General features: G+C 46.7%; 2 protein-coding genes across 2 annotated transcripts; one reads left to right on the forward strand and one right to left on the reverse strand.

Annotated features, from left to right (window-relative positions):
- Window positions 1–15,387: 15,387 nt before the first annotated feature.
- On the forward strand, window positions 15,388–26,400 carry LOC125539129 (endoplasmic reticulum metallopeptidase 1-like). The gene is made up of 14 exons (XM_048702498.1): window positions 15,388–15,681; window positions 16,985–17,320; window positions 18,711–18,949; window positions 19,572–19,728; window positions 19,826–19,903; window positions 20,170–20,241; window positions 20,761–20,880; window positions 21,551–21,715; window positions 22,766–23,291; window positions 23,369–23,525; window positions 23,697–23,806; window positions 24,319–24,431; window positions 25,330–25,693; window positions 25,787–26,400. Exons 2-14 carry the CDS (start codon window positions 17,012–17,014, stop codon window positions 26,104–26,106), a joined length of 2,730 nt encoding a protein of 909 aa, XP_048558455.1. The 5' UTR covers window positions 15,388–15,681; window positions 16,985–17,011; the 3' UTR covers window positions 26,107–26,400.
- Window positions 26,401–31,909: 5,509 nt separating this feature from the next.
- On the reverse strand, window positions 31,910–34,865 carry LOC125539130 (auxin response factor 8-like). Its single transcript, XM_048702499.1, has 3 exons — window positions 33,644–34,865; window positions 32,484–33,478; window positions 31,910–32,402 (listed from the first exon to the last, which is right to left on the reverse strand). Exons 1-3 carry the CDS (start codon window positions 34,700–34,702, stop codon window positions 32,333–32,335), a joined length of 2,124 nt encoding a protein of 707 aa, XP_048558456.1. The 5' UTR covers window positions 34,703–34,865; the 3' UTR covers window positions 31,910–32,332.
- Between the last annotated feature and the right edge of the window lie 37,224 nt (window positions 34,866–72,089).

Raw genomic sequence — 72,089 nt, forward strand, 5'->3', positions numbered from 1 at the left:
GCGGCAAGGCTCTTTGCGTGCTTGATGAGGCGCTCCTCCTCTTCCCGCAGGAACTCGATGTAGCGCGTAAGGTCGCTGACGCATGTGCAGGCCTCCACCTCCGCCCCCTCCTTCGGGAGGCAGTGGCAGAGCGGGTGATGATCCCGGCAGTCGACGGTGGGCTGGCGGCCACGGCGGTCGATGATGGGGTGGCGGCCACGACCACCACCTCCCGCCTTTGGGCCGCGGTGGCGGAACGGGTGATGGCCACGGTGGCCGGCAGTGGGGTGGCGGCCATGACGGCCACCTCCTGCCTTCGGGCCGTGGCGGCAGAGCGGGAGATGACCCTGGCTTTCGATGATGGTGTGGCGGCAACGGCGGCCGGCAACAGCTGCCAACGGGCAGCGGCGGTGGAGCGTGTGATGGGTGTTCCGCGCACATCCAACATGGACGCCACGCGCACTACACTACATCGGGGACTGCGTCGCCACCGTGGTGTAGCCTCCCAGCTGGAGCTGTCCTCTGATGATGGCGGAGTGGCTGAGCGACGACTACAGACCGGTGCCATTGGCGATTGTGGAAGAAGCAGACGAGATAAACTACAGGGAGGAAGGGGAAAATGCGACGCAAGACTCGCCGGCCGTGAGGGTTTTTATAGCAGGCCGGTAAGCATTGGGATTTTGGGGGATTTCATGGAGTCGGGAGGGAAGCTTGCGTGGGAACCGACGAGTTTCCGTGGGAACGGTCTCACCGACGATTCATTGGCGCCACCGTTTAGCCAAAAGAACGCCCCCGCGCGCTGCGCAAGGTTGCGCTGTAAGCCGTCTGCGGCAGGGGGGTGACAAGACGTGCGAGAGGAGGACAAGAGGACACGTACACATACAGTTGATAAAAAAAATGTTTGCGGTTTAATTACCTACTATATCCCCGTCCTGGTTTATAAGTAGGATTTATTAACTAATAAAATACGAATGCATGTCGCCATAGATTATATCGTTGGAGTCGTATTTGAACATAGTTTCTAGCTATACAATTTTTGTAACATGTATTAACACTTTTTTGGTTAAATTTAAGGTTATACACCAGCAAGCGTTTGCCCACAACACACACGGCTTATTCCATCACAAACAGCTCTGATGGATCAACTGTCTGCCACGTATCGCACACGCAACTCTGATCTGATTCGTGCTTGATGTCTCCGACATCGCTCGCACTGTTCGTCTTATTTGCCATGTATCATTGTGCCCTCCTCTGCTCACGTCCCTCGGCAAGCTCTGCTCGCCGTTAGGCGCCGCAGCGCGCTCGGTCGCGTCCGTTGGCGCGCTCGGCTTGTGGACAGCTTTTCCTTGCAGCGACCGCGGAGCGCTCTGCTCACGTCCCTCTACGCGCGCTCTGCCAGCGGTTGGGCATGCGCATGATCACGTCAGGAGGCCCATATGCATGTGGTTGCGCCGCGCGCATTGCCACATGATGCATTTACATGCGACACGATGGAGTTACGCGCTGCAAATTAGAACTGCCATCAGGGCCTGCCGATATTCCTGGCCATCCGGCTTCCCCTTTAATTACCGCGGCCATTATAACCTTAGTCTCTTCAACCTTTTGATCGCGCCCCACAACACAACAAGCACACCCACGACGACACATAGAGAGGGGATGTCCGGCGACGCTCCAATGGAGTTCAGCGAGCACAGAGTGGAGACCCACACGAGGGAGACAGATCTCTCGATGGTGTACACCATCAACCCGGCCGTGGTGGATGACTACATCAACAGCGTTGAGCAGTTGCTTGCTGGAGACAAGTACAAGGTGGTCGGCATCGACCTCCAGTACACTGCCGGTCGTCCTGGCATAGATCAGAAGGTTGTCGTCGCCCAATTGTGCGTGCATCATCATGTCCTCATCTACCACTACTGCATGGCCACAGGGCCTTGCGACCGTTTCAACAGGTTTGTCAACAGCACCAACTACAAGTTCGCCACGGTGGATACCAAAGACGATGTAAAAGCGCTCAGTGTTACGGGCTTGGCCTGCAAGAACCTTGTCGAAATCTGTGACCACTACAGGGTCTGGGGCAGCATGAAGCAGGACTCCCTGGTCGAACTCGCCTCAGCCATCATCGACCCCTACTACGAAAAGATGAATCAGGATGCCCAAAGAACAAGTCCCGTATCCTGGCATAAGGCCTAGATGCGGCAACTGGATGAACCTCACCTCAGGTTCGCGGCCAAGAGCGTGTACACATGCTACGAGATGCACAGGCGGATCGTTGACATGAGGAAGTGCCTCGTGACCCAAATCGATGAGCCCGGATCGAGCCACAAGAAGAGCAAGCGTCACAACAAGTAGATGATGATCTGATGATCATTTACGCTAGTTAATCATGCATGTAATATATAGTTTACTTTATTGGTGTGTGTGGAAATGTCATGTGTGTAGTAGCCACCTATGTAATTATGCATGTAATAGTTTACTTTGGTGTGTGCAAATGCCATGGTTGTAGTAGCTACCTATGTAAGTGGATGTTTAATTTGGTTATGCAAGCATGTCCTTATAAGTCTCTTTGTGTGTGTGTGTGTGGGTGGGTGTGTGTATGTGTTGTTGTTGTTGTTGTTCTGTATGCAATCCCATCGCACAACACACATGTCTTATTAGCAACAACCGTTTGTGTTCTTATCGGTCTTCAGACATAATTCTGATTACAGACCTGTTTGCCGCATATCACACACATCTTGTTAAGTTGAGCCGTTTATGTTCTCTTGTGTCAACGCAAACAGTTCATCCGAGTGAACCGCATGCCGTATATCGCACACACCTTTGATCTGGCTGACCATTTCTTTTGTGTTGCCTAATCACAAACAGTTCATCCGAGTGAACCGTATGATGTGTATCGCAGATGCCTCCATCCGGCTGCCCGTTTCTTTTGTTCCTCCTCATCGCAAATAGTTCACTGAACTGAACCGTATGCCCTTCATCACACACGCAACTAAAAATTGAATTGTGTTTGATGCATCCATCATCGCAAACGTTTTACACATTTTTGACGGTTTTCATACAGCACCGTTTGCGATTATGGTATCGCACGCAATTTCTCGAACGGTCTCTGATCGTAGTATCGCGTTAGCAGCATCCTGCAGTAGTGTCACGTGATGATCGGACATGGTTTAGTTGATATGGATCACGTGATCACTTAGATGATTAGAGGGATGTCTATCTAAGTGGGAGTTCTTAAGTAATATGATTAATTGAACTTTAATTTATCATGAACTTAGTACCTGATAGTATTTTGCATGTCTATGTTGTTGTAGATAAATGGTCCGTGTTGTTGTTCCGTTGAATTTTAATGCGTTCCTAGAGAAAGCTGAGTTGAAAGATGATGGTAGCAACTACACGGACTGGGTCCGTAACTTGAGGATTACCCTAATTCCTGCACAGAAGAATTACGTCCTGGAAGCACTGCTAGGTGCCAAACCCACTACAAGAGCAACTCCAGATGTTATAAACACCTGGCAAAGCAAAGCTGATGACTGCTCGATAGTTCAGTGTGCCATGCTTTACGGCTTAGAACCAGGACTTCAACGACGGCGTGCCAACGACGACGAGGTGACGATGCTCGGGATTAGTTCTAGACTTGAATAATTGTTATTTGGTGCCAGCGTTAAGCTTGAACATTATATCTGGATCTTGTTTGATGCGAGACGGCTATTCATTTAAATCAGAGAATAATGGTTGTTCTATTTATATGAGTAATATCTTTTATGGTCATGCATCCATGATGAGTGGTCTATTTTTACTAAATCTTGGTAGTAGTGATACACATATTCATAGTATTGAAGCCAAAATATATAAGATTAATAATGATAGTGCAACTTATTTGTGGCATTGCCGTTTAGGTCATATTGGTGTAAAGCGCGTGAAGAAACTCCAGGCTGATGGGATTTTGGAATCACTTGATTATGAATCACTTGATGTTTGCGAACCATGCCTCATGGGCAAGATGACTAAGACTCTGTTCTCCGGAACAATGGAGCGAGCAACAAACTTGTTGGAAATAATACATACTGATGTATCTGGATCTTGTTTGATGCGAGACGGTTATTCATTTAAATCAGAGAATAATGGTTGTTCTATTTATATGAGTAATATCTTTTATGGTCATGCATCCATGATGAGTGGTCTATTTTTATTTGGTGCCAGCGTTAAGCTTGAACATTATATCTGGATCTTGTTTGATGCGAGACGGTTATTCATTTAAATCAGAGAATAATGGTTGTTCTATTTATATGAGTAATATCTTTTATGGTCATGCATCCATGATGAGTGGTCTATTTTTATTTGGTGCCAGCGTTAAGCTTGAACATTATATCTGGATCTTGTTTGATGCGAGACGGTTATTCATTTAAATCAGAGAATAATGGTTGTTCTATTTATATGAGTAATATCTTTTATGGTCATGCATCCATGATGAGTGGTCTATTTTTACTAAATCTTGGTAGTAGTGATACACATGTTCATAGTATTGAAGCCAAAATATATAAGATTAATAATGATAGTGCAACTTATTTGTGGCATTGCCGTTTAGGTCATATTGGTGTAAAGCGCGTGAAGAAACTCCAGGCTGATGGGATTTTGGAATCACTTGATTATGAATCACTTGATGTTTGCGAACCATGCCTCATGGGCAAGATGACTAAGACTCTGTTCTCCGGAACAATGGAGCGAGCAACAAACTTGTTGGAAATAATACATACTGATGTATGTGGTCCGATGAGTGTTGATGCTCGCGGTGGGTATCGTTATTTTCTGACCTTCACGGATGATTTAAGCAGATATGGGTATGTCTACTTGATGAAACATAAGTCTGAAATATTTGAAAAGTTCAAAGAATTTTAGAGTGGAGTGGAAAATCGTCGTAACAAGAAAATAAAGTTTCTATGATCTGATCGTGGAGGAGAATATTTGAGTTACAAGTTTGGTCTTCATTTGAAACAATTCGGAATAGTTTGGCAACTCACGCCACCTGGAACACCACAGCGTAATGGTGTGTCCGAACGTCATAATCGTACTTTATTAGATATGGTGCGATCTATGATGTCTCTTACTGATTTATCGCTGTCATTTTGGGGTTATGCTTTAGAGACGGCTGCATTCACGTTAAATAGGGCACCATCTAAATCCGTTGAGACGACACCTTATGAATTGTGGTTTGGCAAGAAACCCAAGTTGTCATTTCTTAAAGTTTGGGGCTGCGATGCTTATGTGAAAAAGCTTCAACCTGGTAAGCTCGAACCCAAATCGGAGAAATGTGTCTTTATAGGATACCCAAAGGAGACTGTTGGGTACACCTTCTATCACAGATCCGAAGGCAAGATATTCGTTGCTAAGAATGGATCCTTTCTAGAGAAGGAATTTCTCTCGAAAGAAGTGAGTGGGAGGAAAGTAGAACTTGATGAGGTAACTATACCTGCTCTCTTATTGGAAAGTAGTTCATCACAGAAATCAGTTCTAGTGATTCCTACTCCAATTAGCGAGGAAGCTAATGATAATGATCATGAAACTTCTGATCAAGTTACTACTGAACCTCGTAGGTCAACCAGAGTAAGATCCGCACTAGAGTGGTACGGTAATCCTATTCTGGAGGTCATGTTACTTGAACATGACGAACCTATGAACTATGAGGAAGCGATGATGAGCCCAGATTCCGTGAAAATGGCTTGAGGCCATAAAATCTAAGATGGGATCCATGTATGAAAACAAAGTGTGGACTTTGATTGACTTGCCCGATGATCGGCAAGCCATAGAGAATAAATGGATCTTCAAGAAGAAGACTGACGCTGACAGTAATATTATTGTCTACAAAGCTCGACTTGTTGCGAAATGTTTTCGACAAGTTCAAGGAGTTGACTACGATGAGACCTTCTCACCCGTAGTGATGCTTAAGTCTGTCTGAATCATGTTAGCAATTGTCGCATTTTATGATTATGAAATTTGGCAAATGGATGTCAAAACTGCATTCCTTAATGGATATCTCAAAGAAGAGTTGTATATGATGCAACCAGAAGGTTTTATCGATCCAAAAGGTGCTAACAAAGTGTGCAAGCTCCAGCGATCCATTTATGGACTGGTTCAAGCCTCTCGGAGTTGGAATATACGCTTTGATAGTGTGATCAAAGCATATGGTTTTATACAGACTTTTGGAGAAGCCTATATTTACAAGAAAGTGAGTGGGAGCTCTATAGCATTTCTGATATTATATGTAGATGACATATTGTTGATCAGAAATGATACCTTCTAAATAGCATAAAAGGATACTTGAATAAGAATTTTTCAATGAAAGACCTCGGTGAAGCTGCTTATATATTGGGCATCAAGATCTATAGAGATAGATCAAGACGCTTAATTGGACTTTCACAAAGCACATACCTTGATAAAGTTTTGAAGAAGTTCAAAATGGATCAAGCAAAGAAAGGGTTCTTGCCTGTGTTACAAGGTGTGAAGTTGAGTCAGACTCAATGCCCGACCACTGCAGAAGATACAGAGAAAATGAAAGGCATTCCCTATGCTTCAGCCATTGGTTCTATCATGTATGCAATGATGTGTACTAGACCTGATGTGTGCCTTGCTATTAGTTTAGCAGGGAGGTACCAAAGTAATCCAGGAGTGGATCACTGGACAGCGGTCAAGAACATCCTGAAATACCTAAAAAGGACTAAGGATATGTTTCTCGTTTATGGAGGTGACAAAGAGCTCGTCATAAACGGTTACGTCGATGCAAGCTTTGACACTGATCCGGATGACTCTAAGTCACAAACCGGATACGTATTTTTATTGAATGGTGGAGTTGTCAGTTGGTACAATTCCAAGCAGAGCGTCATGGTGGGATCTACGTGTGAAGCGGAGTACATAGCTACTTCGGAAGCAGCAAATGAAGGAGTCTGGATGAAGGAGTTCATAACCGATCTAGGTGTCATACCTAGTGCATCGGGTCCAATGAAAATCTTTTGTGACAATACTGGTGCAATTGCCCTGGCAAAGGAATCCAGATTTCACAAGAGAACCAAGCACATCAAGAGACGCTTCAATTCCATCCGTGATCAAGTCAAGGAGGTAGACATAGAAATTTGCAAGATACATACGGATCTGAATGTTGCGGACCCGTTGACTAAGCCTCTCTCACGAGCAAAACATAATCAGCACCAAGACTCCATGGGTGTTAGAATCATTACCGTGTAATCTAGATTATTGACTCTAGTGCAAGTGGGAGACCGAAGGAAATATGCCCTAGAGGCAATAATAAAGTTGTTATTTATAGTTCCTTATATCATGATAACTGTTTATTATTCATGCTAGAATTGTATTAATCAGAAACTTAGTACATGTGTGAATACATAGACAAACAGAGTGTCACTAGTATGCCTCTACTTGACTAGCTCGTTAATCAAAGATGGTTATGTTTCCTAGCCATAGACATGAGTTGTCATTTGATGAACGGGATCACATCATTAGAGAATGATGTGATTTACTTGACCCATCCGTTAGCTTAGCACTATGATCGTTTAGTTTATTGCTATTGCTTTATTCGTAACTTATACATGTTCCTATGACTATGAGATTATGCAACTCCCGAATACCGGAGGAACACTTAGTGTGCTATCAAACGTCACAACATAACTGGGTGATTATAAAGATGCTCTACTGGTGTCTCAGATGGTGTTTGTTGAGTTGGCATAGATCGAGATTAGGATTTGTCACTCTGATTGTCGGAGAGGTATCTCTAGGCCCTCTCGGTAATGCACATCACTATAAGCCTTGCAAGCATTGTGACTAATGAGTTAGTTACGGGATGATACATTATGGAACGAGTAAATAGACTTGCTGGTAATGAGATTGAACTAGGTATAATGATACCGACGATCGAATCTCGAGCAAGTAACATACCGATGACAAAGGGAACAACGTATGTTGTTATGCGGTTTGACCGATAAAGATCTTCGTAGAATATGTAGGAACCAATATGAGCATCCAGGTTCTGCTATTGGTTATTGACTGGAGATGAGTCTCGGTCATGTCTACATAGTTCTCGAACCCGTAGGGTCTGCACACTCAATGTTCGATGACGATCGGTATTATAAGTTTATGTGTTTTGATGTATCGAAGGTAGTTCGGAGTCCCAGATGAGATCACGGACATGACGAGGAGTCTTGAAATGGACAAGACATAAATATTGATATATTGGATGACTATATTCGGACACCGGAATAGTTCCAAGGGTCACCAGATAAATATCAGAGTGGCGGAAGCGTTATCGGAACCAGCGGGAAAGTTATGGGCCTTATTGGGCCTTAAGGGAGAGAGAGGGAGCAGCCAAGGGCTGGCCGCCCCCCCCCCCCATGGGCCTAGTACGAATTGGACTAGGGGGAGGGGCGGCGCCGGCGCCCCCTCCTTCCTTCTCCTTCCCCTCTCCTTCCTTCTTCTCCTAGTAGGACTAGGAAAAGGGGGAATCCAACTCCTACTGGGAGTAGGATTGCCCCCCTTGGGCGCGCCCTATAGGGCTGGCCGGCCTCCCCCTTGCTCCTTTATATACGGGGGCATGGGGGGCACCCTAGAACACACAAGTTGACAATTGTTTTAGCCATGTGCGGTGCCTCCCTCCATAGATTTCCACCTCGGTCATATTGTCATAGTGCTTAGGCGAAGCCCTGCGTCGGTAACTTCATCATCACCGTCAACACGCCGTCGTGCTGGCGAAACTCTCCCTCGGCCTCAGCTGGATCTAGAGTTCGAGGGACGTCACCGAGCTGAACGTGTGCAGATCGTGAAGGTGCCATGCATTCGGTACTTGATCGATTGGATCGCGAAGACGTTCGACTACATCAACCGCGTTAGTTAACGCTTCCGCTTTCGGTCTATGAGGGTACGTAGACACACTCTCCCCTGTCGTTGCTATGCATCTCCTAGATAGATCTTGCGTGATCGTAGGAATTTTTTTGAAATAATGTGTTCCCCAACATACTCTCCTTCAGGTTTGCCAAGAGTGGCGTCATAGCAACTCATGGTTTGAAACCATAAGACTGCTCTCACGCGCCACCTCTTATAGTGGATACCCTCAAACATAGGAGGTCTCATGGAAGCAGCAAAACCACTCGGGGTAAATTGTCTTTAATAAGGTTTTTGGATTGTTGGAAATATGAGCAATTTACCGAATAATTTTACTAACAGAAATACTAGAGAAAGTCTGACTAATATAGCAGAGATAAAGCAAGTCATGCGATCTGACAGAGAGAAGGTAAATAGCATCTTCATATATGAACTGTAGCTAACAATATCTAGAGCAGACAGTAGTGAAAGTTGCATATATGAAGTAGAACCTAACATATCTAGGGCAAACACTAGAACAAGAAACTGTGGCAGGGCCTCTAACAGAACGAGCAAGAACACATACGGGACAACAACAGCAGAAGCACTGGACTTGGGGTCGACATCCTCGCCAGCCATGTCGTTGAGGAGGTTGTCGATGTTGGGGAAGAAGTCGTCGTCGGGGAAGTAGTCGTCGGAGTACGGGGCGTCCGTGACGAAGAAGTCAGTAGTCGCGCAGAGCGCTCCCCAAAAACCTTATCACCCTTCTCCCGTACTAGACTCGAAGAGGTGCTGTTTTGAAGGCCTACTGTCCCGACCTGCAGTGCACGCCGTAAGCCGGGATGGGGAAGAACGTAGTAGCAGCGCGGTGCTCAGGAACTTGGTCGCGAGAGGGAGATGATCTTTCTGATGTGTCTCTCTGGGGAGGAGCGACCTCTCTTATATAGGCACAGGAGAGAGAGGCGAACAGGCTGCGACGGGAGGTGAAGCAACAGAGGAAGACAAAGCGAACAGGCAGCAGGCGAAGAGGTGTGCCGTTCGTATTCAATCTTCACTACAGTAAAAACGTTTCAGCTCCCGTGTGACCGTTTGCATACCCGTCGTGCGTGGCAAAAATTTAGACATCGGCTCATTCCCGCAACCCGCGCCGCGCCATGTCGGGCGGCGGAGGAGGAGCGCGCATGGATGTCCCTTTTATTCTCATACTCATACATGTGGGGAAAGGACCTCCCTTATAAAAAGGTCCAACTTTCTCTAAAATAGTAAGGTGGTGGACTAAACTTTACAAGTGCCCCTTGCCTTGCATGAATGGGCTAAGTGGGCCTCTAGGATTTATTAGGAATTTTTGAAATTATTATTAAGTTGGCCCATAAATAGATAAAATTCCAGCAGTTTCGTTGTTTAATTATTTTACCCGAGAGCCAGAGGAGGAAGGAATCTTGGTCATCGCTGCCGCTCACACTCATAGTGTTATATCCCTCAAACTCCTAGTGAAACCTTTGGAGCCCCTCACTTGAGGGGACTTACCCTTGTCCAGTTGTCCTTCACCTGGAGACTTGCGAACAAGGCATCAAAAAGCAAAAGTGTGTTTGGCCCATGTCAGTGTTGTTTAAGCTGCAGTCAAAGAACATGCTTGAGGATGGTAGCTAGCATGCGCTTCACTGTCTTTCCTCCGACAACACCCTTGTTGCTCCAACCATGCATTAATGTTGCTTATTAGAGGCTCCATTGCAAATGCAAAGAGGTAGTTATAAGGGATCATACAAATGTCTCCTTTCTCTCTGAACTTCATACCTGAATGTCCACACATTTATGTAGAAAAAATAAATAAAGTATCTGATCACCGGTTACTTCTCCTTGGTTTTTGGGAAGTATCTAGAACCTTCCCTGGACCCTTTTTTCTCTCAATACCCTTTTCCTTCGTTTTTCTTTCAGTTTCCTTATTTTTCTTTTTTCCCTTTTCTCATTTTCAAATTCATAAATATTTCTAAAATTTATAAAAAATCAAAACATTTGTTGTAATCTGGTAAGATTTTTGGAAATTCAAACATCTTTCCATACACATTATTTTTTGACATTTGGAACATCTTTTGCAACTCGGATTTTTAAAAAAAATAGTAAACATGTTTCTTTGGAATCCAGAACATTTTTCAAATTCGTAATTATCTTTGCAATTTGTAATATGATTTTAAATCTAAGAATATTTTTTAAGTGGTGAACATTTGTTTCCAAATTCAAAAGATTTTATTGAAATAAAGAATAATTTTCAAAATCACGAGCAATATTTGAGATACAAGAAAATTACCAAAACTCATGAACATTTTCTGAAGTTTGGAAATATTTCTGAATTCATGAACAATTTCTGAAATCCAAGATTATTTTGAAAATATTTTTAACATTTTCCCTTTTTCAATAACTAGGAATAATTTCCAATCCATGACATTTTTTAAAATCCAGAACATTTTTCAGTTTCATGAAAATCTTTTAAAATTCGAAATATTTCTAAAGTCCTAAACATTTATTAAATTTAAAGCATCCTGGTTCAAATTGTAAAAAAACCCTCCAAATTATTGTTATTTTTTATTTCTTAAAAAGTAAATAAAAACCAAAAGATAAAACAAAAACAAAAGAGCCGCCTCGCCTCATCCCAGTCAGCCGAAAAGCAGATGTCAGGGATGTTATTTTCTATTTGTTGATTTACTTTTTTTGTTTGGTAACTTAAATTTAAAAAATATCATAGTTACTTTTATTTTCTCATTTTATTTTTAAATTTCCTGAACAATTTTTGACTTTGTAAACATTTTCTCAACTCATAAACATTCATGATATTCATGACATTATTTAATATTGTAAACAAATTTTAAATTCACAAAAACTTTTGTTTAATCAACAATTTCAATTTCGTGAACATGTTTTCAATTTTTGTTTAAAAAATATTGAACCCTTTTTGAATTCAGAAATATTTCCAAAGCCGAGAAAATTCTAAAATCCATATGCTTTTTTGGCATTCATGAACATTTTTTAAAACATTTGGAAAAAATTTCAAATTGATGAACATTTGTTGAAATCCTAGAATATTTTTAAAATTCATTGGTATTTTGAATATTTAGAGTTTTTTATGTTTGGGAATAATTGTCATCTTCATGAGCATTTTTTATCCAGAATGCTTTCTAATTTCATGAAGATCTTTTAAAATCCGGTGCATTTTCTAAATACGTGAATATTTTTTCAATATTAAGCTTTTTTCTAATTTTAAAACATTTTCCCCAATATTTTGTAAACATTGTTTATTCTGTTAAATTTCTGAACACCTAAAAATTAAACAAAAAAAAAGATGCTAACCTCATCCCCATACCGAGCCGGCCGAAAAGCAAGCGCCTGGGATGTTATTTTTTCTTTTACTTTACTTTTAAATTGATTTTTTTTCATAATTCTTTTTTTCCCTTTACTACATTATTCGTGATCAATTTTTGAATTTGTAAATTTTTGTGAACCCATGAACATTTTTTCAATTCATGACATTTTTATATTTTCCAAAAAAAATTAAATTTGCTAACACTTCTTTTTCATGAAAAATTGCAGATCAGCAAACATGTATTCAATTTTATGCATAGTTTTTAAAATTAAGGAACACTTATTTGAATTCACAAACATTTGTGGAAGTTGGGACATTTTTAAAATCCATAAAGGTCTTTCCAAAGTTCATGATTATTTCATTTCTTGATTTGTTTTCTAATCCACATATATTTTGGAATTGAAGAGCATTTTGAAATTCATGAATGCCTTTTAACTTCAGGAACAATTTGTCAAATTCATTCTGTTTTCATTTTCGAATTGGGAAGCGCGAGCGGGCATGGCCAGCCCGTCATTTTCAGTGAAGAGAAGCATCCATGTGACGGAGAGTTCGAAGTGGTTGATAAACACAACACGAATAGCATATACCGACATCCATCCATCGATATCTTCAAAGATATTGCAAACTGAACCTTTGAGAGAACAAATAACAAGTTTCTCAAAAAGAAACAAATCAGAATATAAGGAGACAGTAAAGAGAAGAGGAAATATCTTGCTAACACAGCGTTTCGGTGCCCAGGCTCATCTGCATCCGGTTAGAAAACAATTCGTAACAAATTCAAACAATTCTAAAAAAAACTATACGATAGAAAATTTGATGTGTGAGGCCCGCTCCAAATTTTAAAACATTTGAACACCTGAGCAGCTTTCAACAAAAAAGACAAATCAGGCAAAAACAGTACATGAATAGTAATCTTTTTACAAACCTCCAATTTGTCCTTTTTGTCAAGAGCTGCTCAGAGCCCCAGGGGCCCCACCAACTACCATGGGGGTGGCGCGCCCTGGTGTCTCGTGGGCAGATAGGGACCCCCCTCCGGTGGTTCTTAGTTCCAATATTTTTTATTTATCATGAAATAAATCTTCAAAAAGTTTCGTCCAATTATGAGAACTTTTATTTCATCACAAAAACAACACCATGGTAGTTCTGCTGAAAACAGCGTCGGTTCGGGTTAGTTTCATTCAAATCATGCAAATTAGAATCCAAAACAAAAGCAAAAAGCGTTGGAAAAGTGGATACGATGAAGATGTATCAAAGATCAAGAGAGAGAGAGAAAGAGAGAGAGATCTAGCTACTACTATGGACCCGTAGGTCATGTGGGGAACTACTCATGCATCATCATGGAGGCGACAAGGTTGATATAGAAGCCCTCCGTGATCGACTCCTCCCCCGGCAGAGTGCCGACGGAGGCCTCCATATGGGATCACGGAAGAATAGAGGCTTGCTTCGGCAGAATAATTGTTTCGGGTCTCGCTCTAGTGGTTTCTGAATTTTAGGAAATTTATAGTATTGGAATTAGGTCAATTGGAGTTACGAGGGGCCCACAAGCTCAGGTGGTATGAGCTTGTGTCTCTCTCGTACATCTTTTGGCTTCCCCCCTAGCTTCTAGGGTCTCTCCTAGTTCAGAAAAAACATCGTAAAGTTTGATCGTAGTTGGATTTTGTTTGGTATGGTTTTCTCGTGAAACAATAAAATAGGCAAAAACAGAAACTGACACTGGACACTGAGTTAATAGGTTAGTTTCCCAAAATAATATAAAATTGCATGTAAAGCATACATGATTGATAATATAATAGTATGAAACAATAAAAAATATAGATACGTTGGAGATGTATCAGGCCTCGGCTCGCGGCGGACCGGTGCACATTTGTTAGTGGTGGCGGCGGTCTAGCGCTAGATGTGGTGATGCGGTGGCGCCGAGGAGGTTCGCCGGATGAGCGCGCGATGGCGGTTTGGGCCAGCCAGATCTGGTTCGGGCGATGATGGGCCCGATCTGGGCACGATGTGTGACGAGTGCTGGGTTCTCTGGTGAGCAGCGGAGTCGTCGGTTGTCCTCTGGTCGGGATGGAAGGAGCATCAGTCTCCAGTTCGAAGGAGCAGCAGTCTCCAGTTCTTGTGGTGGGTGCGTCCAGGGCATGGTCTTTGGCGTAGCTGCGCATTTATGCGGACGAAAGTCTCGCTCTTAGCCGGTGATGGCAACACAAGCGTATGCTGCTTCCTTGTTGAAGGCTTCACCGAGGAGTTTTGCACCTATCCCGCTCTTGAGTTATAGTCTCGGGTGAAAGCCGAGATCCGCTTATCGGATCGGCGGTGGCGACGTTTCTTTGATGGAAGCATCGTTTTGGAGATTTGACCTTTTGGCAGGAGCACCTTGTCTGTGGTTGAGCAGTTGACCGGGAGCTTCCGGTGGCAAGATGTTTGCGGTGGTGCATTAGGTTGTGGCCAGTAGTTGGCTAGCGGTGTTGCACGATTGAAGCACTTTGGACAGACAAGTCAGGTTGGTCGTCCTCTCGAGACCGGAGCGGCACATGGCCACTCCTCTATCGGATATCTCTTCTCTCTCAAGTGTCGATGAGGCCGTCAAACATGCTTTGTGGCGGTCATGATCAGTACAACAAAATGGTCCTCTTGGGTGAAGTTTTGGCGAAGCCAAAGTCGTCGGGCCATGAGCGTGGATGGCGATGTATGATGACACCGACCTCCTCGGCAATGTGCCTTTGGGTTTGTGCTGTGTTGGCTCAGCCTTTTGGCGCCTTTGTATGTCTTGTGGTGCTTTATTAGACCTAGTTTAACTAACCGAACAGTTTCAGCCATCGGAATTCTTCTTCTTCAATGGAATCTTAGCAGCTCTTCTTCCAACTTAAAAAAAACGAAATAAAATCACGGGAAAGCAGTTCGAGCTCTGGACGGACAAAACCGTGTCATCAGCCAACAAGAAGATGAACACGGGACGCTTCAGAGGGGACCCTGTGCCTGACATCCTTGCGGTCCTCCACGCCACGGGAGGAACAGAGAAGTAGGGGACGGGCGACGGACGGGCTCGTGAGCTCGTCACAGAGGCGGGCAGGGCGCACAGTGCCTCGTCCCGCCCCATATGGCCCATACACCCCGCGCAACACGACACCGGTCCAGCATCTCGTGTCTGCCTACGTCCAAGTACTCCTCCTAGCACGGGCCACGGGCCAGGCACGCTCTTGGGTCCCTGCGATGCGATGCGATGCGATCGCCGTCCTTCCTTCTTCCCCCCTCTCCTTCCCCTCATCATAACCCCGAATCTCCGCTCCGCGCGGCGCGGGCGTCTCCCTGCTGCTTCCCCTCCCTCGCGTAAAAAATAGAGAGAGGCGACCGAAATCCTAACGGCCTGCCGCCTCATCCCCTCTAGAGTCCAGACTGCAGTCCACGCCGAGATAACCTCCCCGCCGAAGCAAGAGCTCCGCTCCCCTCGCCGCCGGCCCCTCTGGAGATCCGCACGGGCGTGGATTCTTCTTCCGCTGGTGAGGAAAGCGCTGGCACTAGCTTGCTGCTATACAATTCTGCTCCGTTTCTTCCCTTCGCAAACCGAATCTGAATCTTCCTCTCTCTACTAGCAGCTCCCTCCATCATGGTAGTTAGTTGCGGGTTCGTTTCCTGCGTGTGCGCCGCTACTAATCCTGTCCATCACTCATAGGCGATCTCTCAGATGACCTCGCCCACATAGGAAGTAGAGTCTTGGCTATCAATTATATAGAACTAATACTAGTGTCGATACCAGTTTAATCGGTAAAAGGAAACAGAATTTTGGGGCAAGTCTGAATCCCCAACGCCCTCCGTGGCTAATTGTGCCATTGACTCGAAACTTCATAACTGAGATCGCCATTAGCTGGGTAATTAGTTTCAGATGTCACACGGTGCTGCAACCTGTTCTTGGTAATTAATGGCTGGCTTTTCTCAAGCCTGACAGGCAGGCCACGACTTTCCCATGATCTCTGGTAAATGCACCGTCTAGAACTGCAAGCTGGGTCCCTTTTTGCCGCCCTTGTGTGAAATATTCAAGGCTGGAAATTCTCCTTGCCATATGGTAGTACTTTGCTGCCCTGGTCCACACACTCTGGCTTCTTAAAAAGAACCTTGGACGCAGTAAATGTGAATCAACCTACCAATTCTCTGCCTCCTCTTTTATGGTAACGTAACATGTAGCCAAAAGCGGCCACTTCTCATCCATAGACTCTCAGAGTTTCAGTTCCTGTTTCAGTAACGACTTGTGGTCGTCTTGAATAGCCAATCCGTTCTCTTGTTTTCAAGTTTCCCGTTCGTAACCAGCTGACTATGGAGTAGGGACCTGTTCCACCTAGCTTCTGAACTTGGGGAGCATCCCTGCTCTGAAACTGTGAACCATGGGGTGTCAGTTGAACTGCGCGAAGAACATCACTGAAAAATTAGGACGCCCTGAGACTCTGTGTAGTGTCTGATTACTACTGCTTAGACTGTGCATGCATTTTCTCATGTGGAAACGTGGGAGGTTAGCTGTTAGCACACACCCAGTTCTTACAGTGGTGGAACATACTGATTATCCGATCCTGAACAAAACTGGGATTATCCGATCTGCATTTTATTTAGCCTGGATCCATGTGAAATCTTTCTTTTTGGTAGCTGGAACTCAAAACATTTATCATCGTGCATGTGGGAATTCCATTTCTGCATATGGAATTGAATGCTTACTAATTGTATTTTAATTTTCTGCTACAAGTGGTAATATCGTGTAATGTTTGTTATGGTACTGCGAAGATAATTGTTTTTTAACAGCCCATTCTTTTTCAGGCGTTTCACTACATTTAAACACGCAGAATGCCTCGAGGGCGAGGTTCGTCTGTATCAACACATGAGAAGCCTAATGTTGATGCAGCAGTCGATTCTGATAAAGATAACAGCAGGCATAAGAGGAGCGCTTATTTGTTGCTGGGGTTGTTTATACTTTTCCTTCATGGATCCTGGTCTGTTTACCGTATGCAGTTTGCGAGTCTTCCTTTGCCCCTTGGTGCCGAGCAGGCTGGTAAGCGGGGCTTCTCAGAGGCTTCTGCCCTTAAGCATGTGAAGTACTTGACAAGCCTGGGTCCTCATCCAGTTGGTTCAGATGCCCTCGATCTTGCTGTGCAGGTTGTCCTTTCAAGCTTCTTTGCTTTTGCATTTTTAACAGGCTTTTACTTACAATTTCAGTCTCCAGACCAATTATAACATTGCCGTTAATGTTATTATGCATTGATATGTTCGAAACATGGGTGCTCGCTGACACTTTCCAGTTTGGATGGAACTAGCTGTTGGGTGTTGAATGTCGACACTGATTGCAGTGTCCTGTTTAATTAGTAGAGCTCTAGTAGGAAAGAGGCTTTTTAAGTCTGCATTTTATATTGTTGTGTTAGAAAGTATATTTTTTAAGTCATGATAATTAGCTATGTGGTTGGGGGAAGCTGGAGCACTTACTTTTGGGCTATATTTACTGATGAAAATCTGTGTCGTGTGAATGAATAATTCTACTAAGCTCATATTTCTTTATTATTATATAATTAAAAGGGCACGTAGAAACTTCCATGTGTTCAACCCAGGAATAAATTGCGTGGTGGGTCACTGAACATATGCACCGTGCAAGTGGTTCGTTTAGCCGCGATCTGTAGAAAAGGCACATCTAGGTAAGTATGGTGGGTCACTGAACTTATGCACCGTGCAAGTGGTTCGTTTAGCCGCGATCTGTAGAAAAGGCACATCTAGGTAAGTATGGTGGGTCACTGAACTTATGCAGCATGCGAATGCTTCGTTTAACCACGGTACGTAGAAAATGCAAATCTAGGTAAGCATGGTGTGTCACTGAACTTGTACACCGTGAGGGTGGTTCGTTAGCCACAGTGCGCAGAAAATGCACATTCAGAAAAAAAAAACTTGAACACCAGGCCACTTAAGTGCGTTAATGGGGCCATGCCAGGTCGAAGCTAGTGCAGTCAGACACTGCGAATACATTGGATGCCAATTCTTGCCAACATTGTATGAGTATGTGCATAACCCATTTTCTGCTCTTTCTTACCTATACCATAACCAAGATGCAAAAGGCAACACCTTTGTTGACTTCTCTCAGGCTCTCAGCCCTTCCACCTTGCAATCACCAACCTGATCCTGGCTGTTAGTTGCTAATCTCGCCCATGCTTCTACCTGGAAGTCAAGACAAGCTTAGCCGTTACTTTGACCACCAGAAGTGCACACCCACACCAGCCATGGAGGCACTGGGGGTTGAGAAAAAATTGAGGTCTGGGGTTTGGTCATAAGAACTAGAAAGGGGATTTAGTGGAGAATAATTATTACAGTATAAGTTAAAGTGAGGAGGCACTTAATTATTTCTTCCTCTTATCTTTCACTTTTACTGTTTTTCAACCTTTTCTCCCATCTGGATGGGTATGATACAGTCCCAATTTATTGTGTGCTATTGTTGTTTGGAACTTATCATTTTTCTACAGCTATTTTTAGTTGCACTATCCATCTTGACATGTCCATGCAATAGTATGTATATGCAGAAGCAGAGAAAATAAAGAAGACAGCTCATTGGGACGTTGATGTTCAAGTGGAGCTGTTCCACACGGATATTGGTGCAAATCGTCTAGCTGGTGGTCTTTTCAAGGGAAAAACACTCTTGTACTCAGACCTTAAGCACGTGATCCTCAGAATTGTTCCCAAGTATTTACCGGAAGCTGAAGAAAATTTGATTCTGGTCTCTTCTCATATTGACACAGTTTCCACAACGTAAGGCTCTGTCTTCTCCCTTATGAGGAAATTTTGCTTCTGCTTTGCATTATGTAATGTAATCGATATGCTTAATCATCAGCACGTTAATTGGTTACATCAGATACAAAGAGTTTCCACATGCCTTTTGGACACTTAGTGGTTTTATTTTTGTTGAATGTAATATGCAATAATCAACTTGAGTGCCATGTTATTATTCAATTGAGGAAGGGGTGAGTGCAGAGAGTGGATTAAATGAAATGTATGCGATATAAGTGAGGTTAAACAAATATGTGGGCTCAGTCGTGCACGGTTCTTTAACTATAAGCAGGAGATATCGAGATCTAAAATTTGCTAAGGATAGCTTGACAGCACATGAAGGTTGAACGAGAATATAGCTTTTGAGGCTTGTTTTTAAGGAACAATTCTGTGACGATGATTTTTACGAGTAATTTAGCAGGTTTTCAGACTGTTCAAGTGTATATCTAATGTTAATAGGATTTAAATTTATTGACACACTAATGCTTACATATTGCAAATATGTGTACTGTAGCAGACCAACTCTTGTAAAAACTTCCACTTTTTTCCTTCCCCGTTGTTAGTTTTTGAGAAAAAAGAACCTCTAACTTCTATTCTTATTCAGGGAAGGTGCCGGGGATTGCAGTTCATGTGTAGGAGTCATGCTAGAGCTGGCACGGGGAGTGGCTCAGTGGGCGCATGGGTTTAAGAGTGGCGTCCTGTTTCTGTTCAACACAGGGGAAGAAGAGGGTCTTGATGGGGCCCACAGTTTTATAACTCAGGTCACTATTTTCATATGTTACACATAAATCATCTTGTAACTGGTACATAGGTCATTGTCGTTATGCTCCATAATGTAATTTACTAATATTTGTGCAGCACCACTGGAGAAACTCAGTACGTTTTGCTGTTGATTTGGAAGCTATGGGTATCAGTGGGAAATCCACCCTTTTTCAGGTTGGGTTCACGATTTGTTTACAGAAATTATGCTTGCATTTGCAATTGTAACAATCATGTAGCTGTTCTAAATTTTAGTTTGTTGCTAATGCCTAATGATAGTAAATAAGGTTTCTGAACATTTTCAAACCCTGAGTTACTTTGTCGCCGATGCATCAGATTTTTTTTCTTTCTGTTTTTTAATTGCTGTACATTGTTCAATTTGTTACAAAAGAATTGATTTTGAACCTTTTCGTGTACCTTACTATTTTTTTTTTCATGTACAGGGTACTCACCAATGGGCTTTGGAGAGCTTTGCTGCTGTAGCGAAATACCCATCTGCTCAGATAGCTACACAGGTAACACATTGTGTTTATTTGATTCTCGGTTTTTGCTGTCCTAGAGAGAACATTTTCCTCTTTTCATAGAGGTTCATTTACCCTGTCAGGTGCAGTCTGCATACATTATTGGCCAACTATAGAGGTTTGAATGATTTTCCTGTTCCAATTATTGTTAGGTAAAAAGTAAATTATATTTTGGCCAGAAGCGGGGAACATTGGATCATAGCAAATAACTATAGCAACTTTGTCATGTTTCCAGCAACTCTGAAATCAAGCAGCTCAGAGCAACATGGAGTGAAATGCCCTATTTAATTCACCTTTTTATAAGAAAAATGAGGGACATGGTTGTTTCTCATCCACCTCACACCCACTTGTTGATCCTAGCACAAAACTTATAGAAGAGGTTTCAAGTGATATCCTATTGCTAGAGTGAACGAAGACAGTTCGATGTGTCACTTTACTCAACCAGCATAGTTCAATCTTAGTTGTCTTCGTAGGAGGTTGCAAATATGACATGACGTAAACTTGTAATTGCAGGATGTTTTCCGTTCTGGAGCAATAAAATCTGCTACTGATTTCCAAATATATGAGGAGGTTGCTGGTCTTCCTGGCCTTGATTTTGCATATACAGATACGACATCTGTGTATCACACAAAGGTTTGCTTGATGACTTTATATGTGTATGTATGTACTACTTTTTAGATCACTAAAGTAGTGATCTAAAAAGTCTTATATTTCTTTACAGAGGGAGTATTTGTTATGAACATGATAACTAACATATCTATATCATCTACTCGGTGAAAGAGTCTACTGCTGGTACTGGTTTGAAGAGCTAGAGATTATGGACCTTGAGATTAAGCTATGTTGCTGTCATTCGCTTTTTTGATGCAAAAAGGAATATAACGAGTATACATGTTTCCGAACCAAAAGTAGCTTTTTGATAGATTACAAGGTGGAAACATCACATGTGAACTTCACGTCTTGAGGATCCAGCTGATTGTTCCACAGTTCCTCGTAGAGTATGAATGCAAGCTGTTTAATTCTTAAATGAATCCAGCCATATGTTTCCTAGTGAGATTTGATTACAATAATTTTATTGCCATGATATTGTATTTCTATCTTCCAAACAGAAATTAGAACAAGGTGATAGCTTCCCTAAAAAAAAGAATGAGGTGATAGATTTAGATGTAATGGTATTTGTAACTTTTGTTAATATTGTGAGTGTAGATCGAGGTCAACAGAATATGTGGTGGCAGCTTCAATCTATTTTTTGATGCCAAACATTGTACTAGTTGCTTACTCGATTTCATTGCCGTCTTCTGTGCAGAATGACAAAATGGAGCTCCTGAAACCAGGATCCCTTCAGCATAATGGAGAAAATATGCTTGCCTTCCTACTACATGCTGCTTCATCACCAAAATTTATGAAAGACGCACACCAGGCAAAGCAAGAGAGCACAGAGCAGAAGAAGGCTATTTTTTTCGACATTCTGGTACATCGTATTAAAATATTTTTGTTATCAAACATTATGACTGTACCATGCAATATCTGATTTTTTTTCATTAAGCTAAGCAAGCACATGTATAGATTTTGCTTTTCGTAAGTTCCTGTGGGAAATTTTTGATCTCTATAGGTCTTCATATGCTAATTTTTCAGATAATAAAGGACCGTAAGGATTTGACCAATTTTATAATTCAAAATTATTGCCATGTAAACTCAGGCAACAGTATGGCCAACGAATGATGTGTGAATTCTTTATCATCAGCATTTTTTTTATGAAACAAAGATGTATTCTTTGGAGAAAAATCTTTGTGAATTGTGATGCTTGGGCGAAGTTAAATTTGTCTGGATGGCAAGATATAATGGGGGTATGGGTATAACTGGGGCAAAGAAGAGAAAACAAATGGCTCATATTTTGTCCTAATAGAAATAACACTATATTTTACTCCCTCTGTAAAAACTGAATTTGTTTGCTTAGATGAGTTGTCTATCTTTGTTGAAAATAAATGGCAAGATATAATGGTTGGGAGTACATCATATATTACTTTGAAGTATGACCCAATTCTTAGATGAGTTGTCTATCTTTGATGGCATGGTATGTTCTTTGATTTTGTTTGCTTAGAGCAATGGAGTTTTTGCATGGCACTCCCCATGCCTTACCTCCTTTTAAGTATCATCTGGAGTGCCATTGTTCTGTCACCAGGTCATACCATGATTCAAACTAAACATCAGAATTAGATTTGAAGCTAGGATTATATATTTCTGTGCTCCCGGCACCATATGATTCCTCAAAAAAACTCTAGTGCTTTTGATGATTGGTGTTGTTTGGCTTTGCTGGCATAAATTTAGAGCAATGGATTCCCTCAAAAGTAAACTTAGACCATGATATGTGTTCATATCTGCAAAAAAAAAGTGCACCTGGGAAACAGGCAAGATATTTGTTCGTATCTGGAAAAGAATGCAGATTTAGTTAGTACGATTTCTTATTCAACTGAATTTTCTTTTGTTTCAGCTTATCACTTGTATGTTACTACTTTTGCAGGGCAAGTACATGGTGGTCTATCCACAGCGACTAGCAACCATGTTTCACAACTCAATAATATTTCAGTCACTTCTGATATGGGGAACATCACTGCTTATGGGCGGACGTCCTGGTCTTATGTCCTTTGGAATATCATGTTTGAGCATTATTTTGACGTTGATATTTTCTATCTTCTTACCGGTTGTCGTGGCATTTGCCCTGCCGCATATTTGTCCCTTTCCTGTTCCATTTGTTGGAAATCCATGGTTAGTTATTGGCTTATTTGGTTCACCTGCACTGCTTGGCGCATTCATTGGTCAGCATTTTGGATTTATTCTCCTAAAGAGGCACATTCAAGAAGTGTATTCAAGAACAAAGCCAGGTCTAACTGGTAACACAATGGATTACATTGTTGGCCTGGAAGCTGAGAGGTGGATTTTCAAATCTGGTTTTGTCCAATGGCTTATAGTTTTGATAGTCGGAACCTATTTGAAGGTCGGAGCATCGTATATAGCACTCATCTGGCTTGTTTCGCCTGCTTTTGCATGTAAGTTGGGGTGACTATCTGAGAGTTAATATGTTGATATTCAACTTTGAGTATTAACGGCTGTTGTTTCGTTGCAGATGGTCTTATGGAAGCAACACTAACTCCTGTAAGGTCACCTAAACAGCTTAAGGTCTTTACATTGGTCCTGGCTTTGGCTGTGCCAGTTATGTCATCTGCTGGTTTGTTTATTCGCTTGGTAGATGTGATGGTTGGCAGCATTGTACGTGCTGATAGGTAAATATCTAGAGCCTGCGGCGTCCAAACTTCTTCTTTATTTTCTCATTTGCTATGCCAGTTAGGGCCATGATTAAATTTTATACTTAAATGTTGTTATCAGAGAGTATTGCATCAGCTATTCTAAGCTAACCGAACTAATTTCAACCTTGTGCGCACTTATATATGCAGGAACCCTGGTGGACTACCAGACTGGCTTGGAAATGTAGTAGTTGCTGTTGCCATCGCTATAGTCGTGTCCTTCACGTTTGTGTATCTCCTTTCGTATGTCCATATTTCAGGTAAACCATATCATGCTTGATATATCATCACATTTTGCTTCCGTTACATGACTTGTGAGTTTCTGCTGTCTTGTTCATAATTTTTTTGATATTGCTTTGATTTGGGACATATAGTGTAAGGGGTGTGTTGGAATGGTCATTAAATTTTGGCCCTCAAACATGCATCATGCTTTGTCATTCTGTATTAGAGTAATGCCAAAATGGTGCTAAAATTTACAGGCCACCAAAGGTGATCACCCACACTAAGAAACTACTAAAAGACCAAAATTACCGGGCAGCTTCAAAGCTAAAGTAATCTGAGGAATGACTGTAAGTTTGTGATGATTGTGGTTTTCCCTGGGCAGAAGGCTAGACCCCCCCCCCACCCTCCCCTCTCTAACATTGCTGTACTGTACTCAACATCTATCATTGCATCCAATTTCCGGACTTCTCCAATATGTACATACATCTGCCTTCTGTTTTAGACATAACACACCCAAATGAGCTTATATCCGAGATAATGTTTTATGCAGGTGCCAAAAAAACACTTCTTTCTGTGTTGTGTGCATTCTTTGGTCTTGCCCTTGTACTGGTATCAAGCGGCATTGTTCCAGCATTCACAGAGGATATTGCTCGTTCTGTAAATGTAAGCACCGCTATGAAAACTTTGACTGTCGATATTGCTTTAAATATTTAGATTGGGAACTTGAAGACCATGTGCATAAATTGGTCTCGAGAATTACTTTCAAAATACTACAATTTTGATGGTCGTTATACATATATTGAAATAGAAACTAGTGGTCAAAGTTATATTTTGAAGACCGTGTTAATATATGGAACATCACTTTGTCGCTTACGGGAGGGAGTATGAGTTTAACTTTGACAAATGGTATCCTAATATTTTGACTCGGTGTTTAACTGTTTTGACTCATCGGGTGTTGTCGTATGATTTCCATAATTTGTCATCATTTGCTATCTCTGTAACCTGAAAAGGATAATTTTTATGTTTAACAATCCAGTATCCTTTTAAGACAATCTCTTATGCATACCATGAAGGAGAGCCTGTTTCTTCAAAGAAAGAATTGGAAGTAAATGCTTACGCCTTCCGATTGAAATATATTTTTTTGTAGTTCTGTATTAGAATTAAGGAGTGCAAGAAGACTTTTGTGTCCTTCAAACGTTCCCAAACACAATGAATTATCTTGCATTGTCATTAACTGTGTACAGTTGCCTACTTAGAAATGCAATTGTTCGGCAAGGGGATAATAGGTACTTACTCTGTTCCAGTTTGACCAAAAATCATGACACTTATTTTGGAACAAAGGGAGTAGAAATCAAGAAAAAAATTAATTTGTCTCGAAATTTCAGGTATTTCAATTTTCATAGGCATAAAACAACTTATATTAGCAAATAATTTTCTGGGATGTTCTTGAAAATTCGTTTGCCTGCAATTGTCATAATGTTCCCATATTTGTATTAAAAAGCTCATACTAGCAATGAATACTCCTACTTATTAAATGATAACTGATTCACTATTTCCTCAGGTTGTGCATGTTGTTGATACTACAAGAACGAACGATGGAAACACGGAACCATTATCCTATGTTTCCCTGTTCTCGAACATGCCTGGAAAGTTGACACAGGAATTGATGGACCTAAGAGGGGAAGAGTTTTCTTGCGGAAAGAATATGACAACTGATTTTGTGACATTTACCGTGAAGTATGGCTGCAGGAGTTACAAAGGGAGCAGTACTGGATGGAGCAAATCAGAAGTTCCAGTGCTCCATGTTGAAAGCGATTCTGCTACCGATGATGCCCGCAGAACAGTAGTATCAGTTGATACCAAGTCATCTACACGGTGGTCACTCGCAATCAATATGCAAGAAATCGATGACTTCACTGTTCAAGGTGAGTTACAATCGAATAGGTCGACAGATCTAGGTGAAGTAGATTGTTGTTATTTGCCATCTAACTGATCTCTATATGCGTTATTTTACTCAGTGGAGTCAGATAAGTTGGTTCAACTGGGTGGCAAGAGCGAGGTGGACGGATGGCATACAATCCAGTTTGCAGGCGGCAAGAACGCACCAACAAAATTCCAGTTAACCCTTTTCTGGTCAAGTAAAGCGACACAGGCATCTCCAAAGGAAGCTAACGCAGAGGACCCTCCTCTCCTGGTAAAACTAAGAACAGACGTGAACAGGGTCACGCCAATGGTCGAGACGGTTCTCGAGAAGCTTCCACGCTGGTGTGCAGCTTTTGGCAAGTCGACATCTCCTTACACGCTGGCGTTCTTGACCGCTCTTCCTGTCAATATTTAGGCGACGCACGTTGCGTGCCCCAACATTGTAGGGTATTAACAGTTTGACATAGTGTTGATTTACGCTGTATCTAGTTATTCGTATTAGATTCAATTGCATTCGTAGCTTCAGAACGTACACCAAAACTGCTGCATCAGCAGCTTTGAGTTCAACGGGACCCTGACGAAGGGTCAAACTTAGAGGGCGGCCCTATGTCAAAAATGTGTCTGGTGAATGAATGGTCGGTTTGTTTGATGTCGAAAAACTTGAGGTTAGAGTGGTGGTTGCAATAAAGACAGGTGTTGTTTCATGTTATTTATGGAGACAATTGAATGGACATGGCCAGATCTGAGACATTCTGCATTGTCGATTTTCTGATTGGTGTGTATAGTGATAGTTTGGTCCCGTGTCTGAATCGTGGACAAAGTTGGCTGTTCCAGTCCAAACTTGAGGAAAGTGTCGGCTCGATCATGGGACGATGAACATGGATACAGTTGGGTGTTGAGTGTGTTACTTTTTTGGAGTCTCCAATGCCAGTGCCAGCAGTAGACCATCCAGACAGGCACAGTAGGTCCTCACAAGCTATTAGTGCCTCAAGCATGCTTCTCACAGGAGTGCTATACCTGAAGTTGTGAAGAAACAAGAAAGCCAAGAACTAGGGACGAAGTAGTCACTCCGTCCTAAAATATGTGTCTCGATTTTATACTGACTTTAGTATAAAGTTTTACTAAGCAGTAGGCCGCGTGCTCATAGACAAGTCTGAAGACCTTCATCTGGAACACCGAATTAGCAGCACTCCCTCCTATCCAATATTACTCGCCTTAAATTTGTTTAGATAATGCCACGGTGGATGATGCTCCGAGGAAACAACTCAAAGTCCAAAAGGACGAATAATGCAGTAGCAATAGTAGTAGTACTAACAAATTATACATGTCCATAATCCAGAGATTGACCGAAGCGAGCAGACCAACCGTAGAGGGAACCGAGGATACGTTGCCATCATCATTCATCAATCCGATTGATTAATGCGCGCTGCTCCCGGCGCACAAAAGACGGTGAGAGAGGGCGGCAGTGCCCGAGGCCGTTCGTGCGCATGGAGTCTTCCATTCCGCGCCCAACCGAGGGAGGCCTTGACAAACAAGAGCGCACGCTCTCCTCCACCAGCTTCTCCCCGGGAACACCGCACCGAGCCCCGGCACCGGAGCAAGTCCCGCCGGTTTTCCGTGGCCGAAGCTCGTCGTCACGTACGTGCCCGGCCCGGTCAAACCAGCATTTTTTTTCTACAGGAAAGTTTATTAACAGGGCGTGCGTGCAGGCGTCGGGATCGGCGAGGCCGTGCATGCGGTGTCCGTCGATCGACCCCCCTGCATCGATCGCGATGTTTCCATGTCTCCCTGCTGTTGCTGTGCGGGCGCTGAAAGCAAGGCGTGCTACTAGCTAGCTGGCTTTTCTATTTGGCTGGCTAGATTTCATTTTTTTTACTGGCTATAGATGCGTTGCGTTGCGGTGCGTATGGGCTGTGGAGTGGTGCTGGGCTCAAAATCGGCACCCCACGTTATCGTGTTGCGTCCATAGGCTGCATGGTTTAGGATCGCTAGGTATGGGATGCTACGAGGATTGTTGGATGCGCACGCACGTGAGGTGAGGTGAGGGTGGACGCGCTGGAGACAGAGTTGCGTGGAGTAACTTGCCGGAGAGGAGGACTGCTGCTTCCGTCCTGGTTTATTGGTCCGCATAGAATTTTGTACGAGCATCGTTATTGCACTTAATTTAGTTAATATAGTGTATGAGAATCTTCAATAGATGATGTAGATGCAGAAATAATTAACTTTTACATCTCTGAGGTTAAAAACCCCTTCTTCGGCAGATGGTGTAAATGCTTTTTTTAACATTTACGTCTCCCAAAGATGTAAAATACAACACCTCACGGTGTAAATCTGCGTACCAATCGCCTTCATTTCACTTGCGTCCGTCCGCCCGCCCACAATTTTCACCCTGAAACGCGCCGCCGCCCGCCGACCCGCCCGCGTTGGGTGACTTCGTGGGGAGGAGGACAGCACCACTAGTACTGCACTTAATAGTGCATTTATACGCTTATTAATCATGATCATCACAGAACACAAGCACTCTCTTGCGCGTACGGTAGTTCAGGATTCGCGGGAGCACTGGTAATCTTGAAGCTGCACCGCCTGGTTCAGGTTTGGGTCTAGTAGTACTAGTGCTTCAGGTTTGGGTCTAGTGGTGGTGGTTCAGGTTTGGGTTTAGTAGTATGTTCTTCTAAGAGAAAAAAATCGGTTGCTTGCCATATGGCGAACGTACACACCACCGCCTTCTCTTCTCCCAGAGATAAAGACTGTCTGTTTGGTTTGCAGTCTAAGCTTGCCACGTCTAACCTTAGTCGTGCTACAATAGCTTAGGCATGTGTTTGATTTATTGCCACACTTGTGGCTTGTCACACTTTTCTAGCCACTTGATCCATATGTCATAGGCTCAACTTTTTGCCAAATTTTATCATATTTGTGGTGGTCATTTTATGAGCCACACTTTTTGTGACAGTCACATTTTGCCTAAGCTTAGTTGTGGCAAAGTTAGCCATGAACAAAAAAGGTCCGGACGTCACCTTTTTGGCACCTCGCCGGTGAGACGCGGGCGGGAAAAGAGTGAGCCTTGCCCGTGCGACGGTAGAGGCAGAGAGAGAGAGAGCGCGCTACAGGGTCAACGTGGGGGGACAGGCGTCAGATGGCGCCCCACACGAAGCGGCGGAACATTCGCTCGCCCAGTCTGCCCTGCCTGCCTGCCTGCCGCTCCCGCTCTCGTCACCGCCGCATCACCCACCTGCTACACCCTCGTCGGCGGGACGCCAATTAATTAGTGCTCCAGGCGAGGCAGCGAGCCCGGCCCGGCATGGCGCAGTGTGCCACGCCGCCCCCACCGCGCCCTCGCCCTCGCTGACTTCTTGACTCTCTCTCCCGTGCCTGCTGACTTCCCTCCCGTCATGTGGTGCGGCGCGCTAGCTAGCTAGCTGTCCGCGTGCGTGCGTGTGTCGCTCGGCTCAGCCCGACACGCCGGGCCGCGCGCTCCGCGATCGCACCTGCGCACCGCACCGCACCCCACCGACGCCGCTACCTTTCTTTATCTCTCAGTGTCATCTCATCTCTCTGCTCCTGCTCGATCGATATCCTGTGCCTTCATTTTGGATGGAGGGGGTGTGGATGTGAATTATATGATTCGACCGACCGACGTCAATCTGCGAGCATCACCCATCCGCCCCTCGTTTCAAGGGAAAGCAACCGGCCGGCAGCAGACAGGAACGGGTGCACGCACCGGCGCCGGCGCGAGAGAGAGAGAGAGATACTAGAAAGAAACATTACCGTCAGCAGACAGACCGCGGCCAACCGGGGCATACGGCGGGCACCAGCACCGCCAACAAAATCCGTGGTTATTCCAAGTGACAAGGACCCTTCAACCGTGCGGTAGAGCTGCTTTGTTTTCGCTTTGCCATTTGCAGCGGTGGCTTGGACGCATCGCTCACCCACCCACGGTGCCACGACGCAGCAGAGGTGAATCAAAGTTTTCCCCAAGGATTATCTGTGTCGATCACGTACAGAGACTACCGAAGCTTTCACGTCCCGTGCCGGCCTCTGTATGTGGTTTGGAACGGAGAAGCGTACGTACATGGCCTCTCTAGCTCATCGGAACAGGCTGGCTGTTAGCAGTAGTACTATGGTTTGGGTCCCCGTACCATTGACAGGGATTGTTTTGCAATCCCGATGGACAAGCCAAGCAGTTAAGTCCACGATTAATTAGTAGTCCTGGCACGTACTACAAGCCCGACACTTGCGGCAGCAAGCGTGGCAACTTGTTGCGCCGGGTCCTAAACTTGGCTACCAAACCCGCCCCTTGACCCACCATCATGTCCATCCCGAAATGCTCTGCGTACCATCAAACTACACACGGTCTTCTACTCTTCTTAGAGCATCTACAACCGGACCTCTTAAACCCGCCTCATACGTTTAGATGGACCGACCGGTCACCATATTTTGACCCCGGACGGCCCCTCAAACGCCCGGATTGACCGGCACCCCCCATATCCAGCTCAAATATGGGACGGATATGGGGCGTCCGGGCAAGCCCGTCATGTCGGACCCGACAACCTGACCCCATCCTAAATTGCATCAGATCCACCTCCCCACCCCCCGAGCCACTGGATCCATTTGCTCTCTCCTCTTCTCTTCCTCCTCTGCACCGTCCGGCTCGCAGCTCCGCCGCCGCGCCCGGTCCGCAACCGTTCTCAGGCTCCCCGCCGCCAGCTCCGGAAGAGCGCTCCCGTCCTCGCCGCGTGGGACGTTGTCTCCGGCCCGGACGCCACCGTGGTACGTCCGGCAAATCTCCGGCTTCGCCTTGCTATGTTCGAGACATTGACCAACCAGAATTATTGTGATATTATTAGGTAAATGATGGATTCCAATACTTCATCGGACGAGGAGTATGGAACGACGGAGCTTGACCAAATGAATCGACAAATAATTTTTATGTAAATGCTATGTATGCTTGATACCAACAATTGCTATTTACGCGTGACATTGTGTTGCATGAATTTGATAGTCCGAATTTGAGATATGTGGATGCACGAAAGGAAATATGAGGGCCCATCCGAATACGCCCGCGAACGTGACCGGACATGTCCACGGGCATATGAGGGGCCGAATTTGCCATGTCAAATGGTCTTACGAACAGGAGTATGCACATCGTACGGGTAGCAGAGCAGCCCTCTTTCCATCCATTTCCCTCGGCGCCGAGCTCTCTCTCGTCCCAGCTGATTAAACATTTTTGTAATCGGCGACGTCCGGTCGTCCGCCCATGGCTCCTCTGTTCCAGACTCCAACTGTTCCAGACTCCAGCCCACCACCCCGACCAGCCCCGCCCGTCGGCGTCAGATCCAACGTGAACCGCCGGACAGCGGCTCGCCCCCTGCAAAAGCGCCTGTCCGAGTGATGGCGCGCACCTATCGCGCGCGGTGCAACATTCTCTCGCCTTCCCCTGCGACTTGCCCGCCCGACCGACCTCACGCCTCTTCCTCCTCCCCTCCCCTCGCTCCTGCTGTCGTCTTCGTGGCGTGGTGACAGGGACGTGGTCAAGAACACTTGCCGGACAAGCAAGACCGGCCGGGCGAGCGAGCCCGAAGCAATCCACCCCCTTGTCTCTTCCGGCGAGCGGTCGACGTCCAGCCCCCGGCCGAGCACGTATTGTGCCTGTACAGGGTGCAGTCGGCAACCGCCGCTGACGGCAGTGCTGATGGATTTCCAGGTAGGCGACGACGCGCTGATAAGAGCTACGGCGGATGCAAAACACCAAAAAGTTAGGCGCAGGCAAACAGGATCGCGGATGCGTGCACCGGTGGGCGGCTCCGCGCCTCCGTTTTCTGCAGTGCAAACAGAGATACTGCAACATGAGGAGAGGAGAGGAGCAGTATATGCGCACGGAATAATGGGCTGATGGGAGGTCAGGGTCCCGGACGGCCGGCCGGTCACTGGCGCGGTGGCGCACTGTTCTTTTGGTCGATCCGGTTAGATGAAACGTCCATCTCAGATAGGATCGTCTCCCCGCGCCAAAATGGGCAGGCAGTGGAGTTATGTTCGCCACTGCGAGCAGAGGACATGGCAATGGCATGGAGGACCCGGACCTGGAGGAGTTAATGCACTGCCCCATGCATGCCCAGCCCGGAGCAGAGGCCGGAGAGAGATACGTACGCGGCCAGTATGAGACGCCCGGAGGCAAGAGCCGGAGCCAGTGATTCAGAACCGGCAGGGAGGACGAGCAGTAGTAGTAAATGTTCTCGAGGCAACATCGCACAAATTTCATTTAAGCCTGCTGCCTGCATGCATGATGAGCTTGTCCCTCTGGCCAGGCGCCAAAGAGAGCATTCAATTCTCTGACGGGCCCAGCGAAATAATAAAAAGATCCGCGGCAAGTACGTTACATTCGATGATGATCATGAAAGGTGTCCAGAGGGGAGTGGTGCTGCTGCCACATTGATTTGGTTTGCTTTGCAGCTCCTACGGCTACGACGACGAGAAAGAAAATGGAAGGGAAATGAGCTACTAACTCGGGAAGAAACCAACCACAGCTTGCAGTTCAGCTGTACACGCAGGGGGCACTTGGTCCGGCTTATTTGCTCGCTGACGACGACTTGGAATGGCCGGCAGACCTAAGTTATTCGGCTAATGACGATTCTGCGGCTTCATTCTCAGCCCCCGATGTTGTCGCTGCCGGCGTCCGTCAGGATCGTCAGCCTCCGGGCCGACTTCACGAACGCGCTGCAAATTCAACGTTAAGAATTTATTCGTAACGAGTGATCAATGATTTCAAGTGGAGTTGACATTGTGCATGCTGCTCACCTGAAAGGCTCATCGCCGATGTGCTTCACCTCGCCGGCGGCGCTGCGGTAGAGCACGTGGTTCCTCAGTTCAGCGCACTCCATGCCGAACATCTCCGCCATGCGGCCGTACAGCTCCTCGAAGGAGCTCAGCGCCGACAGGTCCAGGTTGCGCCCCACGGCGTCCGACTCCACGAACACCTTGCACTGCCCGGCCTCCAGCCCCAGCAGCTCCGGCGCCGCCTGGCTGCTGCTGTCCCCGAACCACTGCAGCCTCCAGGAGGACGTGTTGTTGTTGTTGCTTGGGCTGCCCTGGATCACGCCGGAGCCCGACCCGGAGCCCTCCGAGAGGTTGGGCGCCTTCTCCGCGTCCCAGTTGGGCGAGCCGCATCCGCCGGCCACCGGCGAGGTTGCGGCGTCGCCGCCGGTGCTGCTGGATTTCATCTGCTCCTCGGTCAGTATCGCCTGCCCGAAGAGCAGCAGGGTCGGCGCCGGCTTGACGACGTCGCCGCCGGCCTTCTTTGTCGGGGCGCGCGTGGTGGTGGTGTCGTCTTCGCGGGCGGGCGAGGTGCCGATCGTCAGGTCGGTGCTGATGGTTCTTGGTGCGCGAGGAGCGACGTGGTCGGCGGCGGGGCGGCGGACGGCGCCACCCGCGTAGAGCAGGCTCGACTGCAGGTTGCTGAGGTGGAGATCCGAAAAGGACGGACCGAATTGCGCATGCCTGGCTCCCTGTATCCCTGCGAGAGGAGCACCATTGCTGTCCGGGAAGGGGAAGAATGGGAAGCTGTGGTGCAGGAGCTGGTCCTGCTGGTGGTGGTGGCCGGGCGGGAACGGCGGCGGCGGCGGGTGGAAGAGCTGCCCCTCGAAGGGGAAGTCGGCGTAGGACGGGATCCGCGGCTTCTTGCGCGGCGGCGAGAAGGACGGCAGGTGCAGGTTGGGCATGCTCGACACGAGCTCCACCAGCCACGGGCACACGCGCTTCACGTTCTGGAGCAGCTCCGGCTCGTCCCAGGTCACCTGCGAGTTCATTCATGGAGGAATCCGATTATCAATCATCGATTTGGTACCATATGCCATAGCATATGGTCCCATGGCATTGAGATATGGTTGCCATGTGGTTGATGGTCTGGAAGCTAGTCCGTTCGTTCAAGAGAATCTCCAGATGGTTTGTGGCGTGCGTACCTGGAGGAGGCGCCAGGGCGACTGCGGCCAGCGGCTGGGGTCGGCGGCGTGGATGCCGGCGACGGTGCCCATGAACCAGCTGATCCGCGACGAGTCCTCGGTCTCGAACGCCATCTTGAAGCGCATGCCGGGGCACCACTGCACCTGCATGGCCGCCCTGACCGCGCCCGCGCGCACGCAGAACTCCGGGGTGCTCGCCCGCGGGTAGTACACCACCTCGAACGGCTGCCCGGCGGCGGCCAGCCTCGCCGCCGCGACCACGTCCTCCGCGGGGACCTTCCCCTTGGCAGCGGCCGCGCCGCCGTCGCCGGAGCTGGCATTGCCGCGCATCAGGCCCCGGTAGTGGTCCCACCCGGAGTGGCCCTCGTCGCAGAAGACGCGCTTGGCGCGGCGGATGCCGACGTGGACGTCGCCGCCCTCGCTGCGCAGGAAGACGATGGAGTCGCCGGCGAGGAGCTTCTTCTGGTTGACGAAGTTGCTCCAGCCGGTGGTGAGCAGGTGGCGGCGCGGGGTGCCCCGGTAGATGTGGCGGAACTTGAACTCGTCCCCGTGCACGTCCTTGACGAAGATGTTCTGCACGGGCGGCTCGGAGCTGTAGTCGAGCGGCGGGAAGATGGTCTCGGCGCAGAAGCGGGGCACCGAGAAGCCGCCGCCGTTGTTGGCGTCGGACTGCGTGAGCGTCTTGGCGAAGGAGGCCGGCTTGGGGCGGTCGTCCTGAAGCGCCCGCCCTTGGGCGGCGGCGTCGCCGACGTCGACCGCCGGGTCGCCCTGGCGGAGCGGGGCGAGGCGGATCTTGGCGAAGACCTCGTCGGTCTGCGGGTCGGCCATGAAGCGCACGGCGGAGACGCGGCAGGGGAGGAGCGCCGGCACGCGCGCGGCGGACAGGTCGACGGCGGCGGCGGCCTGCTCGGCGTGGCCCTGCGGGAAGTAGTAGACGGCGGCGCCGACGGGCGGCACGGTGCACATGCTCCCCGCGCAGGCCAGCCAGAGCTGCGGGTCGACGAACCGCGGCGCGCCCTCGCCGCCCGCCGGGCACGACAGCTCGGTGAAGGTGAGCATCCTCCCTCGCGACGACGGTGGTGCTGCTGCAGCGGTGGACGGCGAGGCGAGACCAAGTAAAAGAGGAGGACTGGGTGGAGTGAGTGGGGGTTGCGGTTGCAGGGGCGCGTGCGGTTCGGGGCGGAGTTAGCGGGAGGAAGGAGGGAGAGGGGGACGGGGCTCCCGCGGTAAACAGGGGGAGTAACAAACCTCCACGGGCCCCGTGGCTTCTTATAAGTGTGCCGTTGCATCCATCAACTCGCTCGGGAGGGGGAAGCGGGACATGGCCGCCGGCCGGGTTTGCCGTGCGACGCTCTCAACTCGCTCGCCACGGGACATGCGGGTCGGGGGGCAACGGCAACGGGAAGGCTTCCTCTCCTCGCCGGCACGCGCCGTACATGCAACACGATATTTTGGACTCAGCTGACTAGGGCCTTCTACAAAACCGCTTGCTGATGGTTGTAGAGATAAGACGACCATGGCCGGCCTTAGATTCAGGCCCTTAACTAGCGGTGTTTTCTTCTTTTTTCCTTCAGAATAATAACGGTCCATCTGTTTGTTCAAGGAATTCAGGAATTTCAGTTTTTCTTGTTGAAAAAACTCTGAAGTTTTATTCATTGGAAATAAGCAATGCATCGTTTATGACGATCGGTATGATTTCAACGAGTAAAAGTGCACTGGCTGTCACTGAACTTGCGAAGAATGCTCGCTTTGGTCATCATATGGCTAATACAGTCACCGTATACGGCAAGACATGATTCCATTGTCACTGTTCTGCGCATGCCACTCGTCGCCGCTCGGTTTGACCAGTCAGAGGAGTCCACGTCCGCATAAGTTACGTGGGTCATTTTGCTTAGGGTTATTTTTGTAAATTGGTCGTCGCATGTAATTCCCATCGACCCCCTCAATCCCGAAGCTGCGGAATCCAGTCGCACCCATCAAATCCCTAATTCCCCATTGCTTGTCGTCACCGCTTTTGGAGCTTGCTTGTCGCCGCCCTTCTCCGTCGTGTTGGAGGTTGCTTGTTGCCGCCATGTCCACAAGCTCGATGGTTGTGTGGTGGTGGTGCCGCTCATTAGATGCCCTAAGTGCCACACTCGCATTAAGTTCCATCTCTTGAACACGGAGAAGCATGAAGGGTGGGTCTTCTACAAGTGTCCAGACAGTGTATGCGGAGTGCAACCCTAGTTCTTCATTTTGGTCGATTTTTGTGGAACTTGTCATGGTGATTTGGCATGGTGTAGCGACCAGACCTTAAACAGTCTGATCTCTGTGTTCCGCTGTCATCCCTGAATCAGTAATGCTGACACCACACAGTACTCGAAGGATTTATAGCAGAGTAGCAATCACACGCTTATTACATCGAGTGTCTCAAAAGAGAACTTATTACAATAAATATGGCTTAATGCCATCTAATAACGATAACAGCGGAAGGCTTGGAAGATAAGTGAGTCCATCAACTCCAACGGCATCACTGAGTATAGAACCACGACCTAAAAACTCCTTAATCGTCGTCTAAAAAGTCTGCAACATTAACGTTGCAGCCCGAAACGGGTCAGCACATGGAATATGCTGGCAAGGTAACACATAGAGAGTAATGGAATGAAACAACTATACTATATGCATATTTGGCTGGTGGAAAGCTTTATGGTTACAGTTTTGCGTAAAATCAATTTTTCCCTACTATAAAGGAATAAATTTAATTACTATCATGATGATTGTTAAACATTGAGAATGGTTGACAGCATTCTCAATCCCAATTAAGCATCATCATTAAACATAACCCAACAAAATTAATTTAGAGTAACATGTTGAGATTCACATGATAATCCAGGTACTAGATACTCAAGATCGTCCATAACCGGGGACATGGCTAACCATGATTAGTTTATTACACTCTGCAGAGGTTTGCACACTTTTCCCCACAAAACTCGATCGCCTCTGTTTGGTTTCTCGTACTACATGGTGTTTGAGAAGACGGATGACCGAGACATAGTCTTTCAGAAGCGCTAGCACCTTATGACCGGGTAGACCGTACCACCTACATCCCCTACATCTGCTAGTCTACCACTGTAAGAGTTCGCACGACTTAGTCAACTATGCTAGAGCTCATAATAGCTTGTGGCTGCACACGGGAGTCTCTAGTATGAATAGTCTCATGATCCCTTTGAGTTTGGGTGGCGGTCCAAAAGAAAACAGGCAAGTCCTGGAATACCCAGGTGCCTCAATCCACCCAGATGTGTGTTTAAGTTGCCACCTTAGATAAACCATTAATTAACAAACTCACATATCTGTCATGGATATCACTCACCCAATCCACGTCTACTAGCATAGCATGGCATAATAAGCAAACATAGAAGTAACTCCCAAAGGTTTGATAATAAACAGGTAATAGGTACTACCTCAACTACTTCCCATCCCACAATTTAATTAGATCCTAATCATGCAATGTGTGAGGATTGATCTAATGCAATAAAACTGGGTAGTAGAAAGGTATGATCAAAGTGTTACTTGCCTTGCTGATGATCCGCGAAACCTAGCGATTCGAAGTAACAAGCGGCGCACTCCGGGTATTCTATCGCAGACAAACAAACAAGCATACAATAAGAACTCATCTAATGCACGGGTGAGGGAGTCTTGGATTAGGGGGTGTTGGGGTAGCCGGACTATACCTTCAGCCGGACTCCAGGACTATGAAGATACAAGATTGAAGACTTCGTCCCGTGTCCGGATGGGACTTTCCTTGGCATGGAAGGCAAGCTTGGCGATGCGGATATTCAAGATCTCCTACCATTGTAACCGACTCTGTGTAACCCTAACCCTATCCGGTGTCTATATAAACTGGAGGGTTGTATTCCGTAGGACATCAACTCCATATACGACAATCATACCATAGGCTAGCTTCTAGGGTTTAGCCTCCTTGATCTCGTGGTAGATCTACTCTTGTACTACCCATATCATCAATATTAACCAAGCAGGAGTAGGGTATTACCTCCATCGAGAGGGCCCGAACCTGGGTAAAAGCATCGCGTCCCTTATCTCCTGTTACCATCCGGCCTTGACGCACAGTTCGGGACCCCCTACCCGAGATCCGCCAGTTTTGACACCGACATTGGTGCTTTCATTGAGAGTTCCTCTGTGTCGTCACCTTTAGGCCCGATGGCTCCTTTGATCATCAACAACGATGCGGTCCAGGGTGAGACTTTTCTCCCCGGACAGATCTTCGTCTTCGGCGGCTTCGCACTGCGGGCCAATTCGCTTGGCCACCTGGAGCAGATTGAAAGCTACGCCCCTGTCCATCAAGTCAGGTTTGGAAGCCTAAATTACATGGCAGACATCCGCGGAGATTTGATCTTCGACGGATTCGAGCCACAACCAAGCGCGCCGCACTGTCTCGCGGGGCATGATCTAGCTCTGTCACCGAACAGTATCCCGGAGGCCGCAAACGCACCAGCTCTGACCCTTAATTCGGAGCCAGTTGTGTCAATCGAGGATGAGCGGTTGCATGTCACCTCGGGGGCTGCAATCTCAAAGGCGATCGAGCCGGACGCCGGCCCCACACTCCACGTGACTCACGACTCCGAGGATCCGGACTCCTCTCCGGACTCCGAACCCCCCGCGCCCCTGCCGATCGAATCTGATTGGGCGCCAATAATGGAGTTCACCGCCGCGGACATCTTTCAGCACTCGCCTTTTGGTGATATCCTGAATTCTCTCAAGTCTCTCTCTTTATCAGGAGAGCCCTGGCCGAACTGCGGTCAGCGAGGATGGGATACGGATGATGAAGAAATTCAAAGCCCACCCACCACCCACTTGGTAGCCACTGTCGACAATTTAAACAACGTGCTCAACTTCGACTCCGGAGACATCGACAGCATGGATGACGATGCAGGAGATACCGATGAACCAACGCCCATAGGGCATTGGACAGCCACCTCATCTCACGATGTGTACCTGGTGGATACCCCTAAAGGAAGCGACAACGAGGAAAAAGGGGATGGAACGGGAGATCGACCCCCCGAAAAGCAATCAAAGCGTCGGCGTAAACGCCGACCCAAGCCCCGCCTTGATAAAAACCCAGCCATAGAGCAGGACGAGTCGGTAGACGACGAGCAGGCCTTAGAGCAACCGTCCGAACAGGGCAACACGGATAGAGAAACCGAACATCCCTCCTCCGGCGAAAACGACATTCCGGACGACCTCACGCCGGATAAACCCATGGAGCAGAAGAATCTCCACGAGAGGCTCGTTGCAACTGCACGCAGCCTGAAAAAGCAGAAGCGGAAGCTAAAAACAGCGGAAGATGCACTCCGGATTAGATGGAGCAAAGTAATCAATACCGCAGATAAATACGGCGACGGTAGCCGCACTAAAAGCTATCCAAAAAGAAAGCTACTGCCTGAATTCGACGAAGAGGCCCTAGAGCCCTCGCATTCAAAAAATGAGAAAGCCACACGGTCGGATAGATGACCCCATAAAGCGGCAAGCGGCGCCGCACTTAAATCGGCATGCGACCCACCTAAGGATTCGCATCATGGCCCAGTTAGGTCCATTTATGGGCCAAGAAAGCAAGCTCTCGTAAGCAATGCAATAAAGCCATCATCAGAATCCGGCACACCCAAATACAGAGGCGCCGCACACCCCCTATGTTTCACCGATGAGGTCCTGGACTATGAATTTCCAGAGGGATTCAAACCCATAAACATAGAGGCATATGATGGAACAACAGACCCTGGAGTCTGGATCGAGGATTATATCCTCCACATACACATGGCTAGAGAAGACAATCTCCACGCCATAAAATATTTACCCCTTAAGCTTAAAGGGCCAGCCCGGCATTGGCTTAAAAGCCTTCCTGAAAACACAACTGGAAGTTGGGAAGAGCTCGAGGATGCTTTCCGAGCAAATTTTCAAGGGACCTATGTCCACCCTCCGGATGCAGACGATCTTAGTCACATAACTCAACAGTCCGGAGAATCAGCTCGACAGTTCTGGAATAGATTCCTCACTAAGAAGAATCAGATAGTCGACTGTCTGGACACCGAAGCCTTAGCAGCTTTCAGGCATAACGTCCGAGACGAATGGCTCGCCAGACACCTCGGCCAAGAAAAGCCAAGAACAATGGCCGCACTAACAAGCCTCATGACCCGCTTTTGTGCAGGAGAGGACAACTGGTTGGCAAGGTGCAGCCCCAGCGACCCAAGTACATCCGAAACTAGGGATGGAAACGGAAAACCGCGACGCAACAAGGACCGTCGCCGGACTAAGGAAAAAAGTCCGAAGAGCACGGCAATCAATGCCGGATTCAAAGGTTCACGACAAAATCAGACAAAACCACCCCTCCAGGATGACAGGGACGATCCATCCAACTTAAATAAAATCCTGGACAGGATATGTCAGATACACAGTACTCCCGGGAAGCCTGCTAACCATGCCCACAGAGATTGTTGGGTTTTCAAACAATCCGGCAGACTCAATGCCGAACACAAGGGGCTCGACACACCAAGCGAAGACGAGGACGGACCCCAAAAGCAGAGCACCAGGAAACAAAAGAACTTTCCACAAGAAGTAAAAACAGTGAACTTACTTCACATAACAAAACGTGCGGCACCCATAAAGGTACACACCACACGACCTATCCCCAAAGGGTCCCGCCACTGGTTGTCAAAACCAATCATCTTCGACCAGCTAGATTATTCCAGAAATATCAAGAATGCAGGCTGGACTGCCTTGATACTCGATCCAATAATTGGCGGACTCCGGTTTTCAAATGTCCTTATGGACGGCGGCAGTGGACTAAACCTGATATATCAGGATACAATCCATCACATGGGGATAAACCCAGCAAGAATCCGCCGCAGCAAAACCTCCTTTCAAGGGGTAACACCTGGTCCGGACACCCATTGTATGGGTTTTCTCCGGCTCAAAGTTATATTCGGCTCTGCCGATAACTTCCGCCGCGAAAAGTTGACCTTCCACATCGTCCCGTTCTCAAGTTGCTATCAAGCACTACTGGGACGCGAAGCTTTCGCCCGCTTTAACGCAATACTGCATTATGCATCTCTCACGCTTAAGATGCCCGGTCCACGAGGCATCATCTCTTTGAAGGGGAAGCACTAAAGTGTGCCTCCCCAAGCGGAGGACTGTGCGGCCGCTTTGACAGCCCCACAGTAAAATGGCCTCACCGGCCAAAAAACTTCGAAATAGGTCATTAAAGACCACGAACGCGGATAGACGAGTTCAGGACAAAATCATCATTGATGCAGGCTTAGTGGCCATATACCCCCACTAGGGGCTCCATGCATAAACAATAAGAGACAATAAAGCTCAATTTTATATATTTTACTTTATACTTTGTTTATTTTAAACTTTTGTTCGGCATGACCCGTTTTCAACTTAGTTCCTCTCTTTTACAGATGAACGTCGTGCGGCGCCCGTCCAGGATACGGCACAACGGAGACACAGGCGCAGACGTGCAGTAGGGACCCGTCCTAAAGGATTCTTTTTAGATTAAGACCCTGCGTAAACCTTTTTACTGTCTCTTGTTGCTACACATCCCCTGGTTCTTTCTGACATAACCAAGGAGGAGGCTGGCTTCTTGGCATGTGGCCACGTCAGAATTTTTTGCATGTACCTGGACACTAGGGGCTTTTTTAATAAAGAGTGTTGTTTCGCTCGCACTCATAAAGACCGAACACCTTAGGGAGTGTTCGGCGTCGCGAGTTTTGGCATTATATGCATCAGCTCCGAATCATGTCTTTGGTCAAATGTTGGGTTGCCCGGCTCCTGAGTTCGGCTACCTTACGTTCCGCTCTATCGGCTAAGGTAGCACCAGGAGAACTACTGCGATTGTGCCCCGGTTCGGCCGGGCGAGCACCTCAGTAGAGAAAGCCGAAAACTGACTGTCATGATGTAGCGTGAGACTGGTCAGCCACTCGATGACCTATCGGAATCTATCGGATTCCTCCGCTTTAACAAAGAGCCGCTTCCCGGTCAGGCACATACGCGCCCCGAACTCGGGCGAGCGCAGTCGCCACCAAGGGGCTACCTAAATAGTCTCACTGTCAAGCTCCTATGGCTAAGTGAAAGTGTTAAAGCATTATAGTCCGGTTGCCTGGTCCGCTGCGCTATCACCTCCTTTGTAGGACCAAGACGTTGGGTTAAGTGTGAAAATGCGTCTTCTGCGAGCACCCCCCGCACTATGTGCGTGGGGGCTGAAGCCAACGACTGCCATCTTTCAGATTTTGTATATATATATATATATATATATATATATATATATATATATCTTAAAACGGCCGCACAGAGGTGTTCCCAATACTTGAAGGCACAAGTATAAAAAGGCCACTACAGTTTATCAAAATATTACTTTATAATTACATATGCTATCATAACATAGCATCTTTCGAGCACTGCGTCTCTATTACACGAGCGCCTTCAAGGACTTCCTGAAAATAGTGCTCGGAGGGTACTCGGCTTTTGTCCGAATCTCGGGACGCAACAACGGTGGTCTCCATCTCTGCCCAGTATGTCTTGACACGGGCAAGAGCCATCCTTGCGCCCTCTATGCATGCTGACCTCTTCATTGCATTAATACGCGGCACCGCGTCAAGGAATTGCTGCACCAAGCTGAAATAACTCTTCGGCTCCGATCTCCCCGGCCACAGATGACCCATGACGTACTTCATGGCGAGTCCGGACAACCTATTCAGTTCGGCCCATTGAGCCAAACGATCGTCCACTGCCAGTGGACGCTCTGGATTGTGAAACTGCGACCAGAAAAGCTTTTCCACTTCTGCGATCTTTCTGATCTCGAAAGTGTTCGGTCGCATCAGCAGCACTCGCTGCCAAATCCAGATAGGTATCCTCCACACTCCACATCCGGTCCAACGGAGCAAACTTCGGATCACAAAATTTCCTTCGCAGCATAAAGGGCTTTCCAGCCGCAATCTGTTCGGCCTGACGCAGCTCCTCCTTCGCAGCTCTCATCGCAGAGCGCGCGTCCTTGGCATTGGCAACGGCCTTCTCTAAGTCCGTCTGTTTCGCCTGGTCTTCTTTCTCAAGAAGTCTGCAACGGTCTGCAGCACTCTTTAACTTTTCGGCCATCTCTTCCTTGCTTCGGCAATGAGCAGCCTGTTCGGCTCTCAGCTCTTCAAGGGCTTTCTTGGCAGCCGCATCACTTTCTCTGGCTTGTTCTTTAGCTCGGGCAAGTTCTGCCCTAAGACTCTCCACGGCGGCCGCACCATCTGCGTCAAGCACACACATCGTAAGACACTGGCATAAAACTCTTCTTACCTGATGCCGCCCGAGGAATTACATACCTTGAGCCTCATCAAGCCGCTTGTTGACAAGAGCGATGTCGGCATCTGCCACGTCCAGTTGCCGCTTTAGTTCGGCAAAATCATCAGTTCGGCTCGATTCCGGACACCCTGCCGCCTACATTCAAAGGCGACATCTTAGACCTGGGATTATGATCCTCCGCGTGCCGTCATTTCTTGACGACGCGCAGAGTCTCAGGGGCTACTATCTACACAGGGCGCATCTTATTCATGCGCAACTGACAAAAGTGTACATTATCTAATGTACCTCAAAACCCGTCAGTAAACTTTTGACGGCCTCATGCAATCCGCTCTCTGCGGATGAGATCCTTTCAATCACCGTGCCCATCAATGCACGGTGCTCCTCCGAGATAGAAGCTCGCCCCAGCAGAATCTTTAGCTCCTCCGGCCGAGCACCAGACGGTGCCGGACTTGTCCCACGACCTCTTTCGAAGGCCGGACGCGGAGAACCTCGGGGGGCCACATAGCTATCTTCCGCCCCTGCCGGATTCGGAGAAACCCTCCGCGACGACACCTCAGGGTCGCCCGCCTCGCTAGGCGGCACGGCAGGGGGAGGCGTCCCGCTCTCCATCATCTCCGGAAGGAGATCCCCCGAAGACGAGCTCTGCTGAGAAGGGCTGAGGTCCGAGCTACAAGGTAAAAATTCGGTTAATCTTCTCAGATATAAATCAAGGATTTCCCTCATCCCTCAAAAGGAAAATCTTTCTCTACTTACGGCTCGCTGGAGGGCTGATCCCCTTGAGGGCGTAGTCCGGCCGAGGAACTCCCCGGCGTCGGACCCTCTGACGAGGATTTTTCCCCGCTTCGAGGCCATGGTTTCCGGGTCGTCAGAGGCGGCTCTCTTCTTCCCCTTAGGAGAGGAATTGTCGGTTCCTCCCTTCGGAGCAGCCTCCTTCGAGGAGGCCATAGTTTCCTTGTCCTCCCCCTTGCTTCCCTCCAAAGGCATTATCTCCAGCATCCTGACCAGCACGGGATCCGGCCTGGTTTCGGGAAGGGGAGCCGGACACCTGATCAGCTTTGCCTTCGCTATCCACTCCTGTTTAAAAGGACGGCTCTTTTAGGGGCAAGTTTATGACAATTATACGGATGAAGGTCCGGGCACAAGGTTGCTTACTTGAGTATCCGGGCGATTGCAGCTTAGGCCTGCGTCCTCGGTTAAATCCGGACACATCTCTTGTGATCCGAAGAACAGTTTATACATCTCCGCGGGCGTTGCGCCCATAAATTCTGGAGAGCTCGCGGTCCCTCTGGATTAAACTCCCACAGGCGAAGGGAGCGACGTTTGCCGGGCAATATTCGGCGAATCAGCATGACCTGCGTCACCTTGACCAGGCTGAGGTCTCCTTCCAAGAGATCCTTAATGCGGCCCTGTAACAAGGGCACGTCTTTGGGCAAACCCCAATCTAACCCTCTGTTGACCCATGACGCTAGCCGTGGTGGGGGACCCGAGCGAAAGGCAGGAGGCGCCACCCACTTGGTGCTCCGGGGAGCGGTGATATAAAACCACTCTCGTTGCCACAAGCCTAGCTCCTCTTGAAAAGAGCCCTCGGGCCATGGAGCATCAGCATTTTTGCTTATAACAGCGCCTCCGCACTCTGCGTGCCGTCCCTTGATCATCTTCGGCTCCACTTTGAAGGTCTTGAGCCATAATCCGAAGTGAGGGGTAACACGGAGGAACGCTTCACACACGACAATAAACGAGGAGATATGGAGGATGGACTCCGGAGCTAAGTCATGGAATTCCAGCCCGTAATAAAACAGCAGTCCCCTCACAAAGGGATCCATTGGGAAGCCCAACCCCCGAAGGAAGTGAGACATGAACACCACGCTCTCACCGGGCTGGGGACTGGGAATGACCTGCCCTTGAGCAGGCAACCTATGCGAAATTTCGCCGGTCAGAAACTTAGCCTCCCTCAACTTTAGTACGTCCTCCTCCGTGACGGAAGAGGGCGTCCATCGGCCTTGAAGGTCAGAACCGGACATCGTCGAAGGTCCGAAGCGCCTGGAATCTGGAGCCTAGGGTGTTGGAACTCGAGGCGACGGGCGAACTCGCTTGAGATCGAAAAAAGGAGTAAGGCCTTGGTCTCTTTATAAGAGGTTGAATACCAAGAGCCCTCCCCGTAACCGTTCGGGACTCGTCTTTAATCGAGGAAACGTGCTAACGGGCACGGTTGGGTTACCCACGTCCGTATTGATGAGAATCCCGTAAAAGGGGTACACGATCTCTGCTTTGACAAGACGTGCCAAGGAAACCGCCTCGCAAAACGTGCTGAGGTGGAAAAGTAAAAACGATTCGAGTAAAGGACTTGGCCGTAGTGTGATGACGCACTGCGGAATACGTCAGCAGATTTGATTTGTGTTTATATCATTCTCTCTATGGCAATATGTGGAAACTTATTTTGCAGAGCCGGACACTACTCTTGGTGTCTACAATCTTCTATGAAGGACTTGGAGGAGGAACCCGCCTTGCAATGCCGAAGACAATCTGCGCGCCGGACTCGTCGTCATTGAAGCCTGGTTCAGGGGCTACTGAGGGAGTCCTGGATTAGGGGGTGTTCGGGTAGCCGGACTATACCTTCAGCCGGACTCCAGGACTATGAAGATACAAGATTGAAGACTTCGTCCCGTGTCCGGATGGGACTTTCCTTGGCGTGGAAGGCAAGCTTGGCGATGCGGATATTCAAGATCTCCTACCATTGTAACCGACTCTGTGTAACCCTAACCCTATCCGGTGTCTATATAAACCGGAGGGTTGTAGTCCGTAGGACATCAACTCCATATACAACAATCATACCATAGGCTAGCTTCTAGGGTTTAGCCTCCTTGATCTCGTGGTAGATCTACTCTTGTACTACCCATATCATCAATATTAATCAAGCAGGAGTAGGGTATTACCTCCATCGAGAGGGCCCGAACCTGGGTAAAAACATCGCGTCCCTTGTCTCCTGTTACCATCCGGCCTTGACGCACAGTTCGGGACCCCCTACCCGAGATCCGCCGGTTTTGACACCGACAATGGGTAAAACTCAAATAAGAGATCTAATCAGAAGGTTCAACTTAAGAACTCCGGTTAGCAAAAAGAATCAAAACGAACGAAGCAACGAAAGTCAAACGGCGAAAGAAAACAACTTCGTTCTACTAATCTGGATCTAGGGCAAATTTTATAGTAGCAAAATCTTGTTTAAGTTGGTTAAACGGATAGAGGGTTTCGAGCCGAAACTCTAGGCGCTTGAATCGCCTGATTCCGATAAACGAGCGAAAAGTTATACTAAATCGAAAATCGGATCAGGAATCGCGATCAGAAAAATCGCGGATTTAATTCGAGAAAAAGAAAAACGACGAAGGTTCGTTAGAACGAACGAACGGACGAATGCTCGCTATTTAAATAAACCGGAAAAACCGATCTATTTTAAAAACCGAAACTAAAAAAACGACGGAAAAACTGACGGAAAAAACGAACGGTTTTTTTTTCGAAGAAAAAAAACAGGTGCTGAAAACGAGGCGGCGAACCTCAGGCGGCGTGCGGCAGCGGCGGCGCTGGGGCGGCTTCGGGCGGCTTGGGGCGGCGGGCTAGGGTTTCCCCTCGGGGCTGGGCCGGCTTATAAAGCCACCTCGGGCCGGAGTCCTAGCCGGACACGGCCCGTAGGTCGGTTCGTTTTTAATATTACGCAGAAGAAAAAAAAAAAGAAATACTAAACGGACTCCAAAAATTCTCGAAATAAATTTTCACGGGCTTCTAAAATCAAGCCGCACAAGGTGAACATTTATTTGGGACCTAAATGCAATTTTGAAAAACACACATTTTTCCTAAATTCAAATAAAACACCGAAAAACTCCGAAATAAAATCTTATTTGATTTTATTATTGATCCTCAATATTTCTTTATTTTGGGAAAGTCATTTTATTCCCTCTCTCATATTTTTTGTAATAGAAATAATTGATGATAAAATAAATAAAATCAAACGATCCTATTCTCAAAATTTGAGAAAACTCAAATATGAAAATAACGAAATCCCCAACTCTCTCCGTGGGTCATTGAGTTGCGTAGAATTTCTAGGATCAACCAAAATGCAAAATAAAATATGATATGCAATGATGATCTAATGTATAACATTCCAAATTGAAAATTTGGGATGTTACAAACCTACCCCCCTTAAGATGAATCTCGCCCTCGAGATTCGGGTTGGCTAGAAAATAGGTGAGGGTGGTCCTTGAGCAAATCTTCCTCTCGTTCCCAGGTGGTTTCATCCTCCGTGTGGTGGCTCCAATGAACTTTGCAAAACTTGATAACCTTGCTGCGAGTGACTCGACTGGCAAACTCGAGAATCTTAATTGGTTTCTCCTCGTACGTCAAATCGTTATCCAACTGAATAGTTTCCAAAGGCACTGTGTCTCTCAATGGTATGTCAACCATCTCCGCGTGACATTTGTTTAACTGAGAAACGTGGAACACATCATGAACTCCAGACAATCCTTCGGGCAATTCCAACTTACAGGCCACTTCTCCCATACGCTCCAAAACTTGATATGGTCCTACAAATCGTGGCGCTAACTTCCCTTTAACTCCAAAACGCTTTGTTCCCCGAAGTGGAGATACTCGAAGATAAGCTCTATCTCTGACTTCGTAAACTGTCTCCTTGCGTTTAGAATCTGCATAACTTTTCTGTCTGGACTGGGCTACTTTGAGCCTATCGCGAATCAACTTCACCTTCTGTTCAGACTCTTTAATCAAGTCAGGTCCAAACAACTGGCGGTCTCCAACTTCGTCCCATGATAACGGTGTCCTGCACCTCCTTCCGTACAAGGCTTCGAAAGGGGCCATCTTTAAACTAGTTTGGTAACTGTTGTTGTAAGAGAACTATGCATATGGCAAATTATCGTCCCAACTAGATCCATAATCTAGCGCACAAGCTCTCAGCATATTCTCCAAAATCTGATTTACTCTCTCGGTCTGTCCATCTGTCTGTGGATGAAAAGCTGTACTGAATTCTAGCCTGGTACCCAAAGTTTCGTGCAACTGCTTCCAGAACTTTGAGGTAAACTGGGTTCCTCTATCTGATACGATACTCCTTGGAACTCCATGCAAACATACGATCCTGGTCATGTATATCTTTGCCAACTTAGCACTAGTGTAAGTGGTCTTTACCGGGATGAAATGAGCTACTTTCGTCAATCGATCGACTACAACCCAAATCGAGTCATAGCCTGAATGAGTCCTGGGTAATCCCGTGATAAAATCCATGCCTATCTTATCCCACTTCCATTCGGATATCGGCAATGGTTGTAACAATCCGGCTGGCTTCTGATGCTCTGCCTTTACTCTCTGACATACATCACAAACTGCTACATACTCCGCAATATCCTTCTTCATTCCGGTCCACCAGAAAATATCCGTCAGATCCAAGTACATCTTGGTATTTCCTGTGTGAATTGAATACGGTGAGTCGTGTGCCTCTTGCAGTATCAACTTCCTGATCTCTGGGTCATTGGGCACGTAAACGCGGTCTTCAAACCATAGGGTATCGTGCTCATCCTCACGAAATCCTTTAGCTTTTCCTTTGCCCAGTTTCTCCTTTATAGCAGCAATCTCTTTGTCAGTTCTTTGAGCTTCTCTGATTCTATCCGTCAAGGTTGACTGAATCTCCAATGCTGCTACATAGCCTCTCGGAACTATTTCCAAACATAGTTCACGAAGATTTTCTGCTAACTCCTTGGGTATTTCTCCTATCATTAATGTATTGACGTGACTCTTACGGCTTAATGCGTCAGCTACTACATTAGCCTTTCCGGGATGGTAATGCAATCTCATATCATAATCCTTGATGAGCTCCAACCATCTCCTTTGTCTAAGGTTTAACTCCTTCTGTGTGAAGATGTATTTCAAACTCTTATGATCCGTGTACACCTCACAATGATTTTCAATCAGAAAATGTCTCCATGTTTTCAATGCATGCACTACGGCTGCTAACTCCAAATCATGCGTGGCATAATTCAACTCATGAGGCTTTAGTTGTCTTGAGGCATATGAAACAACTCTCCCTTCCTGCATAAGCACTGCTCCAAGTCCTCGACATGAAGCGTCGCAATACACCTCATAATCTTTGGTCTGGTCTGGCAAAATCAACACTGGTGAGGTAACCAAACGTTTCTTCAACTCCTGGAAACTAGCCTCACATTCCTCCGTCCATATGAACTTGGTATCTTTCTTCAACAACTCATTCATAGGCTTCGCAATCTTTGAGAAATTCTCAATAAATCTCCGGTAGTATCCTGTGAGTCCAAGAAAACTCCGGATCTCTCCAACTGTTGTTGGGGCTTCCCACTTGGTCACGGTATCAACTTTAGTGGGATCAACTGCTATACCTTCTCCAGATATAACGTGTCCGAGGAATCCTACTTCCTTCAACCAAAACTCACATTTGCTGAACTTGGCATATAATTGATGTTCTCTAAGCTTTCCAAGTACCAAACGCAAATGCTCCTTGTGTTCCTCTTCATTCTTCGAATAAACCAGGATATCATCAATGAACACTACGACGAACTTATCCAAAAATTCCATAAACACTTTGTTCATCATGTTCATAAAAATAGGCAGGTGCGTTAGTCAGACCAAATGACATAACGGTATACTCGTACAGCCCATACCTGGTGGTAAAAGCTGTCTTCGGAATATCCTGTTCTCGAATCTTCAATTGGTGGTATCCTGATCGCAAATCGATCTTGGAAAATACCTTAGCTCTTTGCAATCGATCAAACAGATCGTTGATCATTGGTAGTGGGTACTTGTTTTTGATCGTTACTTCATTCAATCCTCGATAATCAACAACCATCCTTAACGATCCATCTTTCTTCTCCACTAGTAGTACTGGCGATCCCCAAGGCGAAGAACTTGGGCGAATATATCCCTTATCCAGTAACTCCCTAATTTGCTTCTTAATTTCCACCAAATCCTTTGCTGGCATCCTATATGGTCTCTTTGATATTGGCCCTGTGCCTGGCAATAGCTCAATCAAAAACTCAATATCTCTATCCGGCGGCATGCCTGGCAACTCCTCTGGAAATACTTCAGGGAAATCCCTTACCACTGGTACTTCCTCCTGCACAACTCCTGTTAGGCAATTTACTTGAGTCCTCTTTGGCACATGTCGGGATACATACTTGATCCTTCTCCCTTCTGGGGTGGTAAGCAAAATTGACTTACTAGCACATTCAATATTCCCTTCATACTTTGATAACCAATCCATGCCTAATATCACATCCAATCCTTGGGATTCCAATACTATTAGGTCTGAGGGAAAAACATAGTTACCAATCCTTAATGGTAACCGATCACACCATAGACTAGCCACATACTCTGCTCCAGGCAAGGTTACTAACATGGGTGACCTAAGGGCTTGGGTTGATAGGTTATACTTATCCACAAATCCCCTTGAGATGTATGAATGCGATGCACCAGTATCAAAAAGAACGAGTGCAGTAAATGACTTAACCAAAAACTTACCTATTACTGCATCGGGCTGAGCTTCAACCTCCTCCACGCTAACGTGGTTCACCTGTCCCCTATTGAAAGGGTTCGGCTTCTTTCCAGAACTTCCATTGCCATTTTGGCCTTCAGGACATTCATTAGCATAATGTCCGGTCTTTTGACACTTAAAGCAAGTGACTTGGCTTAGGTCCTTCTTGGCTGGGGTTGATGGGTTGGTGCGATTCTGGCCGTTGCTTCCTCCATTGCCATTACCATTCTTGGTGCCATTGTGATTGTGCGAGCTACCTCCTCCATGGGTATGCTGAAAATGTCCTCCTGGTCTAGGGGTAAAACGTGGCTTCTGCTGAGCTCCTGAATTGTACTTTCCTTGTCCATACTTCCTCTTGCGATTCTCAATTTGCTGCTGCTTCCCTTCAATCACAAGAGCACGATCTACCAACTCCTGGTAGTTGTTGAAAGTTGCTACCATCAACTGCATGCTCAACTCATCATTCAGTCCTTCCAGAAACTTCTCCTGCTTAGCTGCATCCGTAGCGACGTCATCTGGCGCATAACGTGCTAACTTACTAAAGTCCTCCACATACTGGCGAACAGTCCGTCCTCCTTGGTGCAAGTTGTGAAACTCACGCTTCTTCATGGCCATAGCTCCTGCTGAAACATGGGAAGTACGAAAAGCCTGCTGAAACTGGTCCCATGTGACAGTGTCGACTGGGAAAGTGGCTGTGAAATTCTCCCACCATGATGCTGCGGGTCCTTCTAGCTGATGTGCGGCAAACTTCACCTTCTCCGCATCTATGCATCCTGCTGTGGTCAACTCCCTAGCTGTCTTGCGGAGCCAATCATCTGCTACTATCGGCTCGGTGCTACTGGAAAACACCGACGGATTCAGCCTAAGAAAACGGGCTAAGTGATCAACAGGTGGTGGTGGTGGTGGTGGGTTGTTGTTATTGTTCCCTTGGTTCTGATTCTGGACTAGCAACTGCATCAATGTGTTCTGCTGCTGGATCAACTGGGTGAGCTCCGGTGGAAAGGCAAATCCGGGGTCATGTCTCAGAGGCATCTGAGGGTTTAGAAAAGATGAGATGTAAGAATAGAGGGGGTCTAAAGAGAAAACACTACCCATATGCACATGAGGCAAAAGCAAACAATTCACTTCATTCAATCAAACAAGGGCATACAATCGATCTATCTATTGCAAAAGTGCTCAGACTACTATATTTACATGGTGGACTACTACTACTGATGAGGTGGTCTACTAGAAATATTCTTCGGTGGCAGACTCCATGATATCTGCTCCAACTTCATCAACATAGTCATCATTGCTACTATCTAGATCCGAGTCGGTGTCGTCGATGATGATGTAGTCTTCCGGGCTAATCTCCTTGGGTTCTTCGTCTTCATCTACTGGCGTAGGGCCTCCCATAAATATCCCAATCTTCTTGATCAGGTCGTCATTCTTCTCCACCAATACTTCAATTTCCTCTTCATAATCTTCACGTGTAGTCTTGAGTTCTTCCTCCAGTTCCTTGATTCTAGTCTTAGCTTTCTTCAGATCTATCATGTCGGCGCACATCTGGTTCTCCTGTCGTTGAATGTGCTGGTTTAACTCCTGGATAAAAGCTGCGATTGATCTATCCTTCCTGGTGCTGATCATCTCCCAGTGTTCATCTCGGCGCCCACAAATCTGGTAGATAGTATCCTTGAGATAATTAGGGTAGACTTCTCCAATGCGTCCCATGGCGATGTGAGCTGCCATGCTCTTTCCTAGACTCCAAGTTGGTGCATCAAAAGAAAACTCTATGGGCTCAGTGACTGGCATGAACGTCCTTCCTGGAACTTGAACTTGAATCATCTAGTGCTCTTCTTCAGGTAAAGTGGCGTTGTAGGTTCTAGTGAAGCTTGGTACTCCTATATTCAGGTATCTAGTGACTTCCTTCAAGTGACGTCCAAAGGGTGTAACTTTATTTGGTTGCGTGAACTTGTTCCTTCCATCTGCCATCCTAAAAGAGTAGAAAAGATAAGAAGTCAGAAGAGAAGAGAGTGAGTAGTGATCTAGGTCTTTAGCTTAGTGGTCGTGTCCTACAGTCAGCGTGTGCTCTGATACCATCTCTATAGTGACCAGACCTCAAACAGTCTGATCTCTGTGCTCCGGTGTCATCCCTGGATCAGTAATGCTGACACCACACAGTACTCGGAGGATTTATAGCAGAGTAGCAATCACACACTTATTACACGAGTGTCTCAAAAAAGAACTTATTACAATAAATATGGCTTAATGCCATCTAATAACGATAACAGCGAAAGGCTTGGAAGATAAGTGAGTCCATCAACTCCAACGGCATCACTGAGTATAGAACCACGACCTAAAAACTCCTTAATCGTCGTCTGAAAAGTCTGCAACATTAACGTTGCAGCCCGAAACGGGTCAGCACATGGAATATGCTGGCAAGGTAACACATAGAGAGTAATGGAATGAAACAACTATACTATATGCATATTTGGCTGGTGGAAAGCTCTATGGTTACAGTTTTGTGAAAAGCCAATTTTTCCCTACTACAAAGGAATAAATTTAATTACTATCATGGTGGTTGTTAAACATTGAGAATGGTTGACAACATTCTCAATCCCAATTAAGCATCATCATTAAACATAACCCAACAAAATTAATTTAGAGTAACATGTTGAGATTCACATGATAATCCAGGTACTAGATACTCAAGATCGTCCATAACCGGGGACACGGCTAACCATGATTAGTTTATTACACTCTGCAGAGGTTTGCGCACTTTTCCCCACAAGACTCGATCACCTCCGTTTGGTTTCTCGTACTACATGGTGTTTGAGAAGACGGATGACCGAGACATAGTCTTTCAGAAGCGCTAGCACCTTACGGTCGGGTAGACCGTACCACCTACATCCCCTACATCTGCTAGTCTACCACTTTAAGAGTTCGCACGACTTAGTCAACTATGCTAGAGCCCATAATAGCTTGTGGCTGCACACGGAAGTCTCTAGTATGAATAGTCTCATGATCCCTTTGAGCCTGGGTGGCGGTCCAAAAGAAAAAAGGCAAGTCCTGGAATACCCAGGTGCCTCAATCCACCCAGATGTGTGTTTAAGTTGCCACCTTAGATAAACCATTAATTAACAAACTCACATCTGTCATGGATATCACTCACCCAATCCACGTCTACTAGCATAGCATGGCATAATAAGCAAACGTAGAAGTAACTCCCAAAGGTTTGATAATAAACAGGTAATAGGTACTACCTCAACTATTTCCCATCCCACAACTTAATTAGATCCTAATCATGCAATGTGTGAGGATTGATCTAATGCAATAAAACTGGGTAGTAGAAAAGGTATGATCAAAGTGTTACTTGCCTTGCTGATGATCCGCGAAACCTAGCGATTCGAAGTAACAAGCGGCGCACTCCGGGTATTCTATCGCAGACAAACAAACAAGCATACAATAAGAACTCATCTAATGCACGGGTGAGGGAGTCTTGGATTAGGGGGTGTTTGGGGCGCGGCGAACCTCGGGCGGCGGGATCGATGGCGGCGGCGTCCGGCGGGGCGGCGGGCGGCGCGCGGCGGCGGCACGCGGCGGGGTCGGGCGGCTGGGGCGGGGTCGGGCGGCTGGGGCTAGGGTTTGTCCCGGGGCTGGGCCGGCTTATAAAGCCACCTCGGGCCGGAGTCCTAGCCGGACACGGCCCGTAGGTCGGTTTGTTTTTTTTAAATATTACGCGCAGAAGCAAAAATAAAAAGAAATACTAACGGACTCCAAAAATTCTGAAATAAATTTTCACGGGCTTCTAAAATCAAGCCACACAAGGTGAACATTTATTTGGGACCTAAATGCAATTTTGAAAAACACACATTTTTCCTAAATTCAAATAAAACACCGAAAAACTCCGAAATAAAATCTTATTTGATTTTATTATTTGATCCTCAATATTTCTTTATTTTGGGAAAGTCATTTTATTCCCTCTCTCATATTTTTTAATTGAAATAATTGATGATAAAATAAATAAAATCAAACGATCCTATTCTCAAAATTTGAGAAAACTCAAATATGAAAATAACGAAATCCCCAACTCTCTCCGTGGGTCATTGAGTTGCGTAGAATTTCTAGGATCAACCAAAATGCAAAATAAAATACGATATGCAATGATGATCTAATGTATAACATTCCAAATTGAAAATTTGGGATGTTACACATGGTGTTTGTTGGTCTGTTTTGTTATTAGGACACTTTTGATTTCAGGAATTATAAGTAGGTCCTCATTGGCAACGATGCAGTAGATGCATTAGGCGCTGTAGAGGATAGGAGGGAAGAGATGATTCGAGCAAGAAATGAAACAACAAGGAACAAAAGGTTTGCAGGTGCAATGGATGGAAGGCCTATGCTTCTAGACATTGAAGATGGACTTAATGGAAGGGTTGCATGTAGCATGAGCAAGCAACAAGAAGAAGCACTCCTAGGTTTAGGTAATGAAATGTTGATGATGTTGAAGGCACTAATGGCAACAGTCATTCTGCTTTCTATGTTGGTAGCTATTTCACTAGTGAAGAACTGATGGACATGATGGAATTGGTGTGCTTTGTGTTGTTAGCTATGTCAGTGTTAATGCCTAGTTTGTTTAGGAGATGAACAAATGGCCCTGCGTGGTTGACATTGCAGTGCTGGTAGTTTGTTTAGGTGTTTGAAGTGTCAATCTTTTGCTTTGTATATGCTGCTGTTGCACTATGTACTGCAATTTGATCATCTTGTTGGTCTCTAAACTGATGCTTGTACTGCAATTTAAAGTTTGATGGATCATCTTTTGGTATCTGAAGTGATCATCTTTGTGATGCTTGTATGATAAGATCAACCATATGTGATGGATGGGTATGGCTACTCTGCATCTTTTGGTCTGTGAAGTGATCATCTTTGTGATGCTTTTATGATAAGATCAACCATATGCTATATTTTGTAGTCGATGGATATGGCTACTCTGCATATCTGTGATGATGCATGTACCTTGTGTGTGTACATTGGGAATCAAGATGATGTTATAAATCTGGGCAGAGGCGAGAATTGAGCTAATCTTAGAGACGAGACTAGGAACCTTTATTTCCTCTTAATCGCACATTCCAGTATCATAGCAGTTATAACATGAAATATAAACACTTAATTATGAATATGAAAATATAACAATACAATATTATTGCCTCTAGGGCATATTTCCGACATCGGGGGCTACTGGCTTCGCGCTCTTTATTAAAAAGTCTCTTCTGTCGACCAACAATATTCAACTTAGGATAAGGTCGACATAACATTTGTTTTCGTTGAACGCAGACACAAAGCATACACTCACCTTGAGGGCTACTGGGTTAGTTAGAACACTCTATGTTACCAAATTTAAGATTAAAGTAACCTGCAAACCCGATGCTAGTACGTCAGCGACCTCTTTAGGCCCCATCCGAGCAACCCCGAGGTAGTTCGGAGTCCCGGATGTGATCACAGAGATAACGAGGAGTCTCAAAATGGTCGAGACATAAAGATCGATATATTGGATGACTATGTTTGGACATCGGAAAGGTTTCGAGAGAGTTTGGGCATATACCGGAGTACCGGGGGATAACCAGAACCCCCCGGGGAGTCAATGGGCCTTAATGGGACATAGTGGAAAGGAGGAGGAGGCGGCCAAGGTGGGGGCGCCCCCCCAAGATCAATCCGAATTGGGAAGGGGGGGGGACCGCCCCCCCTTTCCTTCTCTCCTTCTCCCCCTTCCTTCCCTCTCCTACTCCAACTAGGGAAGGGGGGATCCTATTCCCACCGGGAGTAGGACTCCCCCCTTGGGCGCGCCTAGGAGGCCGACCCTCTCCCCCTCCTCCACTCCTTTATATATGGGGGAGGGGGCACCCCATAGACACACAAGTTGATCATTGAGCTCTTAGCCGTGTGTGGTGCCCCCCTCCACCATAATCCACCTCGGTCATATTGTTGCAGTGCTTAGGCGAAGCCCTGCGCCGGTAGTTTCATCATCACCATCATCACGCTATCGTGTTGAGGAAGCTCTCCCTCGACACTCTGCTGGATCGTGAGTTCATGGGACGTCACCGAGCCGAACGTGTGCAGATCACGGAGGTGTCGTACTTTCGGTACTAGGATCGGTTGATCGTGAAGACGTACAACTACATCAACCGCGTTGTCATAACGCTTCCGCTTACGATCTATGAGGGTACGTAGACAACACTCTCCCCTCTCGTTGCTATGCATCACCATGATCTTGCGTGTGCATAGGAAAATTTTGAAATTACTATGTTCCCCAACAGTGGCATCCGAGCCAGGTCTATGCGTAGATGTTATATGCACGAGTAGAACACAAATGAGTTATGGGCGTGGGTATATACATATTGCTTGCCGTCACTAGTTGATTCTTGATTCAGCGGTATTGTTGGATGAAGCGGCCCAGACCGACATTACGCGTATGCTTACGCGAGACTGGTTCTACCGACGTGCTTTGCACACAGGTGGCTGGTGGGTGTCAGTTTCTCCAACTTTAGTTGAATCGGATTCAATGAACAGGGTTCTTTCTGAAGATCAAAAAGCAATCACTATACCACGTTGTGGTTTTTGATGCATAGGTAAGAACAGTTCGTGCTCAGCTCGTAGCAGCCACGTAAAACTTGCAACAACAAAGTAGAGGACGTCTAACTTGTTTTTGCAGGGAATGTTGTGATGTGATATGGTCAAGACATGATGCTAAATTTTATTGTATGAGATGATCATGTTTTGTAGCACAGTTATCGGCAACTGGCAGGAGCCATATGGTTGTCGCTTTATTGTGTGAAATGCAATCGCCATGTAATTGCTTTACTTTATCACTAAGCGGTAGCGATAGACGTAGAAGAAATAGTTGGCGAGACGACAACGATGCTTCGATGGAGATCAAGGTGTCAAGCCTATGACGATGATGATCATGACAGTGCTTTGGAGATGGAGATCAAAGGCACAAGATGATGATGGCCATATCATATCACTTATATTAATTGCATGTGATGCTTATCCTTTATGCATCTTATTTTGCTTAGTTCGGCGGTAGCATTATAAGATGATCTCTCACTAAATTTCAAGGTATTAGTGTTCCCCCTGAGTATGCACCGCTGCTATAGTTCGTCATGCCGAGACACCATGTGATGATCGGGTGTGATAAGCTCTACGTTCACATACAACGGGTGCAAGCCAGTTTTGCACACGCAGAATACTCGGGTTAAACTTGACGAGCCTAGCATATGCAGATATGGCCTCGGAACACTGAGACTGAAAGGTCGAGCGTGAATCATATAGTAGATATGATCAACATAGTGATGTTCACCATTTAAAACTACTCCATCTCACGTGATGATCGGACATGGTTTAGTTGATATGGATCACGTGATCACTTAGATGATTAGAGAGATGTCTATCTAAGTGGGAGTTCTTAAGTAATTTGGTTAATTGAACTTTAATTTATCATGAACTTAGTACCTGATAGTATTTTGCATGTCTATGTTGTTGTAGATAGATGGCCCGTGCCGTTGTTCCGTTGAATTTTAATGTGTTCCTAGAGAAAGCTAAGTTGAAAGATGATGGTAGCAACTACACGGACTGGGTCCGTAACTTGAGGATGAAGGAAATATGCCCTAGAGGCAATAATAAAGTTGTTATTTATATTTCCTTATATCATGATAAATGTTTATTATTCATGCTAGAATTGTATTAATCGGAAACTTAGTACATGTGTGAATACATAGACAAAAAGTGTGTCACTAGTTTGCCTCTACTTGACTAGATCGTTGAATCAATGATGGTTATGTTTCCTAACCATAGACATGAGTTATCATTTGATTAACGGGATCACATCATTAGAGAATGAAGTGATTGACTTGACCCATCCGTTAGCTTAGCACGATGATCGTTTAGTTTGTTGCTTTTGCTTTCTCCATAACTATACATGTTCCTATGACTATGAGATCATGCAACTCCCGAATACCGGAGGAACACTTTGTGTGCTACCAAACATCACAACGTAACTGGGTGGTTATAAAAGTACTCTACAGGTGTCTCCGATGGTGTTTGTTGAGTTGGCATGGATCGAGATTAGGATTTGTCACTCTGATTGTCGGAGAGGTATCTCTGGGCCCTCTCGGTAATGCACATCACTATAAGCCTTGCAAGCAATGTGACTAATGAGTTAGTTACGGGATGTAGCATTACGGAACGAGTAAAGATACTTGCCGGTAACGAGATTGAACTAGGTATTGAGATACCAACAATCGAATCTCGGACAAGTAACATACCGATGACAAAGGGAACAATGTATACCGTTATGCGGTTTGATCGATAAAGATCTTTGTAGAATATGTAGGAATCAATATGAGCGTCCAGGTTCCGCTATTGGTTATTGACCGGAGATGAATCTCGGTCATGTCTACATAGTTCTCGAACCCGTAGGGTCCGCACGCTTAACGTTCGGTGACGATCGGTATTAAGAGTTTATGTGTTTTGATGTACCAAAGGTAGTTTGGAGTCCCGAATATATTCACGGACATGACGAGGAGTCTCGAAATGGTAGAGACGTAAAGATTGATATATTGGAAGCCTATATTTGGACATCGGAATGGTTCTGAGTGGTTCGGGCATTTTTCCGGAGTACCGGGAGGTTACCGGAACCCCCCCGGGAGTATATGGGCCTTATTGGGCCTTAGTGGAATAGAGGAGAGGGAAGGGAAAAGAGGGAGGCGCTCCCACCAAGCCCAATCCGAATTGGGAGGGGGGCCGGGCCCCCTTTCCTTCATCCCTCTCTCCTCCTTCCTTCCTCTCCTCCTACTTGGAAGGGCTCCTACTTCTACTAGGAAAGGGGGGAATCCTACTCCCGAAGGGAGTAGGACTCCCCCAGGGCGCGCCATAGAGAGGGCCGGCCTCCCCCCTCCACTCCTTTATATACAGGGGAGGGGGCACCCCATGGACACACAAGTTGATCAGTTGATCTTTTAGCCGTGTGTGGTGCCCCCCTCCACCATAATCCACCTCGGTTATATCGTAGCGGTGCTTAGGCGAAGCCCTGTTCCGGTAGCATCATCATCACTGTCATCACGCCATCGTGCTGACGAAACTCTTCCTCGAAGCTCTACTGGATCGTGAGTTCGCGGGACGTCACCGAGCTGAACGTGTGCAGATCGCGGAGGTGTCGTACGTTCGGTACTAGGGATCGGTCGATCGTGAAGATGTACGACTACATCAACCGCGTTGTCATAACGCTTCCTCTTATGGTCTACGAGGGTAGGTGGACGACACTCTTCCCTCTCGGTGCTATGCATCACCATGATCTTGCGCATGCGTAGGATTTTTTTTTGAAATTACTGCGTTCCCCAACAGTGGCATCTGAGCCAGGTTTATGCGTAGATGTTATATGCACGAGTAGAGCACAAAGGAGTTGTTGGCGTGGGTATATACATATTGCTTGCCGTCACTAGGTGATTCTTGATTCAGCGGCATTGTTGGATGAAGCGGCCCAGACCGACATTACGTGTATGTTTACGCGAGACTGGTTCTACCAACGTGCTTCGCACATAGGTGGCTAGTGGGTGTCTGTTTCTCTAGCTTTAGTTGAATCGGATTCAATGAATAGGGTTCTTTGTGAAGATCAAAAAGCAATCACTATACTGCGTTGTGGTTTTTGATGCGTAGGTAAGAACGGTTCTTGCTCAGCCCGTAGCAGCCACGTAAAACTTGCAACAATAAAGTAGAGGACGTCTAACTTGTTTTTGCAGGGCATGTTGTGATGTGATATGGTCAAGACATGATGCTAAATTTTATTGTATGAGATGATCATGTTTTGTAACACAGTTATCGGCAACTGGCAGGAGCCATATGGTTGTCGCTTTATTGTATGAAATGCAATCGCCATGTAATTGCTTTACTTTATCACTAAGCGGTAGCGATAGTCGTACAGGAAATAGTTGGCGAGACGACAACGATGCTTCGATGGAGATCAAGGTGTCAAGCCAGTGATGATGGTGATCATAACGGTGCTTTGGAGATGGAGATCAAAGGCACAAGATGATGATGGCCATATCATATCACTTATATTGATTGCATGTGATGTTTATCCTTTATGCATCGTATTTTGCTTAGTTCAGCGGTAGCATTATAAGATGATCTCTCACTAATTTCAAGGTATAAGTGTTCTCCCTGAGTATGCACCGTTGCTACAGTTCGTTGTGCCGAGACACCACGTGATGATAGGGTGTGATAAGCTCTACGTTCACATACAACGGGTGCAAGCCAGTTTTGCACACGCAGAATACTCGGGTTAAACTTGACGAACCTAGCATATGCAGATATGGCCTCGGAACACTGAGACCGAAAGGTCGAGCATGAATCATATAGTAGATATGATCAACATAGTGATGTTCACCATTGAAAACTACTCCATCTCACGTGATGATCAGACATGGTTTAGTTGATATGGATCACATGATCACTTAGATGATTAGAGAGATGTCTATCTAAGTGGGAGTTCTTAAGTAATTTGATTAATTGAACTTTAATTTATCATGAACTTAGTACCTGATAGTATTTTGCATGTCTATGTTGTTGTATATAGATGGCGCGTGCTATTGTTCCATTTAATTTTAATTTGTTCCTAGAGAAAGCTAAGTTGAAAGATGATGGTAGAAATTACACGGACTGGGTCCATAACTTGAGGATTATCCTCATTGCTGCATAGAAGAATTATGTCCTGGAAGCACCGCTAAGTGATAAACCCGCTGCAGAAGCAACGTCAGATGTTATGAACACCTGGCAGAGCAAAGCTGATGACTACTCGATAGTTTAGTGTGCCATGCTTTACGGCTAAGAACCGGGACTTGAACGATGTTTTGAACGTCATGGAGCATATGAGATGTTCCTGGAGTTGAAGTTAATATTTCAAGAAAATGCCCAGATTGAGAGATATGAAATCTCCAATAAGTTCTACAGCTGTAAGATGGAGGAGAATAGTTCTATCAGTGAACATATACTTAGAATGTCTGGGTACCACAACAACTTGACTCAACTGGGAGTTAATCTTCTTGATGATAGTGTCATTGACAGAGTTCTTCAATCACTGCCACCAAGCTACAAGAGCTTCGTGATGAACTATAATATGCAAGGGATGGATAAGACGATTCTCGAGCTCTTCGCAATGCTAAAGGCTGTGGAGGTAGGAATCAAGAAGGAGCATTAAGTGTTGATGGTCAACAAGACCACCAGTTTCAAGGAAAAGGGTAAAGGGAAGAAGGGGAACTTCAAGAAGAAAAACAAGCCAGTTGCTGCTCAAGTGAAGAAACCCAAGTCTGGACCTAAGCCCGAGACTGAGTGCTTCTACTGGAAAGGAACTGGTCACTGGAAGCGGAAATGCCCCAAGTATTTGGCAGAGAAGAAGGACGACAAAGTGAAAGGTATATTTTATATACATGTTATTGTGGTGTACCTTACTAATGCTCGCACTAGTGCCTGGGTATTTGATACTGGTTCAGTTGCTAACATTTGCAACTCGAAACAGGGGCTATGGATTAAGCGAAGATTGGCTAAGGAGGAGGTGACGATGCACATGGGAAATGGTTCCAAAGTCGATGTGATCGCGGTCGGCACGCCACCTCTACATCTACCTTCGGGATTAGTATTAGACCTAAATAATTGTTATTTGGTGCCAGCGTTGAGCATGAACATTATATCTGGATCTTGTTTGATGCGATACGGTTATTCATTTAAAACAGAGAATAATGGTTGTTCTATTTATGTGAGTAATATCTTTTATGGTCATGCACCCCTATTGAGTGGTCTATTTTTACTAAATCATGATAGTAGTGATACACATGTTCATAGTATTGAAGCCAAAAGATGCAGAGTTGATAATGATAGTGCAACTTATTTGTGGCACTTCCGTTTAGGTCATATTGGTGTAAAACGCATGAAGAAAATCCATTTTGATGGACTTCTGGAATCACTTGATTATGAATCACTTGGTACTTGCGAACCATGCCTCATGGGCAAGATGACTAAAACGCCGTTCTCCAGAACAATGGAGCGAGCAATAGATTTGTTGGAAATAATACATACTGATGTATGTGGTCCGATGAATGTTGAGGCTCCCCGCGATAAAATAGTGGGATTTTCAATGCAATTCACCGCACATTACATAAAAATTTCTTCTAGATCAATATCAAGGTATTTCTCAAGGTTATATTCTGGAATATGCTTTGTTATACGTTTCATTTCTTCATAACCCAAAAGCAAACTAAGTTCATTATGATGTGCAAGGGAGATCAAATCATCACAATTTTTGGACATGATACGATCATGAAACAATTTGCATTTGAGATTTAAATGACCATGTTCATTGCAAAGTTCACAAGTATGGTGAAGAAATTTAAATTTTCAGCACAAACATCTAGTCTTTCTTGCAACCATTTAGTTTCCAAATACTTATGCCTCTTGCAAAATCTATCTTCCCTATTTGGTGTGTACTTGCAAATTCTATGCACTCCACAAAAATTGACATGCTTATAAGAGACATTTTCATTATGACTAGTGCAATCATCATTAGTACTATGGATATTCAAGGAGTTCATACTAACAACATTGCAATCATGCTCATCATTCAAAGATTTAGTGCCAAACATTTTAGAGACTTCTTCTAGCATTTGAGCACAATTTTCCTTTCCATCATTCTCACGAAAGATATTAAAAAGATGAAGCGTATGAGGCAAACTCAATTCCATTTTTTTGTAATTTTATTTTATAAACTAAACTAGTGATAAAACAAGAAATTAAAAGGTTCGATTGCAAGATCTAAAGATGTACCTTCAAGCACTCACCTCCCCGGCAATGGCGCCAGAAAAGAGCTTGATGTCTACTACACAACCTTCTTCTTGTAGACGTTGTTGGGCCTCCAAGTGCAGTGGTCTGTAGGACAGTAGCAAATTTCCCTCAAGTGGATGACCTAAGGTTTATCAATCCATGGGAGGCGTAGGATGAAGATGGTCTCTGTCGGTGTCAAAACCGGCGGATCTCGGGTAGGGGGTCCCGAACTGTGCGTCTAGGCTGGATGGTAACAGGAGGCAGGGGACACGATGTTTTACCCAGGTTCGGGCCCTCTTGATGGAGGTAAAACCCTACGTCCTGCTTGATTAATATTGATGATATGGGTAGTACAAGAGTAGATCTACCACAAGATCAGAGAGGCTAAACCCTAGAAGCTAGCCTATGGTATGATTGTATGTTGTGATTGTTGTCCTACGGAATAAAAACCCTTTGGTTTATATAGACACCGGAGAGGGTTAGGGTTACACAAGGTCGGTTACAAAGGAGGAGATATCCATATACGTATTGCCTAGCTTGCCTTCCACGCCAAGTAGAGTCCCATCCGGACACGAGACGAAGTCTTCAATCTTGTATCTTCATAGTCCAACAGTCCGGCCAAAGGATATAGTCCGGCTATCCGGAGACCCCCTAATCCAGGACTCCCTCAGTATCCCCCGAACCAGGCTTCAATGACGATGAGTCCGGCGCGCAGTATTGTCTTCGGCATTGCAAGGCGGGTTCCTCTCCGAATTCGGTGTACCTATCGAAATAATGTCCGGTTTCTTGTGAATGTTGCACTCCTTGGCTTCCACGCCCAATAATGGCCACTTTCCACATGTCGAGCGAATGTGAAGAGCCAGGGTGTTTTCACATTTACCCCCCTAGCTGTGTGAATGAGCCGCCTATTTAAAAAGACGAGGATTCAGATCCAAATCACACCATCCTCCCTTGGCTAGCCTTCATAGGAGCGCACCCGATAGAGATCCACTCCATCATGGCCGGTCGACGCAGCTCCTCCTCTTGTACCCCTAGCTCCAAGCCTGGAGATTGGGAGAGATGTTCCGTCCCGCACAGCAAATTAGTGATGCTTCGGTCCAAGGGATTTCTTCCCCCAGCGTACCTGGTCCCGGTTCGAGCCGGGCTTGCCACCTATAATGGCGGAGAGCCTTCCCAATCCCTCCAAGGGAGAGCGGGTTTGCCTTGTCCCTTATTTGGTAAGAGGGCTCAGATTTCCAATTCATCCATTTCTCTAGGGGCTCCTAAGTTCTACGGCCTCCAGTTGCACAATCTTACGCCTGCCTCCCTGCTGCATATCGCGGGATTCGTAGCCCTTTGCGAGTTGTTTTTGGGTTGTGAAGCTCATTTCGCTCTGTGGAAGAAGTTGTTCTGCCTTGTGCCCCGTTCTCAAAAGGGGTCAATATATCAAGTGGGCGGAGCCGAAGTGTGGCGTATTGCCGGGACCGGATACCCGTCCGGGACCCCAAAGAAGACGTCCGAAGACTGGCCTTCAGAATGGTTTTATATAGAAGACGTCCCCCTCCCGGATCCTATTCGGATCGGCCTTCCTGAGTTCGATAACGCCCCTTTGAAGAAGCACCGGAGCTGGCGTCCACGGAGCTCCATGGAGGAAGATGACAGGGACATTCTTTACCTGATGAGCCGGATAAGTTTTTTAGCTCGATCCGGATTGACCATGATCGAGGTCATGGCCACATGTATCATGCGGGATTTCAACGGGGAGGATGACGCCACCCGCCACGGCCGCAAAGGGCCGGGATCGGCTGTTGATCTAATAAAGATCTTATCCACTTTGTACAAGGGAGAAGAGGAGGAATTCCTTTGTGTCAACCCGCAGGGCGGATTTTCTATGTACAACCCTTCGAGCTGGGTAAGCGGAGACTTTTTATCGCCCATCCATTTCGTATTCCCGTAGTTAAGTATTCATTTTAGCGATTTCATCGCAGGAGCTGCGCCAGGCTGTAAAGGAGATAAACAGCCCTCCTCCACAACCCGTGCACCCTAGACGGTCCCTTGATCTGGCCTCCCAGGAGGATCCGGACATATCTGTGGAGCTGATCGATGGGGTATTTTACCAATCGAGTAATGACAATGCTTTGGTGGCCATTACGGCCGATTACCCTGGGCTAGTTCCAGCCTCACAGGTGACTGAGACCGAAGTCCCAACACTTAAAAAAGGGATCCGTCCTTGCGCTTTTTTGATTGTCATATAACAGCCGTGTTTTGCAGGGGAGGTCCTTGGGGCGGAAGGCCGAGCTTGTGGCAACTAGCCAACAAGGGGCCGTGAGGCCAGGCGGGCTGAAAAGACCCGCAGTCTGGATTGAGACACCTGCGCAGCGGTACGGCGCACCGTCTTTATTGTAAGCCATTATTCAGAGGCATACTAATGCCCATGCCTTCTTTCAGGAAAAAGAGCGCTCGCCGGACTATACCCAGAGAGGCTACCAATCGCGCCTCCACCAGCCAGGCTCCAAGGTCCGATTCGGAGGCGGGAACGAATACGAGGCGTGCGCCGGGCGCTCCTCCGACAGAGGATGCAGACAAACTGTCCGCCACCAATTTCGAGGTGGAAAGTGCCATGAACCACAGGCGTCACCGGACTGTTCTTCGTGATGCTTGTTTCTCCCAAGAGGCATTTGATGCCTTCAACTTGGGAGACGCGCACCTCCGTGCCGCTCAAAATGGTCTAGCCAGAGCCACGGAGTAGTATGTAAAAGACATACGGGTGAGAAAATTTGATGATTATATATATCAGTAGCCCCTGACACTTGAAACAGTTAGGATAACTGATTTAAGGATCATTTGTTATGCAGGTTCTTACATAAAAGAATACTCAACTGTCCCAGGAGCTGGAAGAGTGCAGAGCCCAACTTCAGGCCGCACTGGCCGCAGCAGGGGAGCCCAAAGAGACCCCCTATGGTAACATATCTTTTGAATGATAAGTATCATATAGAATGCGGCGTATATGCAGATCCGACGATAAAATTGCAGATGACGCTGGAGTAAATCCGGATAAGCAACAACTCATACGCCATCTAAAGGCCGGTGAGAACGTGCTTACGAGGGTGAGGCAGGAGAAAAATGATCTCCAAGATGCCAACACCAAGCTGGGCGTGGAACTACAAGATGTTCGCGCCCAACTGTCGGACCCTGTTAAGGAAAATCGGCGACTTCGACGCGGCATATTTAGTAAGTGCTTGAACGAACTTTGAAAAAGAGTTCGGCGAGGAAGCTGGCTGACAGAGTTATGTCTGTAGGTATGCTAACAGGTCGTCCTGCCGAGGAAATGCCCGGTTCAACGGGTGACCTTCTTCCCGAGCTCTCACAGCTGCACGAATGAGTTTGTCAGGTGATGCAAGGCGTCGCCCAGGCCTTGTGGCCATCCATCTCCATACCCGAAGGCCTTGGAGAGCTTGCAGAAAAGCTAAAGGGAGCGCGGCAGCGCTTCCGATTATGGAAGATATCGGCCTGCCGTCAGGGCGCCAGGGAAGCCTGGGAGATGGTGAAGACACGTTACACAAAGGCTGACCCGAACCACATGGCCGAAGTCGGATCTGTGGGGCCCGATGGGAAGGAGATCCCTGTGAGCTTAGTGTACGGCCAAGTAGAATTGGCCGCAAAGTATTCCCAACAGGACTGTAGACTAGACAGCCTGTTGGATGGTGTTGAAGAGGAATTCAACCAGTCAAATTGACTATGTAATTTTAAAGTGACATGTATAATGCCTTCTAGCGGGATTGTAGATCGTTTGTCGTGGCGGACCTTTTCGCTTCAACCTCGGGACCCGACAGTCCAGAGTGTATCCGAATACCCTCTCGGTTATGTAAGAACCGGGGCATGCGTGGAGACCAGGCGTAGGGGTCATTAGTGCTTTATCAGACAAGTTCCCAACTAGTTATGTTATATTACATGGGTAGTAAGAAACATCTTCTAGGGAGAATAGTTCCGTTAAGGGTTCCTTTCCCTGGGTAAGCATGCCCTAAAGTGCATGTCCGGACTGCGATAAGAAGCGCAGAAAAATCATATGGGGGCAGATATGAATAATAAAAGTCATCTTTTGTTCACCGACCGAATATTCCCTTAAGAACGCTAGCTTTCAGCTTCACCCAGTGTGAGGTACACGTCCGGCTGACCCGGCGGTAACAATCGCAGAGGTGCTCCCCTTATGCCCTAGCCAAATTAACGGAAACGTAGGGCATAAATAGAAGAGCCAGGCAACCCAGCTTGGCCAAAACTTAAGTCATATCGATGCATATAATGGTGAAAAAAGGTACATGCGGAAGTATAACACATGTGTTGGGCGTGATGCCCAGGAAAATAACTTAAGCTTCTGTGAAAGAAGCCCCCAGGTATGAAGAGTGCGGCTAGCGCATCTGTAATGTACGAGTGAGGCATAAGGTGACCCTTGAAGGCCTAGAGAAATAAAAGAAAGAAAGGGAAACAAGACAGACGATGCATATGCAGAAAATGGACAAAGGGAGGGGACTAACATAGAGTTCGGTGCTAAGCGTAGAATCTTCGAAGCCTGGCTACGTTCCATGGGTTCGGCTCGAGTCGACTAGTCGATGCATCCCGCAGTCGGTACGCTCCACTGGTCAGAACTTGGTCGATAATGAAGGGACCTTCCCATTTGGGCTCGAGCTTGTTCTTTTTCTTATCCGGCAGCCGTAGAACTAGTTCGCCAACGTTATAATTTTTGGCCCGTACTTCTCTGCTTTGGTATCTGCGAGCCTGTTGCTGGTAAAATGCGGAACGGGCTTTGGCGACGTCGCGCTCTTCCTCCAAGGTGTCCAGACTGTCCTGCCGATCGAGCTCGGCTTCTCTTTCTTCGTACATGCGCACTCGAGGTGAGTCATGAATTATGTCACAGGGCAGGACTACCTCTGCGCCGTACACCATAAAAACGGTGTATATCCGGTACTACGATTCGGCATGGTCCGCAGCCCCCAGAGTACGGAGTCGAGCTCCTCTACCCAGTGCGTGTCAGACTCCGTTAAGGAGCGCACTAATCTGGGTTTAATGCCGCTCATTATAAGACCATTTGCTCGTTCGACTTGACCGTTGGTTTGTGGGTGATAGACTGAAGCATAATCGAGCTTGATGCCCATTTTGCTGCACCAGAGTTTTACCTCGTTGGCCGTGAAGTTCGTGCCGTTATCAGTGATGATGCTGTGGGGGACGCCGTAACGGTGTACAACCCCAGATATGAAATCTATCACCGGTCCGGATTCGGCTGTTTTAACCGGTTTAGTCTCTATCCATTTGGTGAATTTAGCCACCATGACCAATAAGTATTTTTTCTTGTGGGTTCCCCCTTTAAGGGGTCCAACCATGTCAAGCCCCCAGACCATGAAGGGCCATGTAATGGGGATTGTTTGGAGGGCGGTGGGTGGCATGTGGCTTTGATTTGCAAAGAGCTGGCAACCGGCGCAACGTTGGACCAAGTCCTGTGCATCTGCCCGGGCCGTTGGCCAATAGAATCCTGTACGGAAGGCCTTGCTTACAAGAGCTCGGGCTGCGGCGTGATGACCGCCGAGTCCGGCGTGAATTTCTGCCAAAAGGTTCCGCCCTTCCTCTTCGGAGATGCACCTTTGAAGGACTCCGGTAGCGCTTTTTTTGTACAATTCTCCCTCATGGACCCTGTAGGCCTTGGATCGCCGCACTATGCAGCGTGCCTCATTTTGGTCCTCCGGAAGTTCCTGCCTAGTTAGGTAGGCCAGGAATGGTTCTGTCCATGGGGCAATAATGGCCATTATTTCGTGGGCTGAATGTGTTATTTCGGTGGCGGAGCCTCCGATTGTGTCAGAGAGTTCGGTATCGGGTATTTTGGCCGGGTCCGGACTGTTGTTACCGGTGTCCCCTTCCCATGCTACGGATGGCTTGAAGAGCCATTCCAGAAATATGTTGGGAGGGACTGCGTCGCGTTTTGCGCCGATGCGGGCGAGGATATCCGCCGCCTGATTATTTTCCCGAGCCACATGGTGAAATTCGAGCCCCTCGAACCGAGTTGACATTTTTAGGATGGCATTGCGATAAGCTGCCATTTTCGGATCCTTGGCATCGAAGTCTCCATTTATCTGGGATATCGCGAGGTTCGAATCCCCGCGCACCTCTAGGCGTTGAATGTCCATGGATACTGCCATCCGGAGACCATGTAGAAGGGCCTCATATTCGGCTGCGTTGTTGGAGTCCGTATACATTATCTGTAGTACGTATTGAATAGTATCTCCTATTGGGGACGTCAAAACGACGCCAGCCCCAGACCAGCCAACATTTTGGAGCCGTCGAAGTGCATGATCTAGTTTGAATATGTGCCGTACTCTTTAGGGAGTTCAGTTTCCGTCCTCTCTGCGACGAAGTCAGCCAAAACTTGCGACTTAATAGCTCGCCGTGGCTTGTAAGTTATGTCGAACGGGAGGAGCTCAATGGCCCATTTGGCAATCCGGCCCGTCGCATCGCGGTTGTTTATAATATCGTTAAGTGGTACTTCCGAGGCTACCGTTATCGAACACTCTTGAAAGTAGTGTCGCAGCTTCCGGAATGCCATAAATACCACGTACGCTATCTTTTGATAATGCGGGTACCGTGATTTGCATGGAGTAAGGACAGTGGACACATAGTAAACCGGCTTTTGAAGGGGGAATTTGTGTCCGTCCACTTCTCGCTCGACGACGAGAACTGCGCTTTCTACTTAATGAGTTGCCGCAATGTATAATAGCATTGGTTCGCCAATGTTTGGCGCGGCCAGGACTGGGTTTGTTGCCAATATGGCTTTTATTTTGTTGAGTCCAGCCAAGGCAGCATCCGTCCACTCGAAGTGTTCGGTGCGCCGGAGGAGGCGATAAAGGGGTAATGCTTTTTCTCCCAAGCGGGAGATAAAGCGGCTTAGAGTCGCCACACATCCAGTCAATTTTTGTATTTGTTTGAGGTCTGTTGGGGTAGCCAACTGTGACAACGCTCAGATTTTGGCCGGATTAGCTTCAATACCTCTACTGGAGACAATGAATCCCAGGAGCTTTCCGGCTGGTATGCCGAAAACACATTTTTCTGGATTGAGCTTGATGTCATATGTTCGGAGGTTGTCAAATGTGAGCCTCAAGTCGTCTACTAGAGTTTTGACATGCTTGGTTTTAACGACCACGTCATCCACGTATGCCTCCACTGTTTTGCCGATCTGGTTTGCCAGACATGTCTGAATCATGCGCTGATATGTTGCACCGGCGTTTTTGAGCCCGAAGGGCATTGTGTTGAAGCAGAATGGGTTGTATGGTGTGATGAATGCCGTTGAAGCTTGGTCTGGCTCCGCCATTTTAATTTGATGGTAGCCGGAGTATGCGTCGAGGAAACACAATGAATCGTGTCCTGCGGTAGCATCGATGATTTGATCGATGCGGGGGAGGGGGAAGGGATCCTTTGGGCAGGCCTTGTTAAGGTCCTTAAAATCGACGCACAAGCACCATGATTTGTCCTTCTTTGGTACCATCACCAGGTTTGCTAGCCAGTCCGGATGTTTTATGTCTCTGATGAATCCGGCCTCCATGGCTAGTTCCTCTCCCATGGCTTGTCTCTTAGGCTCAGAGAAACGTCGAAGAGCCTGCTTGACTGGCTTGAATCCTTTTAGGATATTTAGGCTGTGCTCAGCCAGCCTGCGTGGGATTCCTGGCATGTCTGAAGGGTGCCAGGCAAAAATGTCCCAGTTCTCGCGTAGGAACTCTCGCAGTGCGGAGTCGACATCAGGGTTTAATTGTGCCCTGATGGAAGCTATTTTTGTAGGGTCCGTTGGATGGACTTGGAATTTGACTATTTCGTCCACCGGTTTAAAGGAGGTGGACTTGGATCTTTTATCGAGTATCGCATCGTCCCTGTTCACCGTGGAGCGCAGCGCAGTTAGTTCCTCGACCGCTAGGGCTTCGGATAGTGCCTCGAGGGCCAGTGCGGCTGTCTTATTTTCGGCGCGGATTGCTATGTCCGGATCACTAGCAAGAGTGATGATTCCGTTGGGCCCGGGCATTTTGAGCTTCATGTACCCGTAATGGGGTATGGCTTGGAAGATTGTAAACGCCTCCCGCCCTAGTAGAGCGTGGTATCCGCTGCTGAACGGGGCCACTTGGAATGTAATTTCTTTGGACCTGTAATTATCCGGCGTGCCGAATACCACATCTAGTGTGATTTTCCCAGCACAACGTGCTTCCCGACTGGGGATGATTCCTCTGAAGGTTGTGCTACTTTGCTCAATGCGGCTCCAATCTATTTCCATCTTTTGAAGAGTTTCCTCATAGATGAGGTTTAATCCGCTGCCGCCGTCCATGAGTACCTTGGTGAGTCGAAAGCCGTCCACGATTGGACTGAGGACCAGTGCAGCTGGTGCTCGGGCTGTTCGGAATTTGGGTTCATCACTGGCATTGAAGGTAATAGCCGTGTCACTCCAAGGATTTATTTCTGCTACGTGGCAGATTTCGGCCATGCTGCGGAGTGTTCGCTTGTGTTTATTATTTGACGCGAAGGTCTCAAAGACCGTTAACACCGTATTGTTGTCCACGGGATGGTGCTCTGTGGTTTTTGGGAGGAGTAAATCCTCACCACTTTTGGCCACCTGCCGGAGTATCCAACATGCTCTAAGGCTGTGCGTTGGTATTGCATCCGCTATACTATGAATTTTGCAGGGTCCGTTGAGCCATCCCTCCAGTA

This window comes from Triticum urartu, chromosome 2, assembly GCF_003073215.2.
Source record: "Triticum urartu cultivar G1812 chromosome 2, Tu2.1, whole genome shotgun sequence".
In the NCBI taxonomy this organism is placed as follows: Eukaryota; Viridiplantae; Streptophyta; class Magnoliopsida; order Poales; family Poaceae; genus Triticum; species Triticum urartu.

What these genes read in the sequence shown, in the direction of transcription:
- LOC125539129 (XM_048702498.1), top strand. Translation starts at nt 17,012, where the DNA reads ATGCCTCGAGGGCGAGGTTCGTCTGTATCAACACATGAGAAGCCTAAT. An exon ending in CTGCTCAGATAGCTACACAG is followed by an intron (nt 20,242 to 20,760) that starts GTAACACATTGT and finishes TTGTAATTGCAG; the next exon opens with GATGTTTTCCGTTCTGGAGC. An exon ending in TGTTTCGCCTGCTTTTGCAT is followed by an intron (nt 23,292 to 23,368) that starts GTAAGTTGGGGT and finishes GTTTCGTTGCAG; the next exon opens with ATGGTCTTATGGAAGCAACA.
- LOC125539130 (XM_048702499.1), bottom strand. Translation starts at nt 34,702, where the DNA reads ATGCTCACCTTCACCGAGCTGTCGTGCCCGGCGGGCGGCGAGGGCGCG. An exon ending in CGCCCTGGCGCCTCCTCCAG is followed by an intron (nt 33,479 to 33,643) that starts GTACGCACGCCA and finishes ATGAACTCGCAG; the next exon opens with GTGACCTGGGACGAGCCGGA. An exon ending in ATCGGCGATGAGCCTTTCAG is followed by an intron (nt 32,403 to 32,483) that starts GTGAGCAGCATG and finishes TTGAATTTGCAG; the next exon opens with CGCGTTCGTGAAGTCGGCCC.